Source organism: Siphateles boraxobius, unplaced genomic scaffold, assembly GCF_051911475.1.
Source record: "Siphateles boraxobius isolate OS27281-9 unplaced genomic scaffold, OSU_SipBor_1 8, whole genome shotgun sequence".
NCBI lineage: Eukaryota > Metazoa > Chordata > Actinopteri > Cypriniformes > Leuciscidae > Siphateles > Siphateles boraxobius.
This window is the reverse complement of record NW_027509208.1, coordinates 11,784,172-11,856,260: the sequence shown is the minus strand read 5'-3', so window position 1 is coordinate 11,856,260 and position 72,089 is coordinate 11,784,172. Positions and strand designations below refer to the sequence as shown.

Here is a 72,089-nt window from a genome sequence, read left to right as displayed (position 1 = left end):
CATCTGAATCATCTTGACAGTCTGTAGAAGAGCTGATGGTGGCTTCAGATGAACTTAACAGTGAGTTCTGGGCTGACCGAGATCTGGCCATCCTTTTTCATTTGAAAGCATAGCTAGGGCTTTTAACTTCTGTTTCTTTTTTTAAATTTGAATCCTTGTCAAAGTTTCTCTCATATGCACTTTGTGTATATGCAGAAAAAAATTAAAATATGAATTCAAACACTCATTTTTGAGCATGGACGAGTTCAATCATGAAACATGCATTGTCATCTGCCATTGAGTAAAAGGGCTTGTTCACCATGTTGTGCTGAAGTCATGATTGATTTATTGAGCTACATTGTAGAATTTTACTCAAATGATTCATTTTCTTTTATGTCCTTAAAGGGATCGTTAAGCCGAAAATGAAGTTTCTGTCATCATTTACACGCCCTTATGACATATCAAACCTGTATCTATCTTCTGCTGAACACAAAAGAAGATAGCCTATTTTGAAAAATGTTGACAACAAGTTTCGGTGACTATTAACGTCCATGAAATAAAAAACACTCCACAATTCCACAGATTCCACAGATGTCATACAGGTTTGAAATGACATAAGGGTAAGTAAATGATGGCAGAATTTTCATTTTCATTTTTGGCTGAACTATCCCTTTAAAAGCATAAAAGAAAATGAATAATTTGGTTAAAATTCTAAAAGTTCATGAATTCAGCATAACAGACAAGGTTTAACAATTTTGGCATTAAAAATCACTCCTACTGTTGTGTAATGTAAAACAAGTTAGCAGTTATGCACATGCAATTAATGTCATTTCATGTCTTGCATTCAAGACAGCAATGATAATTAAAGGCTTAGACATGACATGCCTCAGGGCTCAACATGGAAGTTACCGTTAACAGGCCAAATCCTGCTTTCTTTCACATGCTTTCCTCTTCATCTTAGGTAGAAACAAATGAGTGAATACATTTATAAATGAAAGCAGCTAGGAACATGTGTAATTGATGATAGCTGTACCTTAACGAAATGAAGCTGAGTAGTCCATGTATGCCTTGGTTTCATCAGTGCAAACATCTACACATGCTCAACCTGTTGTCAGCCTTTTGTAATTTAAAATGACATGTTAGGTAATAGTTGTGTTTATGCACATCTAAATATATGGCAAATTTGTGTAGGTTAGTGTAAGTTAAATTGGCACATGTATATGGACAAGATTAAAGTTAAAAAGATTAACTTTCTATTTTCCAAAGATAAAAAATGAAAAGGTGGTGACATGCAAAGATGGATGCATAGCTCAGTCTGGGCAGCAACCGAACATCCTGCAGCCTCTAGAGGGCGTATGTATCTCACTTTCCACAGCAGGCTTCTTTATTCCAATAAAATTATGTGGATGGAGAACAAGTCTTGCTCCTAAATTCTTCAAATATGAGGGACAACATTAGCACAGAGGATGCCACACCAACACCTTTAGGCAAAGTTTGTAAGACACTATAGAACACACAAAAGAGTATGGGAACTAGAGCCCCATCTCATGAAAGTGCGTATGTATACAACGAATGTTATTTCTCGGGCCATTTATACGCCAAAAATAGTTTTTGCGTGCATATGATACGCACTTTATGGCGTGTAATACGCAATCCCCACCATAATCCTACCCAAGCAGTTTTCAGTGCGTAGCATATGCACACTAAAACCATTTTTGGCGTATAATTGGCACGAGAAATAACATTCATGGTATAGCCTACATACGTACTTTCATGAGATTGTGTTGGGGAGTTATGTTGAGCTTTAATGGTTTGCATAATCAGACTTGCGCTTGGATTGCTATTCACGTAAGGAACAGAAACTTTTGAATGCATTACGATATAAATCATATTTTCCCCAAAGCAATATTCTTTTTATCCACTTCAAGAGACTGACAGCTGTCCTGAGGACCATCTGTAAAACTATCTGGGAAATATGTAGATATCAGTAGAGAGACAGACACAATTTAAAGCTTTAACCTGTTCAACATGCCTAATCCAACAGTGGCTCACCAGATTAAACTCTGAAATAGACAAGACTGCGGATGATTATCACCATGAATTATTAGAGGCTTCCCTCGTTTGGCCATATTAACATAAAAGCAAGCAAATGAAATTCCATACCAAAATAACAAATTGGTCTGTATATTAACAGGACTCAATCCTCTTTAAAATATTCCTGAATTCTTCACTTCCTATGTAAGGCTTGATGTATGTCATTCACAACTGCACCTTGACTCAGTTGTGTTATGGTTACACATTGTGATGGCCTGTGTTTAGAGTGCAGCCTAGTGTAAAAAGGTGATGTTTGAAGAGTTTGAGATGGTATTGCTTTGTCGGCTTCTTTAGTGTCAAACCCACGTTATGGAGAAAACTGAAAAACATTCTTTGAATGTACTTTTTCCACCCACAAATGGAATTTCGAGCTGCATTTAATACTATAAACAATGAAGTAGGTCTATTTTTGAAAATGTTTAATCTCTGCTCACATCATACAACTCCAGTTGGGAGTTCAAGATTCAAGATTCTTTATTGTCACTATACAAAGGTATAGCGAAATTGATGCAATCCTTACGGTACCATCACATATAGCTTGTGCGGACTAACATTTAATTTAAATAATACAATTTAAGTAGAATAGAAACAGTCCAATAATAACCAATATACAGTACAATACATCAATAAACAATATGCCATAATAAAGACAACGCAAAGACAATTTAAAACAATATTCACAAAACCAGTGCAAGCAAGGCGACAGTCAAATAGTGCACAAAAATATCGCACAATAATCAGCAAGTACTGCATGATATTGCACATAATGAAAAGAGAGGTAAGTGCAACAGAATCTAACCCAATTTGAATAATATTGTATAACGTATATACACTGAAATATACAGAGGTGGTTGTGAACCTTCTATAGGTTGAGATATAACATGCCCCATCTGATTGGTGCATTTCCCAGTTTATGAGTATGTGTATGTGTGTGTGTTATCAGTGTTCAACTCCCGTATGGCACTGGGGTAAAAACTGTTCTTGAGCCTATTGGTCCGCGATTCGATGGAAAGGGTCCTTTAGAATGTTTCCTGCTCTTCTGAGACAGAATACAGTGTAAAGCTCTTTTAGGGAAGGCAGCCAATTATTTTTTGTTGACTGAGTTGATTACTCTCTGGAGAGCTTTCTTATCTGCCGCTGAGCTGCTTGCGTACCATGTAGAGATGCAGTAGGTTATCACACTCTCGATGGAACACCGATAGAAGGACACTAGCAGCTGCTCTTGTAAGTGGTTCTTTCTGAGAATCCTCAAGAAATAGTCGCTGCTATGCTTTTTTGACTGCTGCTGAGGTGTTTGTGCTCCAGGAGAGATCCTCGGCAATGGTCGTGCCCAAGAATCTGAAGGCTGGAACCCTCTCCATGCAGACCCCGCTAATGTGCAGTGGTGTGTGATTTGTGTTGTGCTTTCGGAAGTCAATGAGGATCTCTTTGGTTTAAGTTATTTAGTTGTAAGTCAACTCCAACTTAAAGGGTTAGTTCACCCAAAAAGGAAAATTCTGTCATTAAATTATCACACTCATGTCGTTCCAAACATGTAAGACCTTCGATCATCTTCGAAACGCAAATTAAAATAGTTTTTAATGAAATCTGAGAGCATTCTGTCCCCCCATAGACTGCAACGTAATCAAAACTTTCAAGGCCCAGAAAGGTAGTGAATTGGCTAGGTAGAATTGGAAAGGTAGTGGTTAATGTTAAGATGCGACGAGAATACTTTTTTGTGCGCAAACAAACTAAAATAAAGACTTTGTTCAACAATTTCTTCTCTTCCGTGTCAGTCTCTGATGCTGTTCACGTTGTACAGTGCTTCCGAGTTCTATATACGTCAGAACTGAGCCGGCTCAGTATTGGCCGGCCCCTGCATCAGCAGCACACGCATGCATGGTGGTACTTATGTGAACAATGCGGAGACTGACACGGACGAGATGAAATTGTCGAATAAAGACGTATTTTGCTCTATAGTATAGTTGTCAAAAGTACTGACTTCGGTACCAAGTCGGTACTGAAATTTTAAAAATGTGACGATGCTAGCAATTTCCTCTAGCATTTTGAGCGCTGTTGAACGGATTTTTAAACACCTCTGAGTGGCCATTGTGTTGTCGCAACATATATGTCTGATTGACAATGGTCAACAATGACATATTTGATGCTCTTCATTGAGCGCACACAGTACACACAGGAGCGTTTCAAAGCGGCGTATATCAGCAGATATATAAAAAAAAGAAAAAAGTTATTTTTATAAGCTTTTAAAAGTTTATTTTATTACTGTTTGTATCTATGTTAGTGCTCTGTTGTGCGCCTCAAAGATGTCAATGTTGAATATTGTATCCAATCGCAGACATATTTGTTGAGTGCATCAACACAATGCCCGATCAGAGACATATATGTTCAGCGCGTCAACACAATGGCCAATCAGAGATGCCGAAGTCAGTACTTTTTGACAATAGTGGCTAGCCTTCCTGTTATTGAACACTTACGCCCACATAATAAATTAATCCTGGCTGAGAATGAAGCGCATTTCTGTAACCCATTGCTAAGTGAAAAAAATTGTTTTTGCTAGATACTGAGGAAAACTGTCACGGTTTTGTGAGAGAAAATCATATTTATTACTTTACAAACATAATCACTGGCTTCCGGTGACAGTCCAGTTCCAGCGGAAGAGTGACCTTGCTTCAAGAGTGAGTTGCGTTGCTTCACCTCCATTCATAAACCCTCTCCTGTGGCCTCATGGGACAGCATCAAATGCGCACTTTAGAAGGTCGAGGGTAGTAGTAGGTAATCCGGGGACATTTCGCCTACTGTTTTTCGAATACTATGTTTTCCGACATACTACTCTGTTGGCGTACTGTATTTCGCATATTATATTGTAGGGAAGTATATGATTTCGTATTCGGCACTTTAAACAGAGACAAAACAGACAAGACTGTTAAGGCAGGACCCTGAAAAAACCTTTAAATCTAACAGATGTATAAGAAATGTTCCATTCATCACGCCAGACTTTAATTAAAATAATCAGTCACTGATTTGAAAATATTATTTTATATGGATGAAGTGGTATGTCGTGGAGAGGGGAAAATCACATGGAGTGAGATGTGGGGCATGGAGGCTAATAGGCTAAGTTTCATCATCAGAGCTACTTATGATGTCCTGCCCTCCCCAACCAACTTACATCTCTGGTATGGAGAGGACCCAGCCTGTCCCCTGTGTGCAGCCCCAGCAACCCTTAAACACATCCTTGTGGGTTGCAAGACCACAACACCTGGCGCCACAACCAAGTGCTGAGGTGCTTGGCTCCTGAACTTGAGAACAAGAGGGTAACCACCAACGCCTCTAAAGAAGGCAAGATATGCCTCTAAATGCCCAGACTACCATCCCACGGAGAACAACCTTCATGCGAGAAGGGGAGAAACAGGGGACTAAGCCATCACTCCCAAACTCTGGCCCACTGAACTCTGGCCCCTTGGGAAATGCGAGTAGACCTTAACCAGAGGCTCAACTTCCCACCGGAAATTGCAGCAACCAACCTGCGCCCAGACCTTGTCCTCTGGTCCAAGTCCTGCCGGCGTGTCTTCATTGTTGAAATGACAGTCCCATGGGAGGATGCCATTGATGAGGCATTCGAACGGAAGAGGCTGCGATATGCCAACTTAGCAGCTGAAGCAGAGGGGTGGGGCTGGAATGGGAAGGTGTGGCCAGTGGAGGTGGGATGCAGGGGTTTTGTAGCCAGCTCTTCCACAAGGCTCTTAAAGGAAGTAGAGATCAGAGGGCAACCCCAACGGAGGGCAATCAAAGAACTTGCCACTGCAGCGGAACGGAGCAGTCACTGGCTGTGGCTGAAACGTAGGGACGCAACATGGGCTGCCAAATGATCGCATGGTGTCACCACCGTGCGACACACACCCGGGTCTGATCAACCCGTGGTGGGGCAACCCCGGCGGAGGGTGTCTTGTGATAAGTGGCCGAAACACCCAATAAGGTCGGGCACACAACTGAGGATGTGTCGCACTGGTGGCACCGTGAGTTCTGTGCCAAAGTTCACCCAACCCAAGATGACATCCCCATTTAATTGTTGTCCTGAAAGTTAGGGATCTTTAACAACCAGTCCTAGTAAGAATCATTATGTGATGGAAAAAAGCAGAAACATTATCTCAGTAGTTACAATCTTTTAGCCCAAGACATGGTGCAAAGAGGATACATTTCAAATGAGATCCTGACATTAATGTTTGTTAGGACTGCATGAATCATGAAATAATTGAATAAGTCTCAAAAGCTAAACTGGAAAAGATATTAAATTGGGAATGCTACATAGAGAAGAGGACAAATGGTTTCACATAAATACAGGGTTTTATCTTTTAATGGGCTATTACTCATTGCAATGTTTTGGTGATGTTTTTAATTAAGTCTGATTGGGACCCTCTGTCCACATTTTAGTTTCAAAAGCACTGTTTAAAAAAATAAAAAAATAAAATATATATACTAATGTTAAAATTAAGTATTTTGATATCAATAAATAATAATCAACAGCTTGTTTTGGCCAATATTGATAACAATCATTTTAATTTTTGCATTTTGACACTTTTAACAACTACAACAATAAGCAAACCTCATTCACACGGATCCGCAAAAACGATTAAAAATGCTGTATTATGCTGCAGCCCAGTAGTTGGTGATGTCACTTTGTAAAGAAAAACTGCGCACCTATATACTAAACAAAATATGCATGCACATGACGTCACCGTTTTCACAAATTCAGCCTTTCAAAAGTTTGCGTTTCCAGGCCCCAAAAACGCTGTTGTCATGTTGGCCAAAATGCATAAAAAGTTTTCCATTTTTTGTTGAAACAGTGTTGTGTAAATGGCCCCTAAGTGATCTTACCTCAAAACGTCTGCTTTCAAATTTGCTGATAAATTAGAAGACAATTATGGGTAAATTACTTATTAGCTGCCATGCAATACAATGTTTGCCTCAAATAAAAATGACTAGATTTTGATTTCAGATCTCCTTTATAGTAAACACAATGACATCACATCATAATACTAAACTAATTAGGTTCCCTATAAACAATTCGTGTTATTCCAACAATCAGCAGCTGTGATCTAGGGATTACCTCAATCAGACTGATGCAATTATGCTCCAACAACAATACAAATCCACAGGTTATGGTAAGTGCAGTAAGTTGGACAGGATGTCTCCTCTCTCTCTCTTTGCTTCGGGAGTGTGTTGCCACAGCTGGTTCGATGAGGTCTGTAGGGAGTGATAAGACTGGTTAGTGATAAGATTCAAATCTTGAGTATGATGTCATACATCTGAATAAGGGTTTAGAGAGCTGGAGAGAGTTGCTGGATTTCAGGATGTTTGTTTTTAATTCATAAATGTACAGTCAGTCTGGACAAACGGACATAGTGAATGGATCTTATACGTGTGTGTGTGTGTGTGTGTGTGTGTGTGTGTCTCCAGCTGTACAGGAAGGGGGTTAGCTCTCAGGTTGTCAATTCTACGAGTGTGAGTCTCCCACATCACATTCCACCCATCCACACAGCTGTGTTTGAGAAAAACAATCTCGAAAGGAAAAGACAAGCAAACTAATGAAGAGACAATAGCCCTCCTCCAGCTCCGCTCATATGCATACACACTCTTTTGACCTTCTGTGTGGACAATTGAGTAAATCCCCCTGCTTTATTCAGGCCCACTGAATTTAGTCTGATCACGGGATTAGACCGTGAACAGACATAAAAACCCCTTTTCTGATTTGTGTATTTCAGGATTTTCTATGTTAGTCATGGCCTGGCATTGCGAAACCACTGTCAGTGTGTGAAAGGTGTTGGTGATGTAACCGCTGTCAAGCTCAATTTATTTGTCATTAGGACTATTCACATATGTGGGTTGACTGTTAGCAGACATAAAAAGAGCTTATTGTTTGAGAAAGACATTTTTACAATGTGTGCAAGTTGTGAGTACAGAAACTGACTGTATTTGGGCTTGAATGAGCTGGATAACAATAAGATTTTATTTGTTCTGCATTTACAAAGCAGGATGTGACAGCTAGGAATTTGTATATGAAGTGAGTGTGAGACTGTTATACTGATTTCTTTGGATTAGCTTTGTTATGGATGAACAAGTCAATTTTTTATGACAAGAACAAGGGCCACGGAGATCTCAAGGAAAATTAGACATCCATAGACTGTAACCCTGCAATTTATATGAAAAGAAATGTCTTTTCACTGGTTGAAGCATTTATAATGTGTGTGCACAAGAATGAGCAGGTTTTTCTTCCAAATGTTTTTTTTTGTGCTCTTGTGTCTGTGATGGTGGACCGCTTTGGGTTGCGAGCTTGTGAATAGATTGTAGAGGAAGGAAAGTTGATTTCCTTGTCCTGTGCGGATCCAGAGAAACAGGATGTTTGTTTGATGTCCAAAAGAATGCTCAGTGATATGATAAAAGGTGACACTCTTCTTCTGAGTGTGCCTGATAAGTCTTCAATCTACTGTATGTAGCCAGGATGCCCTGGAGGATGTTTTCTGTGAGTGTGTATTTTCCTTATCTCGGTTTGAAGAATGTAATGTACGCTATAAACAAACGTCATGGAGGCTTATTGTCTTAGTATCCAATTGCATGAATGAGATACTGTTGGCCCACCAAAACATGTATAGAGAATGTAATGACTGCAAGGAAAAAAACTAAGGTTCAGTATTGTAACGTTTAACCAATAAACAAAAAATCAAACACTGACCTGCTCAAACAAACTGCTGCCCCAAAAGACATTCTACAGACCATAAGTAACTTTGCAAGTACATGTCATATTATTCTGCTAATCCTGACCCTATAACCCAACAGTCCTCTAAATGAGAGTTAGTTGACATTTAGTTGAAAATTAATGAGAGTTAGATAACATATTGCAAAGTTATTTATAGTTTAGTGGATTGTGTAGAAAGTGGACTATCGAAGTGTAACCAAAAATGTTATACTGTTATTCAAATGTATATATTTTTTTTCTATTATTGATTTATGCAAATGTCTTCCCTTAGGTAAAATATTATTTAAATTATAATGTGTAACAATGCATTACTGCAATACCCCTTTTTATTATAGGCCTAGTTATAGATATAACAATAGAGTTCTCTTACGAGAGGTTCTCTCGTATTGCGTAAGTTAGCTTACGCTACGGGAAAGATTCATCTTCTCGAGATATTGAAGCAAAAAAATGATCCTTAATTTTTGTATCCATTGTCAATGCAGTGCAGCAGCTAGCAGACCTAGAGCAGGCTGTCTAGCGTGCTCATAGGCTGCCCTGCGGGAACTGCAGCAGCCTACAACTGAGCCCGACGTGACGTCACGTCCAATGAAGGGCACTCGCACCTACACAGTGTCAAAGCCCGCCAGAATGGGCGTGGCTTAGCGTATATAAGCAGGGCTCGTAGGCTGTATTCTCTGATTTTTCATCTCTTCAGCGAAGCTCTCCGAATCGCTGGATCTAGAGAGAAGCCGCCGCCGTCGAGGAAGCGACAAGCCAGCTTAGGACAGCGCCTGAAGAAGCCGGCCGTCTTCGCCACCTTCAGCCATCCGCGCGAGCTACGCTATCCAGCGACGTATCCTTTCTTGCTAAACTTACTGTCTAAAAGAGCAGCGAGCGTCTTTTTCAAGATGCCTCGCACTTCCTGCGGCTCGTGCAGAGCCCCGCTCAGTGACGGAGACCGCCATGTGATCTGCGCTCTCTGCCTGGGCCAGGAACACGCAGCTCTGCCCTCTCGGGGGTTTGTGAGCTCAGCGACGCTCTTCCGATGTCGACCCTGCAGGCTCGGCTCGAAGTGTTCAACCCTCAAGCTGTCACTCGGCCCTTTGCAGGACCGCGCAAAGATGCGCCATTCTCAAAGGCCGCCGGAGCCGGTGGCCACAGCGACGCGCTCGCCGGACTCCCTCCCTCGAGCCTCGCTCTCGCCTTTCCTGCCTCCCCTCACAGACGCGCAGCTGCCGCCCACGAGGCCCAACCTGCCGTCGTTTCTGATGCAAACACTCGCCAGAATGACTCCCTCGAGGGTCTATCTCTCCACCCCCCTCCCGGACGAGGCGCTTTATATGGATGAGGACGCGCCGCTGACAGCTGTTCTAACCGCGGCTAGCTTTCTTTACGTTACAAGAAAGCTATCCCATCCCGCATGCGTCACCGGCGAAATAAGGAAAGAGTGTGTTAGTCCCGCCGAGGCCGGACTATTCCCCATTTCTCAAACATTTCTCAGCTCCTCTTAATTCGAGCGGAAATGAGGAAAGAGTGTGTTTTAGTCCCGCCGAGGCCGGACTATCCCCCATTTCTCAAACATTTCTCAGCTCCTCTTAATTTGAGCAGCTGGTAATGTCAATATTGTAGCATGAGCCTGTTATATAACACTTACGCCTGCAAACAAACGCCGACACACAGAAACTATGATGACGCTCTCTTTATCTGCTCGCGCTAACTGAAGCAGACGTCATTCCCCCCTGTGGCTCAGTGGCGAAATCCACAGCTTTCGTGCCAGAGACCCGTGTTCGTTCCCGGCTCCCGCAGCGGATAAAAATTGTATGCAGTTCTCAGATCGCGGCCAGCTTTCTCACGTACAGAAAGCGAACGCGCCCTTGCGCATGCACCTACGGCGCAATGAGGAAAGAGTGTGTTTTAGTCCCGCCGAGGCCGGACTATCCCCCATTTCTCAAACATTTCTCAGCCCCTCTTAATTTGAGCGGCTGGTAATGTCAATATTGCAGCATGAGCCTGTTATATAACACGCACGCCTGCAAACAAACGCCGACACACAGATACTGTGATGACGCTCTCTTTATGTGCTCGCGCTAACTGAAGCTGATGTCATTCCCCCTGTGGCTCAGTGGAGAAATCCACAGCTTTTGCGCCAGAGACTGATGTTCGATCCCGGCTCCCGCAGCAGATAAAATGTATGCGGCTCCCCTCAGCGAGCTGCCGTATTCAGATCCGCCTCTCGCCGATGGTGTTTTTAGTGTAGAAAAGGTGCCCACACCTCAGTGTTCACCCCTACACACAAGCACAACACTTCCCGTGTCAGTCAAAGAGCCCACTCCCATAAAGCGGTAAATTGTCGCTCGAGTGTTAAACGTAGGAAATGTGTCCACGAGTCTGTGCCTACTTTCTGCCCGCTCTTTCACACGGCCATTAAAACTCATATCAGTCAGAATATAAACGTAAGTATAAAGTGATAAAGGGCGCTTCCCATTCATGGAAATCGGGACGCTGCCCCTTGCAAGCACCGAGGGCGCGCGCGCCCACACATTCGGTTCAGTTCTCGACCCCACAGAGCGCGGCGATCAGAACCCGGAGACCATTCGCCCCCTAGCTACATATATAAAAGCATGGGAAGCCATTCCAGGGGTTTCAGAATGGGTGCTGAGCACAATAAGGCACAGCTATTCGCTACAGTTCGCTCGCCGTCCTCCGCACTTTCAAGCACGGACCGCGACAACTGTGAATGCAGAAGTAACACATCTACTTCGCGCAGACATAGCGAAGCTGCTGTGCAAAGGGGCCATAGAATTGGTACCGCCTTCTCGGAGCGAGTCAGGCTTCTATAGCCTTTATTTTCTCGTACGCAAGAAGGACGGAGCCCTCAGACCCATCTTAGATCTGAGATGTTTGAACGAGGTGCTTATGAAAAGACCGTTCAAAGTGTTTACAACCAGAAAAATTCTCGCACACGTTCGCCCGAGGGACTGGTTTATTTCTCTCGATCTGAAAGATGCCTATTTCCAGATTCAGATAATACCCCGTCACAGGCCATTCTTGAGATTCGCCTTCGACGGTCAGGTTTATCAATACTCCGTCCTGCCGTTCGGCCTGTCCCTGGCACCCCGTACATTTGCGAAGTGCACTGACGCAGCTCTCGCCCCCTTGAGAAATCAGGGTTTGCGAATTATGAACTATCTGGACGACTGGCTGATTTGGCACAGTCAGAGACAGAACTGCTATCTCAAAGAACTGTGCTCCTCAGTCACATGGAGAGCTTGGGTCTCACGGTCAACTGGACCAAGAGCTCATTACTGCCCAGTCAGTCAATTTCCTTTCTAGGAATAGAACTGGACTCTGTGGCCATGACGGCTCGTTTATCGACACAGCGCGAGCGCCGTGTTTGACACCTAGCCGCGTCTTTCCAGAAGGGCAGCATCATTCCTCTGAAGTCATTCCAGAGGATGCTGGGCTGTATGGCCTCAGCTGCAGCAGTGCTTCAGCTGGGCTTACTGCGTATGCGCCCGCTTCAACGCTGGCTCAATGCTTGTGCGTCTCGCCGAGCTTAGGCTGCTGGCTGCAAACGAATCAGAGTGACTCAGACCTGTATTACCTGGGAGCTGAGAGCTGCACATGTACCAGGCCACCTGAATGACGACCCAGACAAACTATCCAGGGACAACGTTCCCCCAGGGGAATGGTGCCTGCACCCCCAAACGGTCCAGAAATTATGGCGCCTGTTCGGCAAAGCGGAAGTCGACCTATTTGCGTCAAAAGACAACGCTCACTGCCCAATGTTCTTTTCGAAGAACGAGGACGCGCTGGCCCAAACTTATTTCCCACTTATTTGGGTTCCCCGGAAAGCCCTGGGACTCATTGTGGATGCTTGGCGCACGCGGCGTTGACAAAGGGTTCCCGTAGCGTAAGCTAACTTACGCAATACGAGAGAACTTCTCATAAGAGAACGTATCGGTTACCTAACGTAACCTCGGTTCTCTCTAGAAGAGGGAACGAGTATTGTGTAACCTGCCATGCTTGCGCCACGAGCGTTTTTCGCTTCAGTCGATGAAAACCAGAGAATACAGCCTACGAGCCCTGCTTATTCTGGCGGGCTTTGACAATGTGAAGGCGCGAGCACCCCTTCATTGGACGTGACGTCACGTCGGGCTCAGTGGTAGGCTGCTGCAGTTCCCGCAGGGCAGCCTATGAGCACGCTAGACAGCCTGCTCTAGGTCTGCTAGCTGAGGCACCGCGTTGACAATGGATACAAAAATTAAGGATAATTTTTTGGCTTCAATATCTCGAGAAGATGAATCTTTCCCATAGCGTAAGCTAACTTACGCAATACTCGTTCCCTCTTCTAGAGAGAACCGAGGTTACGTTAGGTAACCGATAGGTTATCAGTGCTTAATTGTTGGCTTTTCATGAAGTGATATTCTTATGTTGTCTATATGCAACATTAATTGAATGTCCATTAATCAATCAGTCGACAGGCAGAAATATGAAACAAAAAGTGATGCACTACTGGCAACATTGAGACCTTTAAAAGAAAAGAAATCTAAAATGAACCTTGAATATGCAAATTAGCCCCGCCTCCACTCCCTCACAGCAGCTCAGAATACCTGATCCACTCGCTCAACTTTACTGTAGTAAATGCTGCATTAAACTTGATTTTCACCACAGGGGAACTTTAAGTGGAAAAAAAACAATATCAATTGTTTCATTATACAAACATTTACACTGAGTATTTGAGGAATCTGTATGAAAATTTGAGATTCTGTATGAATCAGCTGTAATGTAGAAAACTATGCAAAACATAAAATCAGTGCCTGCTGTCACAATGTACACATACAAATATTTTTCCTGAATTTTAAAATGGTCTATGCAAATTCCAGAAAAGATGCCCATGCCGAAAGGATCTCTTGCATCACAGGCTGAGTTTCCAGATAAAGTGGCAAATCACACTCTTTAGATCATCTAAACTTACCTTGTACATTATTGAATAGTAACACTTGATTCTCAACGAGCTCTTTATTAAGCAGAACCTATGTGCGTCATCACACGATTTCTCAGTTCAAGAGGTGCAGAAAAAGGCCAAACTTTAGCCAGTATCTGAACTCCTCTGATTAAAACTTGTCTATACAGAAACACATTTTGTTGGTTAGATGTTTATTTCTCAACATTGTGTTGTGTCAAAAGATGGGTCAAATTCATGGCTTAAAATAGGATCTTAACATGGAAACTTGTTTATAAATTACCTAAAATGAGAGGACAGAATATGATGAAGCATGGCAGCACTTGTACACAGTTGTTGTGACTGAAAGCTTCCCAAGTGGCCTCTGGAGTTCCAGAGAGCATTCCTAACTGAATCCTGTTTTAATAACATGGCCTTTAGTGCTCAGAAAACAACTTCCTTTTTACCCATGTCATATTGAAAAAACCTTCAAGGTGGATGCCCTCAGCATGAAAACTAATAAAGAAAGAGATCCCATGATCTCAGCTGAAACAAAAGAAAATATTTTTTTAAGATCATCTGAGGGGCAATTCTTCAAAGACTCAAAATCATCTTCTGATGTGTATAATTAACTGTAACACAGATTCAAAGAGTCAATTTGCAAAGAAAATGGAAAATAGTATTTGAGTAAACAAACATAAGTTTGAGAGTTCTTTTTCTTTTTCTAATGAGAGTGGGAAAAAAAACTCAATGTGAGTGAACAAGACTGAACACACTGTGGCAAACTTATTGTTCAGCTGAATCCATGTTAATGACGAAACAATTGTCATTCTGGGGCCTAGAAAAAGACACAAAGACAGGAAATATAAACAGTTAGAATTTGAAAACCTTTTCAATTGAAAAAAAGTATAAAATAATTTTGTAATTCAGCATGTTTTTTTCCCCCTTTTGTTTGCCTAGACATATTTGCTGAATTTCTATGGAGTAATTATTTATTTTAAAGAGGTCATGTCATGAGGAATCAAAATTGGTCCAGCAATCAAACATTCTTAATGTACTTTGAAAATATACTGTAACTTCCAGAATTTTCTACCCGGTCTAAAAATAATTTAGTGAATCATGTTTTAATCATTTAAATTAAAACAAAACTGCATAAAAATCACCCAATCAGAACTTCTGCAACTATCTGATCCCAGACAGATGTTTTGTTTCATAAAATCCCAGATTGTCTGATCTTCCAATTTTTTTGAAATATATTTAAGCCTGCATTTTGTAATGGATCTGTCACAAGGTGACGCATTTGTCATTGATGTATGGGGCAGTTAAAAGTAGCCTGTGCTTTTTAGCTTCTGTATGAAAGCTGAAATGAGAATGTGCTGTTCACATTTCACATACGAGCAATACATTTCTTAAAGGCATAGCAGAGTTTAAAATGAAGGGCCTGGAAAAAGGAGAAACAGTTTATGAGAAACAACGAATGACAGCATAAGTGTAAAATGTATTTACAGTGATTTTTTATAACTTGATAAGACTCTTCAAAGAGTTACATTCAGTCAAACTAAAATGGGAAGAATTAAAAAATACATAACAAATTAAGCACATTAGAAACAGAAAAGACTGACAAACTATAACTAGAATGGCTTCAAAAACTGAATTCAAGCAGCCAAAATACAATGAGACTAATGTGACAGAAAGGCTAAATATAGAAAACAGAAACTCATTGTATCTCTTGTACATTTTGTGATTTGTTTCTCAATGTGCTGTAGCATTTTAGTAAAACGTATAAATATTATATTGACAAGTTAAGAAAGGGATCAATCTGAATAAAATGATGGAGCTTTCAGTAAACAAATGATGAATGGGCGTGTAATTTTTTTTACATGACACACTCACAAATGCAGCATACAGAAAAGGTCAGAGCAGACTCTTTTTTCTCAGGAAGCTAAAATCCTTCCAAGTCTGTAATGAGATGCTGTACCTTTTTTATCAGTCGGTTGTGGCCAGTGCTGTGTTCTTTGCTGTGGTGTGCTGGGGCAGCTGTATGACAGCTAGGGAAGGGAACCGACTTGACAAATTTGTTAGGAAGTGTGTGTCAGTGTCGGGGAGGAGGGTTGAATCTGTAGGAGATTTGGTGGAGGAGAGAATGAGTAGCATGGCGACAGATGCTAGAGGCTGCAGTCTTTTGCCTCCTTGTTAGAGCGCCTGACTCTGATGCCGGAGACCCGGGTTCGAGGCCCGCTCAGAGCGGGTCAAGTGTGACTCGGGTGAAGAGGGGTTACATTGGTTGCGTGACCCGGATTGGAGTGAGGTTTAGGGGGGTGAGTGTAACGGAGGCCAGCTAGTAGTTGCTGTGCGAGTAAACCTCACTCCTCTGATCTCAATAGGGGCTCTGGCAACAGCTAGAGGCTGCAGTCTTTAGCCTCCTTGTTAGAGCGCCTGACTCTCAAGCCGGAGACCGGGGTTCGAGGCCCGCTCGGAGCGGGTCGAGTGGGACCCGGGTGAAGAGGGGTTACATCAGCAAAGCAGCCGCAGTGACCGACTCCTCTCCATGAGCTGTAGGACTGAGAAGTTCAGGAGGTCATTTGTTCTGGCCGCCATATGACTGCATAATGGATCTGTTTGAGGTGCATTATTTATCTATTTACTATTAATGGCAGTAGTTTGTTTTGTGATTTCTTATTTTTTCTTTTTAACTGTTATCATCTGTGTTTTTATGAGTGTATTGCGGTGAGAATGCTTGTTGGTAGACTACACACACTATATGCTGCTGGATATCTGAATTTCCCCTGTGGGGATGAATAAAGGAATAACAACAACAACAACAACATCCTCAACAACACAAGCACAGAAAATGAAGCACAAACACAGTCTTTGGAAAACTCTGTTTTTACTGAGCTTTTGCTATGCATGCCCCATTGGAAAACAATGCAGTTATGCAGAACCATACAACTACTCTGACACTTTCCATGATCATCCCATTCAGTTCCTGTTTTTGAGCTATGTGATATCTTGTGTAAACCTGCATGCAATTGATCATCACTTTGTTTTAGACTGCAGGAATGTGGCACCACAGTGTGGATTGAACAAGGTGTTTAGAGACTCCGTTGATTTTGAGGGCATTCTTACAGCCAGTTCCTGTCAACATGGTGATCATTTTCCACTAACATGCCATGCATGAATACAGTCTGACATGTCTGAGAGTTTTCTTTGTTCTGAATAAATAGCAATTGTAGTGACACATAAAGCTTTTAGTGGTGCTGGAACCATAAATACCAGTTTTTGCTTGATGCTGTTTGTCCTGCGTGATAGAGGACATAGGCATACCCTTGCCTAACCTTCATCATGCCTTCACCCAAACACCATCTGTGCATAGTTTGGGAGCCCAGATGGAAGAAAATGTTTTTGTCCATCGCACTGTAAAAACACATGCTGATGGCACATCTATTTAGATGTACATCTCTAGTGCACCCCCCCCCCCCCCCCATAATTCATGCATCACTTACATAATCAGGGTTGTACATTTGAGCAAGATAAATGGTTGTGCAAGAGTAATTTGTCATATATTATATTTATTTACACATGCTGCATGGAAAGATTGATATATTTCTATTTATTGATCCCTGAGGGGATTTTGTTTTTGGTTCCTGATAATTGTACGCCAAAGGCCTGGAATGAACTTAGAGGATGTTATTATATTCCTTCAAACATTTTGCTTGATGATTACCATGAATAGCCCCACAATATGTAGTGCTGACACCCTCCTCCTCATTTTGCTAAATGAAGTTTCCCAGTGTTGTTTACATGAGGCACAGAATAGTTAACTGTGTAGTCTTCTACAAATGACGCAAGTGTCAGCGGCTGGTCAAACACAAGACAGCAGAACAAAGGAAATGGACGAGGACAACAAAAATGAAACCTAATAAGGTGTCCTTTGTGACCCCTCACACCTCTGTTGCATATTTAATGCGCAGATAGCTGATAGTCCCACACCCGGAATGTTCTGGGACCGAGTGCTTGTCTGATGCGCTAAGATTTCCGTGTGCTGAGGATCCAGCCTTTTGTTTTGAATGGTGAAATATTCATGCAGGGGAGTAAAAGAGTGATTAGATGCTGTATGAGCACATAAAGTGGGGTTTTGAGGCTAAGCCTTTTTTATTGTATCTTACTTATTCCCGTTTGATTTCCGTAATGGTGTAGCGTGTTATACCCAGTGCTTTGAAACATTATCCTTTTGTAATCAGTGGGTCCAGTGCATGATTACAACACTAACGTTCAAAATCTGCCTGAGCTCTTGTGTAAAGCTTTCTGTACTATAATAGCCTTTCTACAACTAAACAGCCAATCTAAATGTAAAAAAATAGCATGCACTCATGCATAAATTCCCAATATCAACCAATAATGATAAATTTAAAAATCTCTAATAATGACCAAAAACTGAAATGGTACGGATAAACTGTGCATCCCAAAAACACACATAATACAACAAATAACCAAATGAATAGAACAGAATGAAAATGACTTGCAGGTGACAATGGTTCACAGCTGTGTTGTAACTAAAGTCTATTGGCTACCTTTCAATACATACCGTCCAAACATCCTGCTACAATACGCCAATATAACCAATAATATAGTCAATAGCTCATTCAAGTCTAATGTAATGGTGTGAGGTCAGACAAGGCTGAAGTTATTGACATCACACCTTCACTTCCTGCCCATCGTTCTGTTTATGTTTTGCTGAGGTGAGTGTCATAAAGGAGTAGACTAGTAGCCACATGTTCTTAGTTTAGTTTAGTCAGTTTTGTTGGTGTTAACTGAATTGTATTGGAGTTCTGAGCAAGCAAATTCTTAGAAGAGGAATACAAGAATTTGTGTGTGTGTGTGTGTGTGTGTGTGCGCGCGCACGCGTGTGTGTGTGTGTGTGTGTGTGTGTGGAGACATGTATCCTTACCTCTGTTATTACCAGGCCGTGGTGGTGTTAGAGGAAGTTAACTGTATCAGAGATAAACCCAGCACACATTTCCCCACTCTACCTCATCTATCTCTCCATCCTCTTCACCTCTCTGCTGTGCTTCCTCAGCCAAGTATATGTGTGTGTGTGTGTGTCACTGTGGTGTATGGGTTGTGGTGTTGTCGTGGACTGGCTTCATGGTGGCTCTTGTGGTAGATATGCTCTTCAGTATATATACACACACACTTCCTCAGCAGCTGGGAGAAAACAGGAAGGGGTATTTTCCCTACTATGGCCTCACTTGCTTGTGACACACATAACGTAAATTAGAGAAACGTATGCGTTATGGAAGCACAAAAGTAATCATTCCGGTACTCGTTCTACACCAAATAGTCGACTACTAAAAAAACACTATTCAAACGTTGCAAATTTACTTGCTTGCCATACCTAAATCTCACCTCTATAACTGAATTAGTATGAAGTTATTAAATCCATTTTTGCATTCCACTGCTCTACTTTTCCATTGTTTTTCTATGTAAACACACTCGATTGACGTATTTGACTGTTGCACTCGCAACGTCTTGTCTTGTCTTTTGCAGCATCTCACAGCATTCTAAAAACACAGCACTCAAGTAAAAAGAAGTCCATAGACCTTGAGGGGCTTTTTTCATTCCATTGCCATGCATCCGTTGCCATTGCCATGCATGCGTTTTTATCAGTTTCATGAACTCTTATGGCTATGATAATCGTGTAGTGACAATCTGATATTGGGACAGCTCTGATTTTGTGACAAATTTATTTTGTTGATTTGAGTATTTTGAGTGCGAGAGAGCATGTACATTTTTACATCAGTCTAGACCAGAAAATTCCCAAACTGTGGTCCGAGGAGACTAGTGGTCTGTGAGGATACTGCAGGTGGTCCGTGGAAAGGCAAAATAAAATATAAAATAATATTTTTAACCTTCATTTTACCAGGAAATTCCCATTAAAAAAAAAAAGTAAAAAGAATATGTAGGCCTATATTGATATAAATTTTAAATTAAATGGTCAAGTTATTGTGTGATTACTAAAATAGGCAAGTGGCGCTCGGCCGTGACGTTCAAGTTCAGTGCCGTTAGAACCCCAACATGGATTGGTGGATAGCAACAAGTTTTAGTGCTAGTAAGCCTTTTTAGAGGTGCGGATTAATTCATGTAGGACTGTGTGTAGACATATTTTATTATGTGTATTATGAGGTGATCCGCGGAAATTTTGAAATTGAAAACCCCTGGTCTAGACAGACAAATTTATAGGTTAGTGTACTCGACTTTAAAATGACAGGAAATGCCCATCCCATGTAATTATTCACACCCTAAACTCTTAAACATGCTTGCACATAAATAATCGCAAGCATCCACCTCAATCTACCTTGAGCTCCCTGTATGTTCACACCACATTCTTTTGCCTGAGGCTGTCCTTCATCATTTAACTGCTCAAACACTGCCTGAGGCAACTCCTCCCTGTTCATACACCCTTAAACTTTCGTGTGAGCTTCTCCAGTGCAGTTAAATGGCTGGCAATCTACCACCAAAGGCAAAGGAGTTAATAAAAGTCAGTAAATCTTATTAAAGCAGCAACTCATCATAGAAATATTTTTTGATTACCTAAATACATTCGGACGAAACCAATGACTTGAAAACCACATAGCTTACATTACGTTGAAAACTAGGCCGATTTTTTGGATACCAGAAAGGAATGACTTGATTTCATTGATTGTCAAGGTTCTAGATGAACCTAAGATTAAGGTGTTCCCAGATCCTATATTTCCTACTTTTAGTTAAAGGTAGACTCCAACAATAATGTTATTTAGGCTCATATTTCACCATATCTCATGCATGTACTTCAGCCTGTGCCTTCATACCCAAACAACAGCCAGGAGAAAGAGATTCTTTATCTACATAAAGTCAGAGTCATATCTGGAATCAGAGAGGTGTGTTGCTGTCCCGTCTGTTACAGTTTTCATCTCCTCTAAACATTTCATCAGCACATGTAAAACGAATATGTTATTTAGTTTATGACTTTCTAACTTTAGAGTTAAAATGACTTGTTAAAAAATAGTTAACTGGTTGAATATATTGGTAATTAAAAAGTGTCTCAGTTTCTTGTGATTTTGTTGTGTTTGTAATCAGCATTATCATCATTATCCAGGTGAGGGAACGGAGACAACGGAGGGAACGGAGACATTATATCAATGACTGACGAATTGGGATCGCGGCTGAGAGCTCTATGACCTTTGAGTGTTAGCAGAAACAGCCATGGGCATTGGCGAGTGTTTATGTATAAGAATTACTTTTTACAGGTGCACAAGGCTTGAGCAGACTCACAAATGTGCTCTAGTACAACAACTCTTCCTCTTCTCAACATGGACTGCGTGTTCCCGGGGGCAGGGTTTATGTAAATTTTAGGGTTAGTGATGTCACTAACCCGGGAGGAATGTCGTGTATTCCCTACCAGCCGTTTATTGTAGACCTTAAAAAACGATTTCTTTAAAAGCAAATATCTTCCTTTGCTTTGAACTTTTGAGCGTTGTAACTTTGCAGGTGTTGTTTATGCTCAAACAACAACATTACACACTAACTTAAGATAGAAAAGTTAAATCATAATCAACCACCGCTTTAAAGGTGCAGTGTGTGATTTTTAGCGACATCTAGCGGTTCGGCTGGGAGTTGCACTGAGGGCTCAGCCCACTGCTCACCCCTCCCTTTCGAAGAAGCTACGGTGCCTGGAACTGGACAAACATATCGTCGTCTGAGACAGCAGAGAATAGCCAGAGTAAGCCAAGAATGTGTAACCTTGTCACTGTTTCTGTACCACAGTCCATTATAAACCACATCATGGATAAAGTTTACAAAGCCATAGTCAGGTGAGGATCAAGGGTCTTAATATATAATATAATAATAGTAATCAGCTGATTGTCTCACAAACGTAACCAGCACATTTCCCCCCACATAGCAAACCCATAATACAGCGAGGGAGAAAAACCACATGAAACTATGCAACTATATATTGTTTCTAACAGGAAAGTAAAAGTTTGGCTCAATATGAGCTGTTACTGTGGCTGAGCTGGTTAAAGCGTAAAGCCTTGTTTAAACTCGACGCGTCCGCATGAACCCAAAGGTGCGCGCGGCAAAAATGGCATGATTGTACAGCGCGTTCGCCTCCGCATCCCCTAGACACCATTTACTACACACAATAGGCTTTTTTTCTCTGATTTTGAAAACTCTTCGTGATCAACTTAAAATGCTTCCAGGATCGACGGGTTGGTGATTCCTGTAACGTTACTGTTTTACGGTCAATGACAAGAATACTAATCAGCTGTCTCACGAACGTGCAGCACATTTATCCCCACATAGCAAAGCCATAACACAGCGAGGGAGAAGAACTAAGTTACATGAAACAATCCACCTACATATTTTACACCACTGACAAGGGAAAAGTCACTACTCACGGTGTTTATGGCTAGCTTCTAGCTTTCTGCTGCTTCTCTTTCAAGGTTGTGACGAAACGCGCTCTGTAGCGCTGTTTGTTCGCTGTCGGCTACGGTAGAAACATGACGTCACAATATGTCGACCTTCATAGAAGGGGATTCCCGCGGTTATGTAGATATAAATGTCTCATTCTAAGGTAATAAAAATATTACGGTTTAAGTAAGTTCTTTATACACCACTGAAAACATAGTTCTCTTACGAGAGTATCTCTCGCACTGCGTAATATCTTACGCTATGGGGGAAAACCTCTTTTCCACGAGATATTGAAGCCAAAAATTATCCTTTAATTTTGATTAATGTAAAACGCTGTGCGGCAGCGTGCAGACATAGGCAAGACGGCTTGCGCCTATTGGCTGCCCTGCGGCAACAGCAGCAAGCCTATCGAGAGAGGCCCTGCGTGACGTGACATCCAATGGGGGTGCTTCGCGCCCATTTCGTCGCGTCCCGCCAGAATAGGCGTGGCCTTGGCCTATAAATACGCTCGACAGGCTGATACAAACTGATTTTCATCTCTTCAGCGAAGCACTGCTGCATCGCTGGATCCGGAGTGAGAAGCCGCGCCGTCTGATAGTAAGCCTTCTGCGGGACGAGCCTTCGAGCCTGAAGCCGCTGGCCTTCACCTCGCCGCCTTCAGCCGCCGTACCTGCTACGCTTTCCGGCGTTAATATCCTTTTTCACTGCTAGAGTGTGTGTTCGCCGTCGCGACTCACACACTCTCTCTCTCTCTCTTTATCTAAAAGAGCAGCGTCTTTTTGAAGACGCTTCGTTCCTGTGGAACTATTGCCATGGTGACTCTGAGGACTTGCCTGGCATTTTTTCTCCGAGTCTGCACTCCCGCCCGCTGTAGTGGCGCGCCGCAAAGCGCCGTATTCAGCGGGTCCTCGAGCCTTCTCCAGCCCGTGAAAGCTCGCCGGTTCGCCCGCCAGCTTCACCAGCTTCAATCGAGTCGCTCACTGACGGACAGCGACCGCCGCGCGCCGCCGCTTCCACCATTAGTGACGACAAGATAGCTGCATCGGTAGAGGAGGCCAGCTATTGCCATGGTGTGTGAGACTCCCGCCCGCTGTAGTGCCGCGCCGCAAAGCGCCGTACTCAGCGGGTCCCCGATCCTTCTCCAGCCGTGAAAGCTCGCCGGTTCGCCCGCCAGCTTCACCAGCTTCAATCGAGTCGCTCACTGACGGACAACGGCCGCCGCGCGCCGCCGCTTCCGCCATTAATGACGACGAGATAGCTGCATCTGTAGAGGAGGCCAGCTGCTATATCCCCGCGTTGGACAGTGAGGATTGGGCGAGCTCTGTGGATCTCCCCCTTCTGCCCGCGAGTCGTCAGGGAAACGGGCCAGCATCAAAACCGCGGCTAGCTTTCTTTACGTTATAGGAAAGCTACTCCGCCCCCGCCCCCCGTGGGCATGCGTCACCGGCGAAATGAGGAAAGAGTGTATTTTTAGTCCCGCCGAGGCCGGACCAATCTCCATTTCTCAAACATTTCTCAGCTCCTCTTAGTTTGAGCGGCTGAAAATGTCAATATTGCAGCAATTAGCCTGTTGTATAACACGCACGCCTGCAAACAAACGCCAACACACACAAAACTGTGATGACGCTCTATTATGTGGTCGAGCTATTTTAAGCTGTTGACGTTTCCCCCTGTGGCTCAGTGGCGAAACCTACAGCCATCGCACGGGAGACCAGTGTTCGATCCCAGCTCTCGCAGCAGATAAAATTTAGTCTCGCCGCGGCCAGACTTGCACTGATACTTATCGCTCGTTCAGTTCCAAGAAAATGTGACTGTTCCAGTGTATTTTGCAGTAAACAAGCCGGTACCATGGCCCGCTTGCCTGCACACAAATGCCGTTTCCACGGCGACCCAGAAAAATCATATAAGCAATGTATTTTCTGGTATTTCAGCCACAGCCGATGGTGTTATGAGTGTAATAAAAATGCCCACAGCCCAGTGTTCATTTCTACACACAAACACAGCCCGCCACAGTGCAGGGCTCGCACATATGAAATCGACTCTTGTCAATTGTGCATTAAATGTAGTGAATGTGCCCACAACCCAGTGCCCACAAACACTACACACTGCATGTGCCACGTTTTCTGTAAAACGAAACCAACACACATACAGTCAGCTAAGACCCACGGTGTTTAAGTCTCGCCGCGGCCAGACTCCACCGAAACCTCTCGCTCGTTCAGTTCCAAACAATGTGACTGTTCCAGTGTATTTCGCAGTAAACAAGCCGGTACCACAGCCCGCTTGCCTGCACATTAACGCCATTTTTACGGCAACCCAGATAAATCCAATAAAGAGTGTATTTTCTGGTGTCCCGGCCATAGCCGATGGTGTTATGAGTGTTGTAAGAATGCCCACGTCACAGTGCCCATTCCCACACGCAGACACAGCCCGCCACAGTTCAGGGCTAGCACAAATAAAATCGACTCATGTCGATTGTGCAAACGTAGTGAATGTGCCCACGACACAGTGCCCACAAACACTACACAGTGCGTGTCCCACGGTTTCTGTAAAAACGAAACCAACACATATTCAGTCAGCGCAAGCCGACGGTGTTTTCAGTGCAGTAAATGTGCCCGCTGTCCCGCGCCCACATTCACTCACAGACACGCTGAACCCTACGGGGTTTGTCCCGCTCGTTCTCTCTCCACAATTTGTCATAGAGAAAGCGAGTGCGAACAGGCTGCCCGCCGTGATCGGCGCGCCCCCCGCCTCGCACACTTTAAACACAGTGTTCATGTCTCAGCACACCAAAGCTCTGCAGCCGCCGCTGTGCCGAGGCCAGAGCCCGGATATCATTCTGCCTCTAGCTATCCACGCGAATGCATGGGCAATGCTTCCCGGGGTATCAGAATGGGTGTTGAACACTATAAAGAGAGGCTATTCGCTACAGTTCGCTCGACGTCCCCGCCGTTGCACGGCACGTGTCGAAACCACGGTGGACAACGAAGTATCTCATCTACTTCGAACCGAAATAGCGAAACTACTGAGCAAAGGGGCCATAGAACCTCTATCTCAGGCTCAGAGCGAAGGGGGTGTATACAGCAGATATTTTCTGGTACCGAAAAAAGACGGGGGTCTCAGACCCATTCTAGATCTGCGACAATTGAACAAAGCGCTTCTGAAACGCAAGTTCAAAATGCTGACAACCAGCAAAATCCTCGCGCACGTGCGCCAGGGAGACTGGTTCATGTCAATAGATCTGAAAGACGCCTATTTCCAAATACAGATTGCGTCACGTCACAGGCGATTCTTGAGATTCGCCTTCGAGGGCCAGGCATATCAATACATAGTCCTACCGTTCGGCCTGTCCCCAGCACCCCGTATATTCACGAAGTGCATGGACGCGGCTCTCGCACCCATGAGACTTCAGGGCATGCGAATTTTGAACTACTTGGACTACTGGTTGATTCTAGCTCGATCACGATCAGAGCTCATAGAACACAAGACCGTTTTACTCAAGCATCTCGAGAATTTGGGTCTCACAGTCAATTGGGCGAAGGGTTCGCTGTCTCCCAGCCAGAAAATCTCTTTTCTGGGAACAGTGATGGACTTGCTGTCTATGACAGCACGTCTGTCGCCGGAGCGAGGACTGAACATTCAGCGCGCCGTGAAATCCTTCCGCCGCAGCTCTATAGTCCCGATCAAACGGTTTCAGAAAATGCTGGGCCTCATGGCCTCAGCATCCTCAGTACTTCAGCTGGGCCTGCTTCGCATGCGCCCACTGCAGTTATGGCTGAAAGCACGAGTTCCGCCCGGGGCTTGGGCCGCTGGTCTGTTTCGCCTCAGGGTCGACAGGAAATGCGTCTTGGCTCTGAAACCTTGGAAAAAAGCCGACTGGTACCAGTCAGGCGTGAGTCTGGGGACTCCCTCGAGTGTGATGGGGGTGTCCACGGACGCCTCCACCTCGGGATGGGGAGCGCTGCTCGAGGGCAGACCGTTCTTTGGCCAGTGGTCAGAACGGGAGAAGCTCCTACACATAAACTGTCTAGAAATGCTGGCAGTAGACAACGCGCTAAGGCGCTTTTGTCCCCAGATAAAAGGCCGCCACGTCTTAGTCCGGTCGGACAACATGTCAGTCGTGGCGTACATAAATCACCAGGGCGGCGTCAGGTCCCGAAGCCTTTACAGGCTGACGAAACGCCTCCTGGACTGGGCTCAGCACAACCTGTTTTCACTGAAAGCAGCGCATGTGCCTGGTCACCTGAATCTGGGACCAGACAGACTGTCCAGAAACAATGTCCCAGCAGGGGAATGGTCGCTGCACCCGCAGGCGATCCAACTGCTGTGGGAGACATTCGGCAGAGCGCAGGTGGACCTGTTCGCGTCCCAGGAAAACGCTCACTGTCCGAACTTTTTCTCCAAGAGCAGGGATGCGCTGGCCCACGTATGGCCCCGACGCCCACTCTATGCTTTTCCCCCCGTCTCGCTCCTGCCTCAAGTGCTGGAACGAATCAGGGAAAATGGATGCCCGGTGCTGCTCGTGGCTCCGCTATGGACGAACCAAACCTGGTTCCCAGTCCTGATGCAGCTGACCAGCACTGCCCCGTGGCCGATACCGGTGAGGAGAGACCTCCTCTCTCAGGCAAAGGGCTCGATTTGGCATCCTCGCCCGGAGTTATGGTCCCTACATATGTGGGCCATCAACGGGTACCCGTTAACCTCCCGGAGGGAGTGTTAAACACGATCACGCAGGCTAGGGCCCCGTCTACTAGACGGCTCTACTCCTCGAAATGGTCAGTGTTCTCTACCTGGTGTCAAGCTCAGGGCTTTTCACCCGTAGACTGCGGTGTTACGGAAGTGCTCTCCTTCCTTCAGGAGCTGCTGGATAAGGGTAGAACCCCGTCCACGCTCAAAGTATACGTGGCGGCCATAACGGCGTTTGCAAAACCGACGTCTGGCCAGTCACTGGGGAAAAACGACCTCATCGTGCGATTCCTCAGGGGAGCTCGGAGGCTGAGTCCTTCCAGACCTTCCAGTCCTTCCAGATTATTTCCCTGTGCGCCCTCCCGGTGAACAATGAGGAGGCGGATGCTAATCTCCTTTGCCCCGTCAGGGCGCTGAGAGCTTATGTGTCCCGCTCGTCTGTCTTCAGGCAGACCGAGCAGCTCTTTGTTTTGTTTGGCGGACACTCCAAGGGACTGGCCGCATCAAAACAGAGCCTATCCAGATGGATAGTCGATGCCATAGCGCTGGCTTACACTTCTAAGGGCCTGCAGTGTCCTTTGGGTGTCAGAGCGCACTCCACGAGAGGCGTGGCCTCTTCGTGGGCGTGGTCTAGTGGGATTTCCTTGCATGATATCTGTATGGCGGCGGGCTGGGCCTCGCCGTCTACATTTATAAGGTTCTATAACCTAGAGGTTCCCGCCTTACAGGCCAAGCTGCTGTCGGTCTAGAATTCAGTACTATCTGTCCCGCTGCGCAGGCGCAGAATGCTGAGTTTTGATTGAGTATCGCTCACTGATCGATGGAACAGCTCCATGGGTGTTGAATAGCCCGTACTTTTGCCCAGTTCAGGCTGAACGCGTTCACCCTGTCTGCGGGATATACTGTTGACATAACTAGCTCCTATGGGATGCTATTTAATGGGGAATGATGCTGGTAGCCTCTCTTCTCCGACTCTCTGTGAGTCTACGGTGATTATGCACTATATGAGCCCCGGGCTACTGCCCTTGGGACTTTGGTGTCGGATCCCAGTACGCACGGCGTCTTACATTGTGTTCCCCATAGCGTAAGATATTACGCAGTACGAGAGATACTCTCGTAAGAGAACGTACTCGGTTACTAACGTAACCTCGGTTCTCTCTAGAGAGGGAACGAGTGCTGCGTATCTTGCCGTGCATACAACAGCGCTGGTTCGCTTCAGCGATGAAAACCAGTTTGTATCAGCCTGTCGAGCGTATTTATAGGCCAAGGCCACGCCTATTCTGGCGGGACGCGACGAAATGGGCGCGAAGCACCCCCATTGGATGTCACGTCATGCAGGGCCTCTCTCGATAGGCTTGCTGCTGTTGCCGCAGGGCAGCCAATAGGCGCGCAAGCCGTCTTGCCTATGTCTGCACGCTGCCGCACAGCGTTTTACATTAATCAAAATTAAAGGATAATTTTTGGCTTCAATATCTCGTGGAAAAGAGGTTTTCCCCCATAGCGTAAGATATTACGCAGTACTCGTTCCCTCTCTAGAGAGAACCGAGGTTACGTTAGTAACCGAGTACGTTATGGATGTCATATTGCATTTCTGTTAATAGATACTCACATTTTTTACACATTGCACCTTTAAATCAGTCAATATGTCTGAGCAATGAGTTTCGAACTTAGAAAAATTTAAAATATTCGGCAAATCTTTGTTTTGGATGCCATTTACGCTTTTTATGAGTATGGACTTTATGAGAAGTCCCGGTCGGCAGGTCAAAGGGATGGTTCATCCAAAATTGAAAATTACCCCATGATTTACTCACACTCAAGGCATCCTAGGTGTATATGTGTAACCAGCCAAGTCTTTTACTTAAAGCAGCTGAGGGCTGCTGGACGGTGCTTGTTAATGGACCCGCACGCTCGGGTTGTTATACACTGCAATGTCCACACACAAGTTAATATGCTTACATTGTAGATTTATTTTCCCTCGACTGGTCTTCATTTATTGTAAGCAAGAGTCCAACAAACAGTCAATAAATCCACAGTTCCAAGTTCTTCACCAGTACAGATTTCCTACTGCATAGCATGACTTAACATAGCGTAGCGTGGCGTGGCGTAGCGGTAAAAAAACTGTGTGCACCTTCCCTCCAGTAACACCTGTCACCTGAAGGAAGGTTCCTACCTATATTCAGTAACCAATTACCCAAAGAGAGACCCCTAATGGACACACACTTACATAACAAGGTTTAAATAAAGACAAATGGTTCTTACAATATGACATTCTTCTTTCAGATGAATACAATGGAAGTTATATTAAAAAAATGCCCTGGCTCTTCCACGCTATATAATGGCAGTGAATGGTCGTTTCTGTTTTGAAGTCCATAAAAGTGCATCGATCCATGATAAAAGTAATTCACTCGGCTCCGGGGGGTTAAAAAAGGCCTTCCGAAGCGAAGTGATGCCTTCGTGTAAGAAAAATATCCATATTTAAAACTTTATCTACTAAAATAACTAGCTTCCGATTGACGTCCATACGCATCGATTTACGGCGAAAGAGTAACTCCTGACCTGACGCATCGACGAACTCTGAAGTGCAGAGGATAGAGCTAAACAAAACACCAGTCACGAATTCTAAAATGAGAATTTTTTATTATAACATTGTATTCATCTGAAAGAAGAATGTCATATACACCTAGGATGACTTGAGGGTGAGTAAATCATAGGGTAATTTTCATTTTTGGGTGAACTATCCCTTTAAGACTCCTCCTCTTTCCATCTCCACACTGCATTTCTTCATCTTCAATTTTCATCACTTCTTTCATAAACCCTTCCAGCCCTGCCACCTTCCCTGTCCTGATCTGAGCACATTGAACAGGTCAAACTGTCAGTAATGCCACAAAAACCACAGGAAGGTGACGCTCATTAGAGAAACCACTCCGACTAAAGTGCACACTAAAAGTAGTTTTACAGCAACATACAAATACACAAGGGATGTTTTTTTTTTCAATATATAATAATTTCAATATGTTTTTCTAGCTAGAGTGAAATGTTTTAAAATTCTTCACATTTCAAGGATTACAGTGTGTATTTGTGTCATGGAGATAAAGGAACAGCAATACCACAGTTAGAGGGGGTGTAAATAAGGACGGTCTGAGTGTCCTTTTTGAAAACTGTCGTTAATTTTTGCAATTCCTTTTAGTGGCGCCAATAGAAATTACACAAGTAAATATTATTACGGTACTTCAACATCTGGAGTTCACTGCAGGTGTTTCTTGTCTCACAACAAAACTGTAATGTGTTGTAAATCTTTATTCACTTATTCCCTATTTCTCTTTCGGCTGGGCAGTGGGCATTGGGCAGTGAGTGAAGTCCTCAGGTGCTGCTGACTCACTGTATGTATATTTGGTCCTCTTCAATAGTGGGAAATCCTTTGCTTCTTATCAGATATGTGAACAATAAACTCTGACTGTGCTGGGATTCACAAGCTCAGAGAGCTGTGAGTTGTCTTCAAGACAACACAGAGCACAAGTACTAGCTAAGATTTTCCAAAAAATACACAAAGCACTTCAACCAACTGTTAAGGGCTTCAAATAAACAATTTAACTGAACAATCTAAACAAAACTCGTAACATGGGTTCATGTATGTGGCCCATTAGAAACAGATGTCCAGATCTGCATCAAAGCCAAAATCACAGACCCTGTCTCTGACAATATGGTTTTAACATATTTTACAGCTCATTGGGCATAATCATAAAAGAGACATAATTTCCTCAGACAGTTGCATTTGCTGCAACCTGCAGAAACTGTACTGCATGCTCCCCCAGATGGATGACAATATGGCCCAAAATCATTATTTCAAGAATATACTAAAATGGGACACACTGTTAAAAATGTAATTTTTTACTGAAAATTAATTTTCCAAAAATATGAAAGCAGCATTTATAAGGCAGGCAAATACTGTATATTTTCATGTCTAAAGAAGACCCATTTATACTGTTGAAAATAAATAGATTAATATATATATATATATATACACACTCATTATCATTAACACTAAAGAGACATTTATACATAAATTATGGCTGTCAATTAATAAATTAATTATGATTTCAGAATAAAACAGTTACATTTTAAAAAGGACATTTATTTTTTTATGTATATATTTTTTTACTTTTTACTTTTAAATGGACCCCCTTAAAGATCTTTCAAAAACACCTGTTGTCACGAACGCCGGTGAAGATTCCCCTGTCGGCCACCGGAGGTCTCACTCTCCTGAATACTAACGGTAGCTTTGAACTACACTTCCCAAGAACCCACATACAGGGACTGATTACTGCACACCTGATCCTCATAACCAGACTATTTAAACCCTGCTTGTTCATACACACATTGCGAAGTCTTGTTTGCCCCGGCTGCATTTCTGAGCGTTATCCTATCATTGTATCTTCTGTCTGTGTTTTGACCCTGCCTTGGATTACCGACTACGACTCTTCTCTGCCTGCCATTGATCTCTGTTTCTCTCGGACCTTCACTCCTGTTGTTAGCTGCCAGCCCTGAACCACTGCCTGTTTTGACCACGTTTGATGTCCTGTCTCTTACATTGTTGTTAGCCTTGGTATTTCGACCCACGCCTGTTTGTACACTGAGCCTGCTATATTTAAATAAACTGCACATGGATCCTACTCAGCCTGCTTCTGTGTTACAGAAGACTTCGCCACCTACAGATCCAGCAGTTCTCATGCATCTGACCAGCGAGCTTTCTGCCCAAGCGACTCAACTGGCTACTCACCATCAACAACTAAGTCGACTCACCACTATGACTGAGGAGTTGGTGAAAGCTGTACAGAGTCTCCATCAACCCGCTCCTACACCCACTGCTCCAGCGCCTCAACCAAGTCAGGTACCGATTGAAATACCTCACAGCACACTATCTGCTAATCCACGTTTAGCCTTTCCAGAGAAGTTTGATGGCGTCCCAACCAAATGTAAAGGCTTCCTTATGCAGTGTTCCATCTTCCTGGCTCAGCAACCTTCGTTATACTCAACGGATAACAGTAAGATTTCATTGGTGTGCTCTTTGCTCACGGGAAAGGCACTGGAGTGGGCAACAGCGGTCTGGGACAACCATGGACTTGAGCGCACCACTTACGCTAACTTTATTCAACGTTTACGAGAAGTGTTTGAACATGCTGAAGGAGGAAGGAATCCTGGGGAACAACTACTTGCACTTCGTCAGGGAAGAGATACCGCAGCTGAATTTGCTCTGATGTTTCGCACGCTGCGCAAACTGTGTGGGTAGACGATACATTAAAACTGTTGTTCCGCCAGGGATTAAACTCTGACTTGCAGTCAGAACTTGCATGTCGTGATGAAGACAGAACCCTGGATCAATTCATTGACCTGGCTATACGCATTGACAACCTTATTCGCTCTCGGAGATCTAACCGACCTACATGTTCTTTCAGCCAAATGAGTCAACCTAGTGACCACACTGAACCCATGCAAATCGGGCGAACTCATCTTACCACAGAGGAACGTGAACGCCGCATCAGAAACCACCTTTGCCTATACTGTGGCCAAGCAGGACATCTGAGAGCTGATTGCCCGACTCGACCCCCCCAGACACACAACCGCAGGGTGAGTTTGCTGATTTCTGCCATAAAAACCAATACTTGTATGGAATTACCAGTTAAGTTAACCTGTCAGTCTGAAACGATCACCACTCAGGCTTTACTAGACTCTGGGGCAGCAGGCAATTTTATTGATGAAGGTCTAGCCCGACAGTATAAGATACCACTAACCCTTTGCGAATCTCCTTTCGCAGTGGCCGCACTAGATGGGCGCCCCCTGGGGACTGGCCATGTACAGTACACCGCCACTGACCTGAATCTACAAGTGGGAGCGCTACACACTGAAATAACACGCCTCTTCGTCATTCACTCTCCACACAACCCAATCATCCTTGGTTTACCCTGGCTGCAGGACCACAATCCACAAATTTCATGGCGTGAGAAACAGATCATACGTTGGGATCCCAACTGCTACTCCAAATGTCTGAAGCCAACCACCTTGATACCGGTAAAGACTACTTTCACGACTCAAGAGCTCAACACAGCACCACAGGTACCCCCTGAGTATGTTGACTTGATGGAGGTGTTCAGCAAAACTAAAGCCTCACAACTTCCCCCACATCGACCTAGTGACTGTGCCATCGAACTATTATCTGATACCACACCCCCTAGAGGTAAAATCTTTCCACTATCCGAACCTGAAGCTAACGCGATGAAATCATACATTGAAGAAGAACTGGCTAAGGGTTTCATTCGACCATCCACTTCACCAGCAGCAGCAGGATTCTTCTTTGTGGGAAAGAAGGATGGGGGTCTCCGTCCCTGCATTGATTACCGTGGTCTTAATGATATAACAGTCAAATTCCGATATCCATTGCCTCTGGTTCAAGCAGCCTTAGAACAACTAAGAACTGCCAAAGTTTACACTAAGCTCGTTCTACGCTCTGCCTACAACCTCATACGCATTCGAGAAGGGGACGAATGGAAAACTGCGTTCTCCACCAGCAGCGGGCACTACGAATATCTTGTTATGCCGTTCGGACTGTCCAATAGTCCATCCGTGTTCCAATCGTTCATCAATGACATATTCAGAGACATGCTAAACCAGTGCCTAATCGTATATATTGATGATATTTTGATCTACTCCGACACCATGGAGGAACACATCAAGCAGGTCTGGGCAGTCTTGCAGCGTCTCATCAACCACCAACTGTATGCCAAGGCAGAAAAGTGTGAGTTCCATCAATCCTCAATTTCCTTCCTTGGTTACATCATTAGTCCTGAAGGTGTGTCTATGGATGAGGGAAAGGTACGAGCGGTTCTAAATTGGCCTCAACCAACTACAGTAAAGGAACTACAAAGATTCTTGGGATTTGCCAACTTTTACAGAAGATTTATCAGAAATTTCAGCTCAGTCGATGCTCCGCTCAATGCTATGGTAAAAGGGGGAATCACCAAGCTTCGCTGGGCTACTGATGCCATTCAAGCCTTCAATGAACTAAAGAATCGGTTTACCTCTGCTCCCATTCTGCATCATCCTGACCCCAACGTACCTTTCGTGGTGGAGGTTGACGCATCCAACACTGGCATTGGAGCCGTCCTCTCTCAACGCCAAGGTAATCCACCCAAACTCTTTCCATGTGCCTATTACTCCAGAAAACTCTCCTCAGCTGAACAGAATTATGATGTTGGCAATCGTGAATTATCAAATGGCAATCGAAATCACTCAGGCTCACGCACAGAACCCACCACCTCCTGAATGCCCGCTCAACCGAACCTTTGTTCCCCTAGGACTACGAGAAAAGGTAATCCACTGGGTGCACTCCTCCACAAGCTCTGGCCACACAGGCATCACTACCACAGTTAGACTATTAAGAAACCGGTTCTGGTGGGAGATTTTACAGACAGACACCAGCACGTTCGTGAATTCTTGTTACACCTGCGCTGCAGCAAAGACCTCCAGACAACTACCAGCAGGACTACTACAACCCCTACCCATCCCACAACGACCATGGTCCCACATCGCTATTGACTTCGTCACCGATCTACCAGTCTCTCAGGGTAACACCACCATACTAACGGTCATTGATCGTTTCTCCAAGGCATGTCGACTAATACCACTGTCTAAGCTCCCATCAGCCTTCGAAACCGCAGAACACCTCTTCCACTTTGTATTCCGCTATTATGGTCTTCCTGAAGACATTGTCTCCGACAGAGGTCCCCAGTTCACATCAAGGTTTTGGACGGCCTTCTTTCAATTACTTAATGTCAATGTCTCACTTCAGGTTACCACCCTCAATCTAACGGACAAACGGAACGACTAAACCAAGAGCTCACCAAATTCCTCCGAATGTATTGTCAGCAGAACCAATCCGACTGGAGCCGATTTCTTCCCTGGGCAGAATATGCACAGAACTCAATTCTCAAACCCCCAACAAAATTAACACCTTTTCAGTGCGTTCTGGGGTTCCAACCCCCGCTGTTTCCATGGTCCGGTGAGCTGTCCGAAGTACCTGCTGTCAACGACTGGTTTCAACGAAGTGAGGCTGTTTGGATCCAAGCGCATGTCCACCTACAACGGGCCATAAACAGGGGTAAGGAGCAAGCTGACCGCCATCGTCGCCCCAGTCCCAACTACAATCCTGGACAGTGGGTGTGGCTTTCAACCCGAGACCTCCGTCTGCGATTACCCTGCAAGAAACTCAGTCCCAGGTATGTGGGTCCTTTCAAAATTGCGAGACAAATCAATTCTGTGTCATACCGCCTTGAATTACCAGCCACTTATCGTATTTCTTCTACTTTCCATGTTTCTCTACTGAAACCTGCCGGTGGTCCGAGGGTGGAGGAAGGCGGTGACTCAGGCCCCCCACCCATGATCGTGGATGGCGAGGAGGCATTTCAAGTGCGAGATTTGCTAGATTCCAGACGTCGGGGACGCCAGATCCAATATCTGGTAGACTGGGAGGGGTACGGTCCAGAGGAGAGGGGGGGGGGGGCTCTGTCACGAACGCCGGTGAAGATTCCCCTGTCGGCCACCGGAGGTCTCACTCTCCTGAATACTAACGGTAGCTTTGAACTACACTTCCCAAGAACCCACATACAGGGACTGATTACTGCACACCTGATCCTCATAACCAGACTATTTAAACCCTGCTTGTTCATACACACATTGCGAAGTCTTGTTTGCCCCGGCTGCATTTCTGAGCGTTATCCTATCATTGTATCTTCTGTCTGTGTTTTGACCCTGCCTTGGATTACCGACTACGACTCTTCTCTGCCTGCCATTGATCTCTGTTTCTCTCGGACCTTCACTCCTGTTGTTCGCTGCCAGCCCTGAACCACTGCCTGTTTTGACCACGTTTGATGTCCTGTCTCTTACATTGTTGTTAGCCTTGGTATTTCGACCCACGCCTGTTTGTACACTGAGCCTGCTATATTTAAATAAACTGCACATGGATCCTACTCAGCCTGCTTCTGTGTTACACCTGTAGTCTATTTTGAACTGTAATTATTTAATTGTTTTCTTTTCCAAGCATTTAGTTTTCAAAGTAATGTCTCACAGTGTTTTTTAAATTTATTTATGTATTTACTTTTTTAAAGAACACCAACAATATTGCTCCATGATGGCAAAAAAACTTGAAGCTAATAATCTTAATAATTGCAAGATTCATAGTTTCAATTATTTATTTACATACTGAAGTAACAAGAGCTACACACAGGATTTGCACATTTTTCTTCAAAATAAAAACTGTAAAATAAATATACAATAAAATACATTAAACAATCCTTTCTGGGACAAAACACCTTTCAATCATTTCAAAATGCATATGAGAACTGTAGTGACTATGCGGTCACAAATGGGATTCCTGGACCATCTGTCTTTATTGTCACGTGTTCCTCCTTTCATCGATAATGCAAACACTGAAAATACTGAAAAGTCAAGCAACGCTGAATATAATATAAATGGATTAAATATATAACCAACTGTACCTGGTGTGTCTGAAAACTGCACTTATGAATAAATGAATCAAGAGGCAAAATAATGACAGAAGATAATAACGTGAAATTACATGGAAGTGACAAACTGTAACATACAAAAATATATGCAGCACATGAGAGAACGTACCGTGATAACAAAACAAGAAGCAACATTTTGATTTACATATATATATATTATTTACATACAGGAAAAGAGCAAACAGTGATGGTGTGTATGTAGCGGCTGAACATCGATTGCTTCAGCTCTATAGTAATTCAGACAATCTGAAGTTCATTAACTACAGTCATTCTACTGGAGGAACCCATCAGTGCTCTGGTATTTTAACAGCAAATGACCTGCATTTACACATTCATACACGCTCACACAGACTCATTAGCGCAAATGCAAGCAAAAGCCAGTACACAACAGGAACAATGTCCCAGTGTGGCGAAAAGGAGCGGTGGAGATGGGATCCGGCCGAGTTGGATCTCCCCGGCTGAGTCCTTGTGGAAGTGAGACATCCGCCGCAGGAAGCAGCTGGACACAAAGAACAGAAGGAGACCTGGAAAACGAGCTACTGACTGAGTCCCCAGACTACTGATGTTTGCACAGCTATGAGTACTGCGGTTGGTGTCGACTGAATCATTCAGTACGTAGCTCATATTCGGACGAATACTCTGCCCTTTTTCCTTTGGCAGTGGAATGAGAATCCTATTGGCTCATCTAAGTAACAGAAAGCCACTCTTTTTGCCCTAGGTCTGAAAGCCACCCGTCTATTGGCAGATCCTTCATTGGCTAATCCTACAGAGATCAAGAAGCCATTGGCACCCATTTCTACACAGCAGCAGCAGCTTTCTATTGGCTCAACCTTAAACGGTACTATTCTCATTGGCTAAAGAGCAGAGAAAACATTTCAGGCACAACAGTTGGTGTGGTAAGTAGAAGTCAGAGTAACTGAGTCAAGTCTGTAGGAAATGATAACCCACGATTTCCACAAACACAAGAAAGCAGAGCGACGATGCCATCTCAGAGCGGTCTCTCCTTGAAACTACCAGACCCCCACCGTACTTTTTAAGTACAAAATTAGAAGCAACACAGAAACTAGCAAAACCATTCGAATATACAAAAGAGCACTACTCTCCCAGTTTCATTACAGATAAAATGTGGAATAACTCCCATTTTTTTTCTGGACCAATGCTACAGAAGCTACTGATCTTCTACAGTCCACCATTCTGGAACCACATCATACATAAAACTACTCAAAGAAGCATTTTCAGTGTGTTGAAACAAGCTATGTCTGTGCCACACAAATTAAATGAGTATTCTATTTACCAAATATGTTCCTTAAAGCACACAGGAGAAGAGGAAGACTGTTTAAAGTGATACCTAAAAGAAACACGGTCTAAAAGTTTGATACGTCAAGCTTGAATTACTGCTTGACTGGATAATTTTGCTGTCCCAAATTACATTTCCTGGAAAAGGAAAATACAACACAAGCCAATAATATAATACTGCTGTGGAATCAAAATATCGCTGAGTGTTTAAAGTAAACAATGAACTTTGATGAATTGCCTCTTCTTGTCTCAACACCTTTCCTGACAGCAAACTGAAATGTACCTTAATTTGGCCTATTTAAACGTAAAACGTCTTACAAATTCAGCTGCCAAAATACTATTCCAAATGCAACATGCATCAAGTAGCTTGTTTTTGGCTTGTGCAGCAACATGATCATGCTGTCAAAGTTACAAAGTTATTGCTGCTTATACATATAATTTGTAAATAGTGTAGCCTTTTGAGTTCGATATTTGAATTTATGAATTTTTTGGAAAGACCTGCAAAATAGTTGATAGTGAATAATAAGTGTGATTTACTCTCACACCAGGCTCTTTTACTACTGACAGTCTGACATATTCAACACATGAGTGTTACAATATCTTAAAATACCTATAATGCATTTTCGGCTAAAAGATCACATCAACTTGAATGCCAAGATTTCAGAGATGGTTTGGTAAAGTCTAATTTCCAATTGTTTCATAGTGATCCATCATGATTTCTGGATCTAGTCTCTCACTTGAAACAGCCTGTTTGACTTCTGTTACTTGTAAAGACTTGAAAATTAGCAAAAGAAGCATTATTGGGTTTATAAATCCCATGTAATAAATCAAAGGGATTCTACAACAAAAAGAAAAAAGTTCAATCCTCCTGCAGACTCACAATGAAGATATAGTACCATGGGATGATACCAGCATTGATTATTAGCTGTCTCAAAAGTTTGATGTCCCACAATTCCAAAGAATACATGAAATGTAAAAGGAAAGCACACCATCACTGTCCTTTCTGGCAGGGGGGCTTATATACACAATCTGCGAGAAAGGTGAATGGAAAGAATACGACTGATCGAAAATCTCCTTTGGGATCCAAGAGCAATGTTTTCCACCAAAGTCCTTGTGCATGTCAGACAGCTACAATGACGCTTAGCTAAGGCGAAGGGTCTCAGTAGATGAATGGCATCTGTTAGAATGCCTGCTTTTTACTGGGAATCAGATCTTCACACTGGAGGGTGATGTAGACCTGTCCCTTCCAAGAAGACGTCATTGTTGGACAGCAGGGGCTGAGTGGCGGTACTGTGACTGCCTACTGAGTTTAGCCGCTGGACAGGAGAACTGGATTCCTCACGGGGCCCCGGAGCAACAGGCAACCTGGAGCTGAAGTTTAAGTAAATCTGAAGAAGAGAAAGGAGATGTGGTGTCAACCACAAAGAAAAGGCGTCATACGTCATACGCCAGTTTTATTCCACTTCTCTGAGTTTGTGTCAGGAAATCGGTGTTTTCTGAGCAAATCTGCTCTTTTGCATTCGTTTTTTACTATTAATCACATTCGTAAAAATACTATTAATCACAGCCGCAAAAGAACTGAAATGACAGTCTTCATCTTCGTCATCTGAGAAATGTTATGAGAAATGTACTCTTTGTATTCACAATGGTTTAATATATGTTTTTTGTAGAAATGAAAATGTCATGTGGTATAAAGTGAGAATGGGAACATTTCCTTTACACCTTACATGTGACTAATTTTCAAAACAGCTTATTATATATTTTCAAGCTAAAAAGTGTACAAATATCATGAATTATTAATTAAAGGTGCAATACGTGATTCTCTACAGAATTTTCTTTGTTATTATGGTTGAAAGTATCCTCATATCCTGATAGCAATCACTATATTAAGAGTTCTAAATGTATTTTTAGAAATATATAGATCGTCTGTGGAAGGCGTAGGACCATAAAATGTTCGTTCGATCATTGCGTTCGGTCCGAATTAAACGATTGCATGTGCTCCCTGTCAGTCAATGTGTTTTTGCATACCACGTATGCAATGACGCTGATGAGGTATGATTTTTGCATGAACAGGCGCAGACAACATACATCATCAGCGTGTTTCAAGTACGCTGTGCAGACAGAGCGAGAATGGCATGCAAACAGTGTTTTACATCCGTTATTGTAGCACTGTTACTTACTGTACTGTAAAATATTCTCACAAGTGAATGATACATGATATAATCCAATAACAATATTATCCAATATTAATGATATAAAAAAATGATATAATCCACGTGTTTTTTTTTAACAAATATTAATAAATAAATAATAAATATTTTTCTTCATTAGTATATCAGGACACTTAAATCTGTTTCTTTTTCGACTTTATGCTCCACCCTCCAAAATACAAATCTTAATTCAGGAATTAAAAATACGTTTATCATGTTTCAAATCATTGTATAAACTACATTTTCAATATACTTTTCCAAAAATGAATAGATTCAAACAAAATAACTAGCATCATACCATTGATCCATGCATGGTTACAATGTTTTGTGGTCTAAAAAGGAAATAAGAAAGACATACATGTTTGGTGCTGTCTGAGATTTGCTGTTCGATTTTCTCCACTATCTTGGTAAATGAAGGTCTGTTGAGGGGGTCGGCGTCCCAGCATGAGTGCATGATCTCGTACCTGAAACAACAACAGAAGCGGCGCTGGTTTTATTGGGAACATTTCAAGGTTATTATAGTTTTGCATTTTTAAATTAGTTTTTATTGTAATATTATTTTCAAATTTCCTATACATTTCAGTCTAGTTTTAATTAGTTTCATTAATGTATTTTTTTAGTTTTAGTTTAGTTTTTATTTTGTGAACACATTTCTATTTAGTCTTTATATATTTAGTTTCCGTTTTTAGTTTTAGTAATTATAGTTTAGCAGAGTAAACAGAACACTTTCAGTTAAAGACTTTTAATTTCAGCAAAGTTTAATTGTTTGCAGTTTATATTTAACTCTTGTGCAAACCTATTAATAATAAAAATAAAATAATTGCTTGAGATCCAAACAAATGCAAAAATTAAAAAGTAAAAATTATTCATTCATACTCATTCATATTATAGATTAAATCTTGTTAAACGTGGTGTATAAAAAATATTATTATGATTATTATTTTATGGTTATTTCTATGATTAATCCTTTCAAATATTTTTCTGGTATTGATCCATTTATGCTTTTTGTCTATTGTTATTTTAATACCATATACTCATAGTTATACTCATGATTTGCATATGGTCTAGGCATGATGGAAATACTTATTTGGCCATTTCTGCTTCTTAGGGCTGGATCACACAGAAAGCATTTTTTGCTATGAGAAATGACAGACGCGAGCGCAATGGTCATACATGTCCGTCTAGACTAGAGCATGTTTTGCGAGTTCACACTTACATGTCAAGGCAAGTCACCTTTATTTATATAACGCTTTTTACAATACAGATTGTATCAAAGTAGCTTCACAGTGATAACATGAAAATAATACAACAAAGTTTGTTTCTAGAAAAAAATTGCATCATCGTCCACCTGAAATAAGGCAGATCAGTAATATTGTTGAATATTAAATGTCCCCAACTAAGCAAGCCAAAAGCCAAGGCAACAGTGGCAAGGAACCAAAACTCCATCAGGTGACAAAATGGAGAAAAAAACCTTGGGGCATCAAATTAAACAGAGTAAAGATTACGCGTATTTGGTGTGCTATCCATGGGAAGGGCTCCAAGCTCTGAATTTTTTGCCCGAACTCGGAATTTTTTGCCCAAACTCAGAGTATTCCCTCCGGTTGTTGTCAGAGTAGTTAGAACTAGAAGTGAGGAGATGATAAGTCTGCTGTATATATATCTCTTGATTCGTTGATTGGGTTGACTAACTGAATATGCTCCACACGTGTTTAATTAGCATTGATTATCTGAATGCGCTCCACAGGTCTTTAATTAGGTTTAATTATCTGAACTTGCTCCTCCCGTACTTCGTTAATAAAACATCATTTAAATTGAAAAATAAAGTCCAATGGAAAAACGTGATTTTATAATTTCTATTTTATGTCAGTTTACGAAAACGTCTTAGTTTCAGTTTTCGTTTAGGAAAATAAACTTGGAACATTGTTTTAGTGTGAAAATGCTGCCAATATCATGTTTTTAACTGCAGAAATATATTTGAACTAATTAAAGCTCAGTCTTACATTTCACTCGGGGAAAACTCTGGTGACTCCATTCGGTATCCTTCCTTGATCATCTTATAGAATTTAGAGTCCACAGGCATGCCCGGGTAAGGACTACTCCCTAAAGACGCACATTATGAATATTTGGATTAAAAGCAGTATATAATGCCAAGTCAAAACAATTATGAGATAAGTTTAACTTACCGAGGGAGAAGATCTCCCACAGCAGGATGCCATAAGACCAAACATCACTCTCAAAGGTGTACACACACTCAAAGATGCTCTCGGGGGACATCCACTTAACTGGAAGACGGGCCTGTGCAGATAATATCCTCATCAAATACATTCCATTCCTTAACAACATAGGTAGAGCATGAAGGCATGCAGTACAACACACATTACTTGAAGGATTCAGTCTGTGACTACAAATGAAACAATTCACAATCAAAAGCTTTGCTTTGAAACCTCAATCATACAGTTTTGTTCTAGTTAGCAAGCGGTAGATTGACAATAACTGACTTGGTTGCAGAATAAATATACAAAAAGAATGCAGACTCAAATACTATCAACACTATAGTCCAAGTTTGCTTTTAGCATGAATCCAGGATGCAAATGGCGTAGTAGAATATAATAGCATTAGCAACATTAGCGTTCTGCTTTATGCAAATTCTGGAAAATAAATCAACTGTCTTAACATTGCAGAAATTACCCCGTTCCTGGCTTGTTTTGCATCAGCCTCTTGCCATTGTAAGACATTGGGTAATTCACGCCTAGTACATGTCTTAACATGAATAAAAGCTCTTGTATTTTAAACTGAACATTGTCATTTTGCTTTAGCAGGGATTTCTTCGCAGTAAGCTCTTTGGATGAAGCACATCCAACACCCACAGAATAGACTTAAGAAGAGGGTTTGACACTGTTGGATGACAGCCATTAGAAGTGCATCAAAGCAAAGTAAAATCATCCAATTATAAGGAAGTGTCTTATTTATGGATTACACATTCTTTTTTCCACAGCTTTTCATGATTATGTATAGTTAAGCTCTGGTTCCTTAATGTCAAGCATCACGTAAGAAAACTATGATCTGTGCTTGACTATTCACTTAATCCGATAATTAGTATACAGTGTGACATTTAAAACCTAGTGGGAAAATCTACAAATAAAATAAATTTAAGGTTAAAGTTAAAGTTGTTTATATGTCACATATAATGAGAGTTTATACTTACATTGCCCTTAACAACATAGTTTGAGTCAGTAGTGATGTCTCGGGCTAGTCCAAAGTCACAGATCTTGGCCACTCTGCCTTGGGTGAGGAGAATGTTTCTGGCTGCCAGGTCTCTGTGAATACACTGCACAAACACACATACAATAAACACACATAAAGAAATACTTGCCATCATACACACTAATATATTATGTATTAAAGCAGAGACATTACAAGGGATGGAGACAGAAAACTTATAATGTAGAAAAATTAATGGGGGAAACTGGCCGTATTGCTGTAATGGATATTTTGTTTTTAATCGTGATTTGACCAAAAGAAGCTACATTTACGATACAACTGTGGTCAGACTTAATTGCTAATTTGAAATATGTTATTAAAACGTAACCTTGACAAACAGTTTTTGTGATTTCTGCCTTTCGCAATTCAAGTAAAAAGAAGCTGTACTTGTATGCCTGTTACCTGCATAGAATTTAGCGTCCTGGAGGCAATAACAAAATGATAACCAAGAGGACTGGCTTCCCTTGTAAAGGGTTTGCTTAATACTGCTTTCATATGTCAGGACTCTCACATATTTACAAGACCAGTGCCAATATTCAAAACCTCATTAGCAGAAAAGTGTTGAACATACCATATTCCAAGTTAGGGTTGAGGTGCTGAAATGAATTCACTGACAGAAAACTCACATGCCCACTTAACAGCGGGACTAATTTAGTTTCCTTCCACTAAATTGAATACTGGACCTGCTGACTAGAAGGGGAAATGTGATATTTCTCGGAATGACAACTCTGTGAGTGAGTGTGTGCATGTGCTTGACAACTTGTGTGCATTTGTGCATGACTTTGTGTAACCCGATCTAGGACTGGGCAGAGGTAATGGAATGTGAGCCAGTGGCATTGTAGAGGAAAAGAGAGAAGATCTGCAGTATGGGATTACTGCAAACACTCGGAATATAAAACTCACCATCCGTCAGAAAGAACGAATGCAAAAAAAGACAAAAAACCCCAAAACACTTACGTTCTTGGATGCCAGAAAATCCATCCCTTTGGCTACTTGGTATGAGAAGCTAAGAAGATCCTCAGTGTCCAGAGTCAAGCCATCTTCCTGCAGAATCTCACTGACGGCATCCGTATCGCTGTATGAATCACCTAAAGGGGTGACAAATTCTGTTAAGAATAGACAAGAAGGTACAAGATAAGATGAGACACAAAGAGCTGAGACGAGAAAAGAAGGTACAAGGTGAGACGAGACAAGAACAGACAAGAATAGGAGACAAGGCACAAGACAAAACAAGATGAAATGAGACAAGAAAAGAGATGAGATGAATGAGAGGAGACAAGAAGAGAAGGCACGAGACAAGAGGAGGTGAGACAAGAAGAGATGAAATGAGATCAGAAGGCACAAGACCAAGAGATGAGATGACATGAGAAGAGATGAGAAGACAACTGACAAGAAGGGTCATAATAACAAGATGAGAGAAAAAATAAGAGACGAAGAAGATAAGAAAAGAGAAGACAAAAGAAGGGAGACAGAAGGTGAGATAAGACGAGAATAGAAGAGAAGACTAGAAAAGGGGACGAGAAGAGATGAGACAAGATAAAAGAACAGATCAGAAAAGACAATAAGAAAAGAAGATAACAGATAAGAAAAGAGAAAGGAAGGAGAATAGATGAGACATAAGGGTCAAGACAAGATGAGAGTGATGAGAGTCATGAGACAAAAAGAGATGAGACCAGAGAGAAAAAAGAAAAGGCACGACAAGAGAAGAGAAGACAGGACAAGATGAAATGAGACAAGAAGAGATTATATGACATGAAAAGAGATGACAAGAAAAAAGGAAAGAAAAGATATGATAAGACACAAGACATTGATCCAACCTTTATTAAGTGATCTTCTGTTTTCTGAGGACATAATTCCCAATACAGAGGGCTTCATGGTCATGTATCCATTCCTGCTCTCACTGTGATCAAACATAAACTCTTTTTAGTGAACTCAAAAGCACTTTCACGTTTGGATTGATCATGACTTTCATAACTAACTACCAGTTACATTAATCAAACTTACTTTGGTTCTGGCTGCAGCATGATGTTTCTATAGTAAGAGTCTGCTTCCAGTGTAGAGGAGTAGAAGGATTCTCTCCTTCTGCGCAGGAAGTTCAACAGGTCACCAAAACAGCAGTACTCCGTTATAACTAGCGTTGGACCTGTGCAACAGACCAGTTCAGTAATGAAGAACAACATTATACACACAAACCTGGAAAAATAATATCTAGCCTTAGCCTCTCACCTCCTATAGTGCAGGCCCCTAGCAGGTTGACAATGTTAATATGGTTGCCAAGATAACTAAGCACCTTTAGCTCAGACATCAGAGCCTCTTTCTCAGTGGCATGGGCACTTGCTGCGGGGAAAAAAGACCAAGACAAATAAAAGCATTAATAAAACAACAAAAAAACATCACAATTTCATTGAAGTAATACATCAAAATACACAGAGGGATAGGGATGGGAATCGAGAACCGGTTCTTCTTCAGAAGTGAACACGGCTAATCGTTCTTGATAATCATTCTTGATGATCGTTCTTCTTCAGAACCGGTGCCCAGTGAACCGATTCCTTGGAACCGTTAGCATGCTTGCTTAACGATTCCTCTTATCGGTTCCGCTCGTTGCAAATGTGTCATGACGTCGCACACGCGCTACTTTGTTTTGGTTATATTTCACGTGAAAAGACGACAATGCGGTCCCTTGCAACACTTGTGAATTTTCAATTTCGTCAAAGGGAACTACCTCCATTATGCAGAAACATTTGGCCACACAGCATGCAATTCATTTGACACGAGTGTGAGTAATTAAAAATGCTCCAACTACTTTAAAAGCCTACATCTGGGCACATTTCGGCTTTTATGAAAAACCTGGTAAGCACGACCTGGAGAAGACACAGAGCGTGTGCGCTCATGTCACGCACAAATAGAATATGCAGGAGGTAATACCACTAACTTGAAATACCATGTTAGCCGTGTTCACTCGAGCTGTTATAACGCCTGCAGAGTCTGACTGCTTTAGAGTAGCCTAAGCATGAGCTCCAATATCACCCGGATCCGCAGCCAAAAACAAATCATCCACCCGCCCTAATGTTATCTGATTTAGGTATCCGCACCCGATGGTCAAATTACAAGTATTCTGTGTTTTTACGCGTGATTATAAATGGATGATCGTCTTCAACAACGGACTCGTTGACGGATGCGCGCGTCTCAGGGTAACATTATACACTGATGAATGAGCGCTGCTTTTAAATGAACATTTCTTTAAAAAAAAACTTGATTTGTCAGAATTTCATTTTCTTAATGGCATAAACAGACTTTAGTCCCATGAAACTTTAACTGGAATGTCACTGTTTCTGTCACTGCGACTTCCCGAACAGGCGAACACACACACGCGTGCGCACGCACACATCACTTTTGAAGTAAAATTGAAAATTGGATGCAGTGCATCGTAATGCATCGAGATATCGAATTGAACTGAATCGAACCGAACCATGAGATCAGTGTAGGTTCAAACCACTAATACTCTGTGCTGTGTCTTCTGATCAGATATTAAAGCGAGTTAACACAAACAAACACATTTGTACTTATTCCAATCACCCAATGAGAATCGATAAGAGAATCGATAAGGAATCGAATCGATAAGCAATATCGATAATGGAATCGTAATCGTTAAATTCTTATCAATTACCATCCCTACAGAGGGAATGTTCCCCTAATGTTAGTGTATGATTCCCTTTTGGTTTATTGTTCTAAGAACATTAATTTTTTATCTTTGATTGTTTAAAACCATAAACCAACATTATTCCCAGAATGTTCAGGGAACCAAAAATTGTGGGTTACTGGAAATGTTTAACCTCATTTCTTCAAATCATGCATGTTTGTGTTCTCTCTGGTGTGTCATTACACACTGCCTTATTTGCTTAAATAAACATGCTGGTTAAACACGCCTTGGTGTTACTGTGCTACTCCTATTTCAAGAATATGAACATCTCTGTTTGTTTTTCACTCACGTTTGAGCATCTTCACAGCTACGGTCATCACAGTGTCTGCTTTGGACATCCCATAAGCAGTGGCCTCCACCACCTTCCCAAATGCTCCAGATCCTAGAGTTTTTCCTGGGGATGCAGGGAATCAAAACTGATTCAGAAAATGTATACAGCGTGAACAGATCAATTTCACTTTTCCCCGATAAAGTTGTTTACAATCAATGGAACAGCCTGGAAACTGGTCCAAAGCCAATTTTCAGCTGGAACATCAACTTGTTTTTGAATCATGGAGGTGTGGCTTGTGGGGAAGTGTAATATGCTAGATCCTGTTGGATCCTGTTTGTTGACGGATACGGCTATTCCTTCATGGGGAAGATATGATACTACTGTATGTCACGAGGCGCTAGCTATCAGTGTCAATAAACCATGGAACAGTCAATGAAAAGCATTTTTATGCTTTTGTGCTTCTTTCTTTTATGCTTTTTGGTGCATTGAACCATGTAAACATTTCCAAACATAACGTATAAACAAAATACATTTTTTCCGAAGTGGAAAGATTATTTGGAATATGATTTACGAGGCCCAACAAGTCAAAGCAGATGGATTCAGGACCTTCACTCACCAAAACGCAGCTTATCTCTGGGAAACTCCCACTGGTGGTCGTATGGAAGCTGGGTAGGGTCAATGTACACGTAGCTATTTCCATGAATACCTTCTATGACTTTCCATTGTATTTGATATTTAGGTTTCTGTTGGAAACAGAAATGGAAGAGGGAGAGAGAGAAAGAAAGAGGCATGGGGGAAGAAATAAGCAATGAGCGACGTTGCCAGAAAAGCATAAACAACCTTTTAGATCCAGTTACTGCAAGTGTAATGAGGTGCTCTGATAGACAAAAGTAAACAGAGTTCACTAATAAAAGTTTAGTGTAAATGCACATAAAATATTCAAACACAAGAGTGAACAGTAATTTGGTGTGTGTGTGTACATATATAGCCGATATATATATATATAGCCCTGTGCAACAGTGCGAAACTGCACGGTGAAGCATCAGGTCTTATGACATGCTAAGTAAATAATTTTTTTTACTTGAGTGTTTATTGTTTCAGAGTTTCCCTGAAGTGTGAGAGGGCTTCCAGGTGTGACAGGTAAATTGCGTTGAATTTGAGGATCAAGCTTAATATCAAATAACCAAAAACAAGTTACGCTATAGAATAACAATAGGTTACAATATTTATAATAGGGTGAGAAGTAAACCACCTCAGTGAGTTAGCATGCATGACCTTCATGTGTTAGAAGACAAGCTATATGTAATGAATGACACTTTACCTGCATGTATTTGTAGGACAGCACGATAAGGATGAGAACAAGGATAACGGCAGCGGCCACAAAACCGATGAGCAATGGTGTGAAGAGTTCATGAGGAACAGTGTTCTCTGTGAAGATTAAAGCATTCAGCGGCCATTAAAAAAAACATGTACTCCATCAACAGCAAAACACAAATGTGTTCCTTTTAACTTTAGGGATGCACCAATATTAAAAATTCTGGCTGATATGATATAAACATACTAGAAACAATTAAAGATTGTGCAATACTGATAACCAATGTGTTGCCAATATATTGTGCATCCCTACTTTTAACTCATATTGGATATAATTTAGTGTTATCATTAAAATTATTAAAATTAATATTAATCATAACTTGAATGGTTTTATTGTGATTTTGATTGCAAATCAGATTGAAACCAGTTGGGAATCACTGCTCTAGACAGTGTGTTTGCGTAAAGAAGGCAATCTGTTACAGGCATCGACGTATAATCAATACACATGGCTCATCCCTGAGGATCAATTTTGTTAGCACAAAAAAACACAGTAGATCTGATGCTTGTCTTGGGACTTGAGCCAGAGGATTAATGGAAATAAAAAATGATTATTCCACTAAGTATTTACATTGTTGGAATACCTATAATACATTAACATTAAAGACCCATCAAAAATAATGAATTAGTACCTCACAGTGGAATTATGTTCTAAGTGCTTGCATTTAATGAGGTGTGAATACTCACTAATGAATTGAGATATATAAATTAACATTTATATCTCACTAATGAACTTTTCTCACTAATGAACATTTACTATATAAATGCCTCATTCATAATTAATTGAGGTAAAACTCTTAACTGGAGATTTTCGTGACTCAATTTTCTTTCACATTTTGAAACTATAGCTGTGTATGTGTTTTTTTTGTAATGTGTGTGTATGTGTTCATGTGTGTTGTGTTATTGTTTTTCTGCGTTGTTCTGAGCGGTGTAGTAAGCTCTTAAGCTATAAGAAGCTTTCTCTCCATTTCAAGTCAAAGAATGCAGACTCTGCAGGAAGTAATCCCATGTAAACCTGCCACTGGCTTTTACAGTCCTCTTCTGCTCCCTCTCTCTATCTCTCTCTCTCTCTCTCACCCTCCATCCTTCCCCGTCCATCCATCTATCATCCCACTGCATCCAAGCATACCATCAAGCCCTCCCACAAACCAACCAAAAAAAAAAAAAACATAACAAAACACTTTTTTTTGCATCTCATTCAGCTGAGGTCGAACAGTTTTAACAGTCTAGCCTAAGGCTCATTGTCCCACTGGTTTTCCTGGATCTGCTGCAGCCTAAACCTTGAGAGTCTAAACGAGTTCTCACATCACCTAACAGGCTTTCCTGAGGCAGCTAGACTCAATTCATGCTCTCAGTCCTCAAAATCTCCAGTCCAACTCCTGATGGACTCTACAAAAAGGTCAACGTTTAACTAGAGATTTTTTAAAAAATATATATTTTTTTTACTTACAGCTAATTTAGTTTTTTAAATTTGGTAATTTAGAAAATGCATAAACAGGCAATATAGTCAACTACTTTCACCAAAGAAAGGATTAAAAAAATGTACCAGATACAAACTAAGCTGGATTTGATGACCTTTTGTCAACCATTCTGTCTTTAAAAATTTTACCTTCACTTACAGGGGTGGAAAAACTTGTGTTTTGCAACAAACCAAACCGTAACCCCCCAAAACCCTTGATATAATCCCCAACAGTTGGTGATGCTAGGTTTACAAAAGAAACAAGATTAGGGATAAAATGCAGCACCTCTGTTTATATAATAGTCTGCATATCTCTTATCCAAAAAGTCTGCCTACACAGGTTGAGCTGGATCAGGAGTGGTGACCTGCGAGTTGGCAGCTGGTTTAGATTTCCTTAAAAAGATGCAGCCAGCAGACAAAGAACAGCTGGAGTGAACGTGAGGAGATGAGCGTTTCCTCTTGTTTGGTTGTTTAACAATTCCTGGGAAACCAGAAGCACCTGGGTCGAGGTCTCTGAGTCTCATTCCACTTCCTGGTTTTCTATGATGTGCATAAGTTTAAGATGAACACTAAACATTGGGACACTGATGACTGAAGGTCGAGGTTCTTCATCTTCATAGTAGGTGTACAGTGCCATTATGAAATATGCGCTAAATTCTGTATATCCTTTTAATGTATAACAGATCATGTACATATAACATTCAAAAGTTTCGGGTAAGAATATATATATATATATATATATATATATATATATATATATATATATATATATATATATATATATATATATATATATATATATATATATATATATAAATAAAAATATTAAGCAGCACAACTGTGTTCATCATTGCTAAAAAAAAATAAGAAATTTTTCTTGAGCTCCAAATCAGCATATTAGAATGATTTCTGAAGGATCAGGTGACACTGAAGACTGGAGTAATGAAGCGTAAAATTCATCTTTGTAATGAATAAATTAATTACATACTAAAAATATATTAAAACAGAAAACAGTTATTTTAAATTATTTTTTAAGTATATAACAATGCTACTGTCTTTATAATTTTTTATTTGATTAAACAAATGCAGATTTGGTGAGCATAATCAAAATCTTACCCCAAACTTTTGAACTACAGTCTATAAGGGCATACCTTAAAACAAATAAAATAAAATAAAGGCACAAAATGATTAAAATATACATATTCATACCTCACTGCAAAATGGTAGAACATGCATAAATTAACAAATCAAATTAAAAAAATACAATAAAATGTGTGGTCATTTATCTTCTTCTAGAGGTCAGTTCACACCAAGAACGATAACATCTCGGTTACATATGGTAACCCTCGTTCCCTGAGGGAGGGAACGGAGACGTAGGTCTGACTGACCAATAGGAATCTCACTAGAGAGGACAATCTACTTTGAATGAAACTAAACAAGCCAATACACGTTGGCGTGCAATCGTTTGCATCAGCTGTGCGGCCTCGCAGCGCGGGTATATAACGAGCTGCAATTGCACCTCAGTTTTTTGCTGAGGAGCCAAGCCTGATAAGCTGGCCGCCCTGGCAAGTGGCAGCAGATGTGGCGACGGGACCTACGTCTCTGTTCCCTCCTCCAGGGAACGAGGGTTACCATATGTAACCGCGACGTTCCCTATCGGTCAGTCACTACAATGTAGGTCTGACTGACCAATAGGAATCCCTACCAAAGCGCCACAGCCGCTGAACCCCATCCAGCGAGTATCAGTGTATCTGTCACTGTTGTTCCGTGATAACCCATACAGTGAGATATTGGATAACACTGCAAAAGCGTGCCCTTTCTATTTAGGAAGGAGAACGCTGCGGATGGCACTTCTTCAAAGAGTTATGTGGAAAATACATATGGACTAACCCGAAGGTTGTACTGCATGTGAAATAATGGGTATACACAAATGGGATCCCCGTAGGGTCACACATATGGAGCCCAGCCCAGATCCAGTTCTCAAGGATTCAGCGGAAAAAGGCCTGGCCGAGGGTGTTGGAGGACTCGACAGGTTTTTCACTCTGGAGCAATAAGGGTGCACAGTAGGGTGCAGCAAGCCGACAGAGCCGGGCCTTTCGGTGCTTCTACCCATTTAGGGTGAGAACACGGGAGGAGACCGGCTCTACACGTAGGCTATAATGTCTAGCGAACGTGTTAGGTGTTGCCCAGCCCGCAGTTCTACAGATATCTGTTAGCGAGGAGCCACGTGCCAGAGCCCAGGAGTATGCAATGCCTCTCATGGAGTGTGCATGCAACCTGAGCGGGCAGGGCACACCTTGTGCTTGGTAAGCCAAGGCGATGGCATCCACTATCCAGTGGGTCAACCTCTGCTTGGAGACAGCCTTTCCCTCCTGCTGGCCTCTGTAACAGACAAAGAGCTGGTCTGAGGTCCTGAGAATTTGAGTTCTGTCCAAACGCAGTACAAACGCAGGGACAGAGCAAAGTCAGGGCTGGGTCTGCCTCCTCCAAGGGCAGCGCTTGCAGGTTCACTACCTGGTCCCTGAAGGGAGTGGTAGGAACCTTGGGCACATAGCCAGGCCGAGGTCTTAATACTACATGGTTGTCACCCGGCCCGAACCTTAGGCACGATTTGTCGACTGAAAATGCGTGCAGGTCTCCTACCCTCTTGACAGAGGCCAGTGCAAACAGTAGCAAAGTCTTCATGGAAAGAAGCTTTAAGTCTACTGATTGCAAAGGCTCAAAGGGAGCATCCTGAAGTGCTCGAAGCACCAGGGAAAGGTCCCAAGAGGGTATGGAGGAGGGTCAAGGAGGATTTAATCGTCTCGCCCCCCTAAGAAACCTGATGACCAGCTCATGCTTTCCAACTGTTTTGCCATCTACTTGGTCATGATATACTGAAATAGCTGCAGCATGTACTTTGAGGGTGGAGGGAGACAGCCTTCGCTCCAACCCTTGCTGCAAGAAGGAAAGCACAGACCCCATCGAACATTTTTGGGGGTCTTCTCGGCAAGAAGAACACCATTCGAAGAACAGGTTCAACTTCAGGGCGTATACACGTCTCGTGGATAGCGCCCGTGCTGAAGTGATGGTGTCAAGTACTTCTGAGGGTAAGTCACCTAGAACCTCCACATCCCGTCCAGGGACCAGACATGGAGTTTCTAGAGGTCTGGACGCGGGTGCCATAGGGTGTCCCGTCTCTGAGTCAGAAGATCCTTCCTCAGAGGAAAGGGCCAGGGAGGGACTGTCACAAGGAGTATGATTTCTGGGAACCAAGTTCCAGGTGGGCTAATAGGAAGCCACCAGAAGGACCTGCTTTTCGTCCTCCCTGACTTTGCACAGTGTCTGCGCAAGTAGGTTCACGGGGGAAACGCATATTTGCGGAGGCCCCGGGTCCAGCTGTGTGCCAGTGCGTCCGTGCCGAGTGTTCCCTCGGTCATGGAATAAAACAGCTGGAAGTGGGAGGTCTCTGAGGAGGCAAACAGGTCTACCTGAGCCTCCACGAACTCTCTCCAGATCAGCTGAACCGCCTGGGGGTGGAGTCGCCATTCTCCCGAAGCACAGCTCGTTGATAGCTTGTGATGCTATGATGATGGCGGGGACATACATGGCTCGAAGCGACCTCAGATGCTTCTGACTCCAGAGGAGGAGACATGCGAGTTGCGACATGCGACGGGAGCGTAGACCACTTTGTCGGTTGATGTACGCAACGTACATCAGTGGGACCGCCATCCTGCCTTTGAACGTGTTCAAGCAGTTCAGCACCGACTGAGCGCGCTGCTCTGAGAGGCGCGCTGTCAGTGCGACCGAATCCAACTCTATACCGAGAAAAGAGATCCTCTGCACGGGGGAGAGTTTGCTCTTTTCCCAGTTGACCTGAAGACCCAACTGGCTGAGGTGCCTGAGCACGAGGTCCCTGTGTTCACATAGCTGATCTCGAGAGTGTGCTAGTATGAGCCAGTCGTCGAGATAGTTAAGGATGTGAACACCCTGTTCTCTTATGGGAACAAGGGCCCCCTCCATGACTTTCGTGAAGACGGGGGGACAGGGACAGCCCGAGGGGTAGGACTTTGTACTAATATGCTTGGCCCTCGAACGCAAAGCACAGGAACGGCCTGTGTCGAGGAAGAATCGAGACATGAAAGTGCGCGTCCGCATGAGAATTTTGAACGGTAGCTTGTGGAGGCTCCGATTCAAAACTCGCAGGTCCAAGATTGGTCGTAACCCACCACCTTTCTTGGGTACAATGAAGTAGATACTGTAGTGGCCTGACCTCACATCGGCTGTAGGGTCCGGCTCTATCTCCTCCTTCGCCAGTAGAGGCGGATGAGAGTGGTGAAGTTTTTCTCCTCCCACTGCTCTCCGGGCCCTCTTCAGACCCAGAGATGAAGGAAACTGCTCTATTATTGAGAATTTGGGTACTGCTGGTTTTGAGGCCAGCGGCACAACAGAAATTTTTCCACCTGGCCCTCTTACGGGGAAAGGAGTGTGAGGTCACCGTCTCCTGGGGAGCAGTTCCATCCATCTCCAGGTTTCCCGTCCTGGGGCCACTTACCTCTGGCTTTGCCGCCCTTCTTGCCGCCCTTATACAATTCATGTATAATACTTAAAGTTTGCAGGATAGTTTTCTTTACATGCACATTAGAAATATACCGTGGGACAGTGGGACAGACTGACTCCCTGGCCAGTGAAATGACTACTTAACTAGGGAGAGAACCGAGACACACCTTCAGAGTCAACGATGGAAAACAACCCAAAAAAAAAAAAACAAGTCAACAAAATTAACAGAATAGTTTACTACTAGCACACCAAAGCAAAGACACACACCCTGACCTTAGACAAATGAGCATAACCTATACAGTACACAATGAGACAGTATGCGTGTATGTGATATGCAAAGGTCCAACAAAGAAGCAGTGTCTGAATTCATAAAATCAAATCTCAGATATATTCGGGTAAATAAAAAAACACTTTCGATATGCCCTAACTCTCAGAAGTTGCATAAATCAGCAAACCAGATTATATCCTGCAGATAATAAAAGTGCTTTCCAGTTTTGTGAGTAGTATCAATCAGAGGGTCAGCAAACAGACTGAAGGCAGAGTCGTCTGAGGCTGAGACTTAGTAATTGCAAACAAGAGTCTTCAGTCAATGTCTGAAGGGGTGTGTATGTGTGTGTGTGTGTGTGTGTGTGTGTGTGTGTGTGTGTGTGTGTGTGTGTGTGTGTGTGTGTGTGTGTGTGTGTGTGTGTGTGTTTGTGTGTGTGTGTGTGTGATTTGGGAAGTTATTTGCTCACCACTGATGGAAAACAGAGTGTACACGATTTCCCCATTGGCAGATGCCACACATTCAAGGGTGGCATAATTGTTCTTGGTTATGTTTAGACGGCTCTCCACTGCGCCTTTCCCAAAGGGAGGACTTGTCATGGTTACAGTGACAACATCCTCCTCCTCCTGAGTGGCATTCAGCAAATTAGAGCACCTGAGGAAGCATGCAACACAGTTGTATATTCTTGATCTTGCACTTCTCAAGAACATGTAATTACTTCGTAGAACTGTTTATCAGAAACACTGCATAAAAGGATCTATTGAAAAATAATACTACTAAAAAAGGTATTTCATGCACAGTCCTAAACATGTAAAAAAAAATTGAATTAAAAAAAGCCCTATTATTCAAGATAATATTCAGTAGGCCTACTTTTTTCATAGCCTTTAAAGCAGTGTTATTTTATTATTATATATATACAACTATAGTTTTTATTAAAATTATGAATTAGATTTTATTTATATATTTAAGTTTTCATTTTTAGTTTTCAGTTCATTTGTTTAAGTAAATTTGTCATTTTTTATTTATATTTGAATATTACTTTAGGAGATTTTATTTCAATTTTGTTTTTTATTTAAATCCAGTTAGTAATTTTAATGATTCAACTTATTTCAGTTAGTTGCAGAATTTCTTATGTTCGTTTTAATTTTTCATGTAATATTTATATTTTGTTTAAATTCAACTTTATTTCAATTAACAAAAATTTGGGGTCTTTTTCTTAACGATAATAACCCTGCTTTTAAGTCAAATTAACTGCCAATTGCAACCCATTTTATATTTTTTTGGAAATATATAAATGAATTGTTCACAATAACACCAGGAGCATGTGGGGTCAATTTTCATATCATGTAGATCTTAAGATCAAATGTTAAGCACCATTGCATATCAAGAGACATAACTTTCTAAGCTCTAAGGATAATGATAAGCATCTCTCGCTGCATTCAGGGTCTATGAAAGATTTTTACAGATATGTGTGAAATAGCTTCTTGCTTAAGAAAGCAAAATAACAAGCTGTGAAGCGACAGACCTCGAGGCTCATTTTTAAAATAAAAAAAAATCATCAGAGTGGAATGCACCGCCATCAAGTGCTTTGATTTATTTGCCTAATTTTTGTACAATTCTTTTGTCTCTCCTCTCTCAAAATTAAGTGCTACTGAGTTGAGTTCAAAGGTAGCTTTTAATATAAAGGCAGAACAAATAATCTCAACTGGTTTAAATTTCTTATTCATCTCTTCCTTGTTGAGTGATACTGTTAATTACTTTGTTTAGCATGGTGGAAACCTCTCATCATGTTTCTCAACAGTGCAATGCCTGTTTGCTGAGAAAACCAACAAAAACCGGTGACAGATAAAGCAAGCATCACACAAACAAGATCAAAAGACAAATTGCACTGCATGTTTATATGCTCAAATTGAAGCAGGTCATCTTATCCTGATCGGATTTGATCACCATGAGGAATTGATTGGATAAGCTTGTGAGCTAAGTCTGTGCTAAGGTGTTCTGTCAACACTGTTACTATCCAAGAATAAACAGCACGATGGGAGCGGGTTGTTCCCATGTCAGGCGTTGTCACATGACTGATAGCAACCAATCAGTTTTGTGAAGTCACAATCATGACAAGAGTCAAATTGCTTATCCCCATCAATAATAGGCTAAAGCTTTGTTGTCTAATCATCAAACATCAAGTTAACGGTAGGTGGCTAATCCACGCTGCGTCACAATGTACCCTTGGAGAGGCTAATATGTTAACACTGCTCAAGGGAGGTACCGCTAATTTTTGGAAGCCCATTGTAGGAACTTTTCCAAAACTGTAGGTGTATTCGAAATTAACAAAACTGTAGAAAGCCACGTACCTGGAATGGGGTTGGTCACAGTAATACCACTTGATCTGAGGAGTGGGGTAACCCTCTGCCACACAGCGCACCTGTCCATCAATCGGCCCCTCATAGGACACAATCTGTGGTTTACCTAACAGTAAAAGATTAATTCAGGATCAATTTTATACTGGTTCGTGGGATGGATGTTTGTACAACTGTCTCATTTGCGATTACTTTCTAAAATATAGATTAATTGCCGGATTAACCTAAAATGCCAGATATTAAATATTTCACCGTTTAAAATGTAGGTCGAATGGAAGACCTGTTTGAGGAACACTGAAATCCATTTATAATTGATGATCAATAATTATAGTTGAAAAGAAAATGATTGATGATAAATGATAATGATAAAAGGTCTTATTTAAAGTCTTGAAGGCCAGTCCTTTCATATCTGTTCTTACATGGCCTTTACTATTGTAAGTGGGCTTTAAGCCAGGGTCTTACATAGACAATTAAGTTCTTTTATCCAGAACAATGCCCAAGAAATATGACTGATTACTACTGAGCAAGAATACACACAAAAAGTCATAATCACATACGTTCTATACTCTTTTCTGGCAAGTGGAAAGTGCAAATATTTGCCACTTGCATTCAATTTTTTCACTCACTTATGACATGGACTTCGAACATTTGATGGACAGTTGCGTCTCGGTTTGAGCATGAAAAGGTGTAAACGCCACTTTCTGACACCTTGAGACGCACTAGTTTCAGCTCGCTGGTGTAACTGTTGAATAAAAAGAAAAAAAACATGAATTACTTAAAATATCTTTCAGTTCATTGAATTAATGGAATAACATGTAGATTTCGCACAATATGTGGGATGCACTTGTATTAAAATTCTGGTCGATACTGATGAGCCAATAGTTATTTTCATGTTAAGGCTGAAAACCTATAAACCTATAAAAACAAAGACCAATCACTTTAAATGTCACAAGTGAATGTAGGCTTCACAACATTATAATGCACAGTATAAGAAAAAAATTATATAGAGATGCTAAAGATGATACAGTACATGCTTTTAAATTATTAGTGTTTTTAAAAATGATTTATAACTGTGTTACATGATGGCAAAGGTGATCTAAATTTAAAAACACACCACATTTAAATGCACAATATCGACGAATATTTCCAATAATAATAAAAAAACTAATATTGTCCTGATAACTGATACGGTACAAATGTGATGTATATCCTTAGCAATTGCTACATATGAAAAACAAGAAATGTTAGGAGTAAAAAAAAAAAAAAATTTGATTTACAAAATCATACCTATTCCCATGTGACCGGCTGGTAATGACATGATCAGTAGTATTGGTTAGTTTTACACCACTGAAGCTCCAGGAAAATGTATGAGGTTTCGGGTAAGAGTCCATTACCACGCGCAGGGACAGACTTTCTCCAGCACGCACTCTCTTAGTGCTGTTATTCACACTTGTTAGGTTAATAAAGCCTTTATCTACACACACAAACACATAAAACATAATTGTATCCTTTGAAATAGTCTTAATAGAAAGTCTCATGATTGTTTGATAACAATTTAAGTCACAGTGTCCTTGTTACAAGTGTTACATGTACTTACTGTAATAACAGTAAATTATGCATAACTACATGCAAATAACCTAATTCAAATGCTAACTCTAATTACATAGTAAGCACATGTTGTTGATTAATATTACTCAGTACTTAAAATACGTAGGTACACTGTAACAAAGACCTTAAAATAGAGTGCAACCCAAATTGAAAATGGTGTTTGAAACAACAGAGACCTACCATAGATGTCAACCCAGACCGGCTTTGCACTGGTCCCTCTTTCGTTCATGGCCTCACAGTTGTAACTCCCTGCATCCTGCATCGTCACAGACCCCAGGCTGAGGATGGCGGTCCTCACGTGAGAAATAGGCTCAGTCAGGAGACGCGAGGTCAGCTGCACTGACGGTTGCTTGGCACATGCAGAAAGAAAACAGACACAAAGCTGATTGGGCAACTCTGGAGAGATGAGGCATAGACCTTGTCTTGGGAAAGTGCTTGTGGTTGTATATATGTGTAGGTGTGGCTGTTTTTATAATCTTTATATGAAACAAAGCGTGTTATTCATCTCTGAAATATCAGTCTCTGATGCAATGCAAGACTGAGGACCTATCCATATATCCATCTCTTGAAAATTTTCTCAAAACTTTTAAACAAGGCTTTAAACAACATTCAACGTTTTTCATATTTAAAAATGTCTGTTGAATTTGAGTTAGTTTTAATTCTACTTCGATTTGAAATTCTGCATCCGGTTTCATACCTGAGTTCAAATACAAATTAAAATTCAAGCCTTAAACTGGAATTTAAATGTCATTTTCAATTTACTTCTGAATGACACACAACTCAGCTGACAGTCGTATTCTGCTGCTGTGTAAACATGATCATTTAGAATTTTGAGGTGTACCTTGAACCAATTAAGATCCAATTTGCCTGTGGACACAATATCAAGAACAAACATGCATATAAACATATACATTCTCATACTCAGTCTACAAACACATTAGCACATTAAGTAGGTTAACTGGGACGTGCACTCATACCAACTGTATGCTTTTCTATAAGTATACTTTCATAAACATTGGTTTTACTTGATTGATTGAAGGGCTTGATATGTTTACAATAATAAAGCCTGCAGTATGTACTGTATATATGTGTGTGTTGTGGTCATGAAGAGTGTCACGGTTTGCTCAGGTAAATAGGTGAGAGCTGGTTAGTTTTTGTCTTACCACTCCGTGTGGAGCCTTCCACTTGATTGTGATGTCGCTGTTGACATTTGAGGTGGAGCAGGATAGGGAGAGCTTTTCCCCCTGGATGAGCAGCACTCTTTGAGGCTGACCCAGTGTGATCAGAGGAGGCACGCCTGGAACTAAAAGCAAAGAAGTATGATGCATTGTATCGAAGCAGAAGGAATATGTGGGACAGGAAGAACAAGTATAGTGGGGTGACATGCATGTGTCTAATGTCTGTCTATGTTTACTTGTTATTGTATTTGGACCGGGAATCAATTACATTTTTAATCAAACTAATTATATGATATGGTGATTAATTAATCAATCAGTCTAGAAACTTCTATTCAAAAGTTTGGGTTTGGTGAGTTTTTTTATGTTTTTGAAAGAGGTCTCTTATGCTCACCAAGACTGCATTTGTTTGATCAAAAACTGAGTAAAAACAGTAATATTATAAAATAGTCTTATGATTTAAAACTTTCAGTGTCTTCAGTGTCACATGATCCTTCAGAAATAATTATAATATGCTGATTTGCTGCTCAAGAAACATTTCTTATTATTGTCAATGTTGAAAACATTTTTGTGGAAACTGGGTTTCAGTTGTTAGGATTCTTTGATGAATTGAAAGTTCAATGAACAGAGTTTATTAAAAATAATATTCTGTAACATTATAAATGTCTTTACTGTCACTTCTGATTAATTTAATGCTTCCTTGCTGAATAAAAGTACAATAATAATTTCTTAATATTGTCAATATCAATTCTTGGGAAGATGGCACTTCAAGCTTGAATTAATTTGCATTGAGGTTTTTTATTCATTATTGTTTAAGAAAATTACTCTAAATTTACAGCCCTCATATTTATAAATGCCTCTCTTTTTTTCTCACCAAGACGGACATTAAGTAGATATTGTCCGGATTTAACCGTGGCGCCTTCTAGAGTCCCGACGCAGAGGTAACATCCCTCAAAGTCCTTCCTAACAGCATCCAACACCACGCCCGTCTCAATGCTGGATGAATATCGCAGGCTGTTCGGAAGGGGCTGTCCGTCACATTTCTGCAGGTGCAAGTCCGTCATATTTGGGTCTGTGGCCAAGCATGGGATCATGGCCGTTTCTCCTTCTCCCGCAACAATGTCAAACACGATGCTCCTCCTGAAGGGATTTTCAGGATCTGCTGAGAGGAATGCTAAATCAAAAACCAATGAAACACAACCAATGGGGCTTAGATCATGACATTACAGCTCAGAGAAAGAGAAAGAGTGTCACAAATAGAGTGAAAGTGAAAACTACCCTCCATCATACCTAATAAACAAATAAAAGTAACCCACATCTGTAGTGTTAACATTTGTAAAATCATGTAAATCTTTCCACTTCCAAAACTCCCGGGGATCAATTTGAAGAGTCTATTATATGGGATTATAAGAACATGCATGAAATAACAAATGCCATAGATGTATATATATATATATATATATATATATATATATATTAAAGGCCATGCAGATAACAGGTCAATACAGAGAGTTGGTTGAGTGTATTTAGGGCATCTAAAGTGTGTTGTTGGCACAATATGGAACCACACAGGAAGATGAGAGATGCTGGAGTGTGTGTTCATAGAAAGAGAGGAAGAGCGAGAGAGAAAGACAAAGATGAAGCACAAAAAGTGTTAGAAAGTACTACAAGATCATGCAAACATCACGTAACGTTGCAGATACATTACCTTTGTCTATTACTATATACAGTATCTAGTCACACATATACTGTTGCCAACAGGCTTGTACACGCATAAAATATACAGTAGCTGCACTGACACGAAAGTATAACAAGACAAGGTACACACATACAGCATGGTTCCTCAATAATACTTTAAAAACTGCCCTACAGACATGTCACTCAGCCCAGACAATTTACTAGACCCAATTAAGATACTCCTTAATGCAAAAGGCTGTCTTACCTTTTACATACACATAGATGGAGCTCTTTTCACCAGACGTCTCCTCACGGCATGAATATTTGCCCATGTGGTGAAGGCCTGCTTTGCTCACTTTAAGAACTGTTAGTTGACCCTGCCTTAGTTCCTCCTTCAGGATTCGTGTGGGACGATCTTCTCGCATCCAGAGCACTGAACTGTTGCTCTGGCAGCGCAAGCTGAACTCGCCGTTCAGTGGTACTGTGAGCCTGGGTCCGTCTGGGGTGATCGTGGGCCTGGACCTGCCTGAGAGGAAACAAGAATGTGAACATGGCACACAGCTGGAAGATAAAGAAGTTTAACATTTAATAAACTTGCAAGAGGATAGACCATTTCTAAAGTTAACATGACAAGTTATGAAGCTCTGCAGACTTCATTGTACTTTGTCAAATGCATTTGACTCGCCAGTATACTATGGCAGGCCTACTGATTTTGCAAAATAAAAAAACAGCAATATTCATAAACAGAATATACCAAGTACATACACATTTATACACACATACAAATCAATTCCCTCTCTAGTAAGTTGCATAAATGACAGTTAATGGTGTGAAATAGACAGTTTCGCAACTTAACAATTCAAAAAAGTATGTCTTCCGAGTTCCTCACATTCTAATTTCTCTAGAAATGGTAATTTGATATTAGACAATTCTACAAAAGTCTACAAGGGAAAAAAAATGATTGCTGTGCTAATTCTTGGTTGGTACAGCATCATTCTCCATTCAAAGTGCTGTGTTGCCTTATACAGCTACAAGGCTTAAAATCAACAGATTAGTGTTTTACACCGACAAAAGAGTCATTATCCTCCCCCTCCCCATATGACTGGGAGAATTAGAAATTGGAGAAAAGCAAACATTTGGAGAAAAAAGGCTGCAGTAGAAAATAGAAAGGGGTTCCATTCTGAGTATGCATCCAGGTCCAAACATTAATAATCTTGCATCCTATCATCTTTATCAAGCATCATTAGCTTTGAGTGAAAATTCAGTTCCTTTACATCACCTCTTTTTAACAACTCATAATGGGGTGAGTTATTAAAAAAGGGTGTAATTAAGATAAAAGCTCTCTTTGCATGGTTTAAATTTACCAGAGAAACGGTTAGGTGCTATGTGTGTGCGTGACCAATTGGTCTTGTTATTGTTTAAGGCTTTTCTTTCATGCAGTGATTATTATTTGTCATTTTGATGTTTACAGTGTTCACTGGAGAAAAGAAGTCAACATTAGCAGTTGTTCCGTTAGTTTTTTCTCTGGAAAAACACCTGACTTTGCATATGCCGTATTCGTGGCATAGAGTGACAGTTTGCATTAGGGAAAGCTACTCATCAGGCTAAACCACAGTTCACGGTTTTTTATCATGTTATCTCATTTTAGCCTGAAGTAACTATGGAAGCCATTGCATACCCCCCAACCCCCTGTCCCGCATGTTCTCAGAAACAGACAAAAAAACAAAAAGGTTCTTATAAACAAGAAAGAAAGAAGTAGATGCAAATATGTCACATTTGCTTATTTGGACACATTTTGAAGACATTACCATTGACACATTTTTCCATTTTAAATCATTTTCCTTCACATTTAAGTTGCTCCCACCTCTCCAAGTTAAATTAAAGGCAATCGTGATTGCCTTAATTTGCCTATATCCATCAAAACTACAGAAAGCAATGACAGCTTAAAACAAAGTATTAACCAGTTTCCAGGAACCAAGAGTACACATTATTATTACTACATAATCGTTGAGTATCCATGCAATCCTTTACTTGCCAAACAGATGTTTACTTGCACTTTTAACCCTTTTCTCACCGCTTACTCTTGCTCCCTTTATTTGTATTATTAAGTATTTGTTTTATATATATTTTAATATACGCACATACACATAGACACACCTATATATATTATCACTAAATCAGAGGGAAATAACACTGTGGTAGAAGCACCGAAGTAAGCTGCAAACTGTCCCTCAAATCTGATTGGTTGATTTGTTCCAGAATCAGCAAACACGATCACTTGGTGAAATCACGTTGACCATAAAGGTCTGTGGATGTTCTCTGCTCAAACTTTTATTATGTATATATATATATATATATATATATATATATATATATATATATATATATATATATATATAAACACACACATTGTTTACCTTATTACCGAAGCAAATTCCGTGTACTGTATGTGCACAACACCACTTGGCAATAAAATTGATTCAGATTTTAAGAAATTGTACACTGTAAAAAAAAAGATTATTGGGAGTAGGCCTATATATTTTACAAGAAAATACTATTTTAGTCTTTCTATTTAAAAATCTATTTTTTTTCTAAGTAAATCCTACACCATTTTATTTTTCAATGTTTAAATTAGATAAAAGTACCATCATTTATATCTGGCTGTAGTTTCGTAACTTACGATACCACCGTCAGCCACGAAGGGCACTCGCCCGAACATAGCACGACGACCACCTCCATTCAAACACCCACCAGAATACTGACTTCTGTCTGTAATTTCTATATTTCAAATATAGTAGCCTATGCCTATATATCAGAGCACTCTACTGTTAACTATCCTATCGATATTTCCATGTAAATGATTTTTTCATGGCTGTTATTCAGCTATGTGAAAGCTCAGCTGTAGCTATTTGTTTGAAGGAACCCGATGCAAAATAGTCACTTGAGCGCTGAAGCCCTCTGGCGTTACAAAGTTGATCTTCAGATTCATGCCAAACCACAGCAAAAGTTAACCGCATGTGTTCAGTATTGTCCACGCTCACGTTAAACCTAGTCATTTGAATTCATTGAAATGTTTAATAATAAGACTTGGGTTTACATAACCGGGTTTCTCCATGCAAAGTAACAACATTGTGGTGGAATTCAAATTAGTGAACATTACAGATTTTTTACCAAAAAAAAAAAAAAAAAAATAGAAAGCTAGCCTAGGCTATATGTTGCTTTCTTAGAAACTTAAATTTGTCACATGAAAACATCTTTATTAGGCTACCGCAGCTGAAGGGACAACAAGCGGTTTATTTTCAAAGCAGGTGTTTTACAAGGATAAAAGTCTGAACACGTGATGTGCAATGGTTAACAGATGCAGTCCAGCTAATACTCGCCCCTCATCTTTTTCTTTCTGAGCACCACAAAAGACCATCTGATACAACCATGAGGTGTAGCATGCGCAGGCAAAGAAAAAGTCAAGCTGCAGGTTCTCTGGCTTTTGGAATTGACGATCATTTACATATAACAGCTATCCATGCTCATTGGATCAGATAAAAACAATTATAAAGACGTCTTAACATTTAAGCGTAACGTGAATCTCCAATGAAGTAGCCTATTTTAAAACACACGACTTGTTTAATTACTGATCCGTACGTAACATGCTCAGCTGCCACTGTTGCTATGGCTACCTCCTCAGATGAAGTTAGCCGCTTTTGGTTATGAAAAAGTTGCTTTATGTAGGGTACTATAACGTGTAGAATGTTTAATATTCTGTAAGACCCGCATCTCTTTCTAAACCTTTTGGGGTTTGGGGTTAGGGCTTGCTTATCTGAGTCAAGCCCCCCAGGTTCTTACAAGCTGTTAGGCTATCTGAACTATATACAGTTAATAATATCAAAGTGCAATTTTGTTCAGCGTTAACACTGTTTCCTTATATCGCTCGCTAATTATAGGCTACCTGAAACAAGCATCGTATTCCTACACTTGACGCGAAGACGGGCACGCGCGAGCCTGAGTGATAAATAATTGAGAGCAGCGCGCGAGGATCAGCTTTACTTTACATTCTCACTGCAGCTATCCGGGTCAGTATCTTATTTCAATGATCCCGTAACCCCTTAAATTGATGGTATGTCGAGCCTCCACACGGCAAGTGAAGAGGATATGATTCACTGGGATTATCAGTGGGAATTCTCGTGCATTAGGCTACAGAATGTTTAATGTTCAGTTTTCAATTGGAGAGAGAAGTTCTGCACTGACAGAAGGTGGACCGAGGTCCGAAAGGACAGTAATATTCATCATGAAGGAACATAGAGCACCCATGGGGTCGTCTAGTGATAACAGCCAAAATTGTGATTCTATAAAGAACCTACATCTAGATTACATAAAAGTAAGCAACAGGTCCATACATTATTCTATGAATGGTAGCATATCCGATTTGTTTTGAGTTATAGCCATAAAGAATAATTCAACAAGGCTGCCTCACATCTACAGCAAGTGCAATATACATCCATAGTCTTCAATGAACAACTTTCTGGAATCTTTCCTCTAAACTTGGAAAGCATTGTGAGATCATAAAGAACCAATAAATTATAAAACTCATCCTACCTGGTTGGATGATTAACTGCAACAAAACAGTAAACAGAACGCAGAGATATTCCATTGTTATAATTCCATCTATCTCATGTGTGTTAGGTCGATAATACCGCGGAACGGTCGCCACGCCAGCCGAGCGATAACTCTCGTCTTAAAGGGCCAGCGTTGTTTTCCACCTTGTACTCTGAGCGCGGGTCATGCGGAACGACGAGCGAACATGGGCGGGGACAGGGAGGTAACATCAACAGTAATAGCACTAGTCATACCTGAGACGCACAAAAGAGGTTACTAGTGCCATAGGGTGACACATGGTTTGTCAGAAGAAACTCTGAATTGTCCATAACAAACTATGATAACTATGGAAAGGGGTTATCTAATTAATTTATCAGGCGTCCTTAAAATTCAGTAAAATCTCCTCTGTGACTGATAAGGCTGATCTGGCTATGATAATTCATAACAGAAACGAAAACATTTAAATTGTTACAGACCAGCATGGAATGTTATCAGACCAGAAAAATCCAGCAGTTGCACTTTAATCAACTGAAAAATTGAGTTGTAAAATTGTTTCTCATCTGCAAGCAATGTTATTTACAGCATGACGTGATAGATGACTGACTTAGAGAGGTTGTATATGTCTGTTGTACATTATTTCTCATAAAACATGTTGATTTATTTCACTGTTATCACTAAATGTGACAAACATATTGCTGTATTTATAAATGTTGGAACCATCAAGATGAGTCTCATCTGTGCAGACCTCTCTAGCTATTTTTTTTTGCCTGATAATAATGAGAAATTAAGAAATGAGGCATAACTGAATGAGTGGATATGACGATAGCATTGTTTTATGCGTTTGTTCGTTTGTCATTCATGTCTGTGACAAGCTCTATATCTCTACTAATCTGCTCTTCTGATGGGAGATCCATCATTGTGAACAGAATTTGTGTTGGTTTCTAAAATGCCATCATTGATCTTATGCTTTTATTATTTCTCATCTTGCGTTAGATGCTCTAAAAAAAGCCAAACTTGTGACCCAAGACATTGTGATCGCTGTGACACCCCGACCTCCCTTTCACCCCATTTACCCCCATTTCTCCATGACTCTCTCGTCATTTTTAATAATAAAAAAATAGTTGTCTTTGCTGTATTCCCATTCCTTATATCTTGTGATTTGTCATCATTCTAGCCTCTGAGATAAACACATTTTTTGTTCTCTTTTAGGATAAATATTGAATCTGAAATAAAACTGCTGAACAAGTTCGACAAGGCAAATATTTTCAGGAAGTAAAATGTATTGACTTTAAATGAATCTTGAATTTTACTGACAATCGCGATAACAGCAGAATAAAAACATAAAAACAAGTCACATGGCAAGTCACATGGCATTTTTTTTAAAACTAAGGACTGCTAGGAAATATGTAGATGATATGGCACAAACAGTTATTTTAGTCAGGGTATAGAATGAACAGAAAGAAGTTGAACAGAAGTTTGTTTCAACTGTAATACAAAAAGAGTGTATGCTCAAAAACATTGCACTTTGAAACTGATATTATAACTGAGTTCAGATCTCCTGTGTACTAGCAAGAGCCCAGACATGGTGGGATTGGACTAGCAATAGGAAATAACCAAACAGAACATTTCCACTTTCAGCAAAGAAAAACTTCCTGATTAATTACACTATTCTTAAATGCCATTGTAATGTAAAATATTTCCATATTTGGTTGATTTAATCCCTTTAAATTTGTATTGCAAGTTAAGACAGTTGCAAAAATATTTCCTATATATTAGAAAATCTATCACTACACCAAGTTCTCTCATTTCAACAGCCCAAATTAACAACCCCAGGCTATTTACATGTGCGTATATAGTTACTCTATACTAAACCAGTCACCTACTTTATCGAAACCAAAATATTCAACTCTCTTCCTCTTATAAAAAAATCACATGAATCCAAGGCTATGTGTACAAATGTAAATAATTGTCTTACTGATCTCCTCCTCCTTTCCCATACATTTGTTCATCTTTTAGTCAAACTGCTATTCGTTTTTTTTTTTTATTAAGTGCATTTGGAAAATAGGTCAGTCTCAGAATATTAATGTGCTCTCTTTTCAACACATACTCCTCTGCCATCCTTTCATTTTCCTTTTCAGAATAATCTATACTGTAAAAAAGAGACAGAATGAAACACTGATTCTGCTGAATTGTAATATCCAATTATTAAAATTTTGCTAGTCATTTTTAGCTCATCTTGGTAGAAGAGTAAACAAAATTAAACTTCACTGGCCCTATTTTAACGATCTGAGCGCATGGTCTAAAGCGCAACCCTCCACTTTTGCTATAGTTTAACGACATGAAAAATGGTTGGCGCGCCCAATGCATGGTCTAAAAGAGTTGTCCCTATTCTATAAATGAGTAATGGGTGTGTTTTGGGCATAACGTGCAAAACAAAAACAAAAAACAACATAAAAAAACAATCAGAGTGTAACTTCCCATTCCCTTTAAAAGCCAATTGCGCTCCAGCCATGGCGGATTGCGGAATTTGCAAGCGGACAGACTAAACGGGTCTCCAGAAAGCAAACGGATCTGCTTATGTGCTTTAACGCCGAGCCATCTCCTGGACAAGGCGGATTCCACCATATCTTTATGTACACAATAATAATCTTTTACATTGTAATACTTTTATTTTTAACATTCGGCATGTTTGTGTGCTGTTGCGCGTCCCTGTGTGTGTAAATAAGCAGAGTGTACGCGCGTTGTGGACAGGCCTCGGCGCACATTACTAAAGCTCTCTTTAAAAAAAACAAAAAAAAAACTGTTCCATTGACTTTAGACCTGGGGGACGTTCAAGTTCAAAACGGTGCGCAACGTTTTGCTACGGTTTCCGGGTTGAACGTCATGTTTCCTGGAAACAGCGTGCACCAGGGTGCAACGGGGTTTGAGATACGTTTTCTCTTGTTTGGTGGGTGTGTCAGAACTGCAGTCCAATCAGCAGCAACATAAAGCACGCGGTATTAAAGAGAACTGGCACAATGGGTTCAAGGTAAATTTACAAATGTGTTCGAAACAGCTCGGTATAAGCAACAACTGAGGATATTAGAAGACATGTTTGTCGTAAGTTTTATTGTAAAAATATAGGATATCATCATAATGATGTAGTTTTTTTTTTATTTTTAGCTTCCTTGCAAGTGTATGACATTTGGTATAGAAATAAACAATGGTAATTAAGTGCTTTAGAAAATACAAAAGGTAGAAAATACAGGGTATTAAAACGGTATGAACTAAAAATAAAGTCAATATGTGAGGCTAGATAGATGTGTTTTAGTCTGAATTAGGTATGTGTGCTTCCATTTCAGTTTCAGCAATCCCTTCACTCGATTGGGATGTTCTCTGGGCGGCAAGTGCAGTAACTGTAACATCGGGCATATTTTGTAGTACTAAACGCATATTTATACCGACTTCATCAGGCTCCGAAAATTCTTCACAAAGAACACAAAGAATGGCCTTCTCAGCTGCCATATTTGCAACTCTTACGTCATCAGAACAGTGTGTTCAACGCATCACTGTTTCTGTTTAAAAAATGTTGTGCAACGTTTTGTCGGGGCTGAACGCAGCCCAGGTTTCAGTTGGTCAATGGCGCAGTCTTATTTCCGTTGCAGCAACGGCCAACAATGCGCCTGAACACACCTGCTTTTTAGACCAGCATGCCCATGGGCGCACAGATGGACGCAAATGCATTTGCTATTTAAAACGTGGCGCAGGACATGGAAATGATAACTGCGTTGGGCTGAATGTTGCAAAAAATTCATTTGTGTTGAGTCTAGCGCTGCTTTGCTCCAGATGGGCCCCATGACTGCAAAATGAGCCCACATATCTCTCTGCAATTTCTTCCCGTTCATCCATATGCTTCACATGCAGTCATTTCATTTTGCTCCACCTATGTTTTCAGGAAAATCAGATAATGTTCCAATTAAGGTGTAGGCGTACTGCTGTGTCAAATGAAGCAAACATTAAGAAAAGCAGTCATTTTGGAGAATTCACATGGTCATGCTGTTACTTGTTTTAAAGGTTTAACTGAATGGTATCTAAAACCGCACCGCACAATAAAAAAGTGGGTTAGATGCTGCAGGCTTTATTAATACAACATATCTTTCATGATCTGCTGGTGTCCAAGGGGCCTATGGCTTGTGCCTGGTCATGCTTGTCAAACCTCATGAGATGACTCCAAGCTCCTGGGCTTCCTGATTCATCTAATTCCCACAATGAACACAGCGGCTGTATTTGCTTATGACTGCCGTGTTGAACTATAAGACAAAGCCTGACAGACAAACTAGTCCGGGGGTTGAAGGGTAGTTAAGGTAAACATGTGATAGGAGTATGGATTCGCCTGTAGTTATATTTTCCCATAGAATGTTATCATTTATTGTGAAATGCTTTGCACCTGAACTGATGTCTGCTAGCTTTAAGGAACACAAAAGGAGATATTAAAATGTCCAAGCTGCTCTTTTACATTTAACGAAAGTATAACATGATACAAAAAAGCATCATAAAAATGTAAGAAGTGGGCCGAAACCAAACCAAAAGTTAGCCATTAATAACTCCAAATTGACAGCCGTGGTCACCACTCACTTTCATTGTATGGAAAAGAGCAGGTTGTACATTATACTATAAATATAGTCTTGCATATTTTTAAATTATGTTTTATTAACAAGGTTAGGGAGGAACGCGTTCTAATGATCAAACAATCAAGTCATTCCAACCAGCTTTCAGCAATCAGTAATCAACAGGTCCACTCAATCAGCGTGAGTAAGGCCTATTAATATACGCAGTCGACTCACCCATATTCCTCGACAGTTTTCAGCATCCCTCCACCACCCCATCTCCTCACACTTGCCTGGTTATCTTCCTAACTAGAGATACGGATACGGGGGGAGTACTCTGGGTTCGGGCCCAATTTCCGAGCTCGGAGCCCTCCCCTCGGACAGCACGCCAAATACGCATAACCTTTTACTGTCTGATCATTCGTAAGTGTGAACTCGTGAAACACATGAGGGTGAAAAAATTTCTCACAATTCTCATTTCTCTGTTTTTTTCCACATTTTTTTTCTAATTGAGTTTACTTTCATCAAAGTGGTAAAGGTGTTTAATTGAAGAATAAGAATGTTCTTCAAATCATTACCTCAAAGGCAATGATCTTTATTGTGTGCATTGCATTGATCAGCTTCATTTCAGCTGAGAAAAAACAACAACTCTATCTGCAGCTTTAGGTTTACTCTCAGGTTATCTATCTTAAAATGTTGTTCAAGAGCACACATCAGTTTGAAAGAAACTAACATAGCCTACAGCAAGGTTAAAGAGCACCTGTTTCAAAAGTCATATGAGTCTCTGTATTTGTTGCAAACAATTTTTTTTGACCTACAAGATATGTGAGAAGTCGGAGAAGAGGTGCAGTTAAATGTGCATACAGTATTTATCTTCCTCTCCATCTCTCTCTCTCTCGGCTATTTCAAGTTTTTTTTCGGATTATCAACAATATTAGTTAAATATTTCTGTTCTTTCAGTCAGAATAGTGACAGTCTATGCAACTACCACTTTGATGGTTTAAAAATCTCATAAGAGATCATAAAACTAATCCATATGAATTGAGCGGTTTAGTCCAAATTTTGATGAACAGATTTAATTTAGGCTTTTATTTACAAACATTCATCAACTCACACATCTTGAATGGTTTGTTCGCTTGACGTGCAAGAGCCAATGAGGTTCATTCTTGTGTTACGCAGCACGTTTGAGCTTCTGCAAGAACCAATGAAGTTCATTCTCGTGTTACTCTGCATGTTTGAGCTACTGCAAGAACCAATGAGGTTAATTCTC

General features: G+C 41.3%; 1 protein-coding gene across 3 annotated transcripts; it reads right to left on the bottom strand.

Moving 5' to 3' along the window:
- Window positions 1-36,107: 36,107 nt before the first annotated feature.
- kita (KIT proto-oncogene, receptor tyrosine kinase a) lies at window positions 36,108-66,556 on the bottom strand. 3 transcript variants are annotated; one of them, XM_077220560.1, is made up of 21 exons: window positions 66,234-66,556; window positions 61,909-62,169; window positions 60,841-61,140; window positions 59,955-60,094; window positions 58,972-59,140; window positions 58,471-58,657; window positions 57,810-57,925; window positions 57,178-57,292; window positions 55,296-55,480; window positions 48,514-48,620; window positions 47,809-47,935; window positions 47,211-47,315; window positions 45,448-45,558; window positions 45,226-45,364; window positions 45,039-45,121; window positions 44,179-44,309; window positions 43,166-43,288; window positions 42,144-42,255; window positions 41,961-42,060; window positions 40,319-40,424; window positions 36,108-39,138 (listed from the first exon to the last, which is right to left on the bottom strand). In XM_077220560.1, exons 1-21 carry the CDS (start codon window positions 66,286-66,288, stop codon window positions 38,965-38,967), a joined length of 2,946 nt encoding a protein of 981 aa, XP_077076675.1. In that variant the 5' UTR covers window positions 66,289-66,556; the 3' UTR covers window positions 36,108-38,964. The 3 variants fall into 3 exon arrangements, with proteins under 3 accessions (XP_077076675.1, XP_077076677.1, XP_077076676.1); XM_077220562.1 differs by having other exon boundaries at window positions 60,841-61,125; window positions 66,234-66,498; XM_077220561.1 differs by having other exon boundaries at window positions 60,841-61,128; window positions 66,234-66,377.
- Between the last annotated feature and the right edge of the window lie 5,533 nt (window positions 66,557-72,089).

Coding starts and splice junctions, on each gene's coding strand:
- kita (XM_077220560.1), bottom strand. CDS start 66,288: ATGGAATATCTCTGCGTTCTGTTTACTGTTTTGTTGCAGTTAATCATC. Junction 60,095..60,840: donor TCTACTTAATGTCCGTCTTG/GTGAGAAAAAAA, acceptor CTTTGCTTTTAG/TTCCAGGCGTGCCTCCTCTG. Junction 42,256..43,165: donor ACTATGTTGTTAAGGGCAAT/GTAAGTATAAAC, acceptor TTATCTGCACAG/GCCCGTCTTCCAGTTAAGTG.